Source organism: Heterodontus francisci, unplaced genomic scaffold (assembly GCF_036365525.1).
Source record: "Heterodontus francisci isolate sHetFra1 unplaced genomic scaffold, sHetFra1.hap1 HAP1_SCAFFOLD_198, whole genome shotgun sequence".
Taxonomy (NCBI): domain Eukaryota; kingdom Metazoa; phylum Chordata; class Chondrichthyes; order Heterodontiformes; family Heterodontidae; genus Heterodontus; species Heterodontus francisci.
In genome coordinates this window covers 2,104,380-2,174,156 of record NW_027141550.1, presented here as the reverse complement: position 1 = coordinate 2,174,156, position 69,777 = coordinate 2,104,380, and positions in this window count along the sequence as shown.

Genomic DNA, 69,777 nt, shown 5'->3' with positions numbered 1-69,777 from the left:
GTATGTCTGTGTTAGTTGGACTAACTGTGTGTCTGTGTTATTGGGTATCAGTGTATGTCTTTGTTACTTGGTGTCAGTATATGTCTTTGTTACTTGGTGTCAGTGTATGTTTTTGTTACTTGGTGTAAGTGTGTGTCTTTGTTACTTGGTGTCAGTGTATGTCTTTGTTACTTGGTGTAAGTGTGTGTCTGTGTTACTGGGTATCAGTGTATGTCTTTGTTAATTGGTGTCAGTGTATGTCTTTTTTACTTGGTGCAGTTGTATGTCTTTGTTACTTGGTGTCAGTGTATGTCTTTGTTACTTGGTGTAAGTGTGTGTCTGTGTTACTGGGTATCAGTGTTTGTCTTTGTTACTTGGTATCAGTGTGTGTCTTTGTTACTGGGTGTCAGTGCATGTCTTTGTTACTGTTTGTCAGTGCATGTCTTTGTTACTGGGTGTCAGTGTATGTCTTTGTTACTGGGTGACAGTGTATGTCTTTGTGACTTGGTGTAAGTGTGTGTCTGTGTTAATGGGTATCAGTGTCTGTCTTTGTTACTTGGTGAAAGTGTGTGTCTGTGTTACTGGGTATCAGTATCTGTCTTTGTTACTTGGTGTAAGTGTATGTCTGTGTTAGTTGGTGTAAATGTGTGTCTGTGCTTTTGGGTATCAGTGTATGTCTTTGTTACTTGGTGTCAGTATATGTCTTTGTTACTTGGTGTAAGTGTATGTCTTTGTTACTTGGTGTCAGTGTATGTCTATGTTACTTCGTGTAAGTTTGTGTCTTTGTTACCTGGTTGTCAGTGCATGTCTTTGTGACTGGGTGTCAGTGTATGTCTTTGTGACTTGGTGTAAGTGTGGGTCTTTGTTACTGGGTATCAGTATCTGTCTTTGTTACTTGGTGTAAGTGTATGTCTGTGTTAGTTGGTGTAAATGTGTGTCTGTGCTTTTGGGTATCAGTGTATGTCTTTGTTACTTGGTGTCAGTATATGTCTTTGTTACTTGGTGTAAGTGTATGTCTTTGTTACTTGGTGTAAGTGTGTGTCTTTGTTACTTGGTGTCAGTGTATGTCTTTGTTACTTGGTGTAAGTGTGTGTCTGTGTTACTGGGTATCAGTGTATGTCTTTGTTAATTGGTGTCAGTGTATGTCTTTGTTACATGGTGTCACTGTATGTCTTTGTTACTTGGTGTAAGTGTATGTCTTTGTGACTTGTTGTAAGTGCGTGTCTGTGTTACTGGGTATCAGTGTCTGTCTTTGTTACTTGGTGAAAGTGTGTGTCTGTGTTACTGGGTGTCAGTGTATGACTTTGTTACTTGGTGTAAGTGTATGTCTTTGTTACTTGGTGTCAGTGTATGTCTATGTTACTTGGTGTAAGTTTGTGTCTTTGTTACTTGGTGTCAGTGTATGTCTTTGCTACTGGATATCAGTGTATGTCTTTGTTTCTTGGTGTCAGTGTATGTCTTTGTTACTTGGTGTAAGTTTGTGTCTGTGTTACTGGGTATCAGTGTATGTATTTGTTACTTGGTGTAAGTGTGTGTCTGTGTTACTGGGTATCAGTGTTTGTCTTTGTTACTTGGTATCAGTGTGTGTCTTTGTTACTGGGTGTCAGTGCATGTCTTTGTTACTGGTTGTCAGTGAATGTCTTTGTTACTGGGTTTCAGTGTATGTCTTTGTGACTTGGTGTAAGTGTGTGACTGTGTTACTGGGTATCAGTATCTGTCTTTGTAACTTGGTGTCAGTATATGTCTTTGTTACTTGGTGTAAGTGTGTGTCTGTGTTACTGGGTATCAGTGTATGTCTTTGTTACTTGGTATCAGTGTGTGTCTTTGTTACTGGGTGTCAGTGCATGTCTTTGTTACTGTTTGTCAGTGCATGTCTTTGTTACTGGGTGTCTGTGTATGTCTTTGTTACTGGGTGACAGTGTATGTCTTTGTGACTTGGTGTAAGTGTGTGTCTGTGTTACTGGGTATCAGTGTCTGTCTTTGTTACTTGGTGAAAGTGTGTGTCTGTGTTACATGGTATCAGTGCATGACTTTGTTACTTGGTGTAAGTGTATGTCTTTGTTACTTGGTGTCAGTGTATGTCTATGTTACTTGGTGTAAGTTTGTGTCTTTGTTACCTGGTTGTCAGTGCATGTCTTTGTTACTGGGTGTCAGTGTATGTCTTTGTGACTTGGTGTAAGTGTGTGTCTGTGTTACTTGGTATCAGTGCATGACTTTGTTACTTGGTGTAAGTGTATGTCTTTGTTACTTGGTGTCAGTGTATGTCTATGTTACTTGGTGTAAGTTTGTGTCTTTGTTACCTGGTTGTCAGTGCATGTCTTTGTTACTGGGTGTCAGTGTATGTCTTTGTGACTTGGTGTAAGTGTGTGTCTTTGTTACTGGGTATCAGTATCTGTCTTTGTTACTTGGTGTAAGTGTATGTCTGTGTTAGTTGGTGTAAATGTGTGTCTGTGTTTTTGGGTATCAGTGTATGTCTTTGTTACTTGGTGTAAGTGTGTGTCTGTGTTACTGGGTATCAGTGTATGTCTTTGTGACTTGGTGTAAGTGTGTGTCTTTGTTACTTGGTGTCAGTGTATGTCTTTGTTACTTGGTGTAAGGGTGTGTCTGTGTTACTGGGTATCAGTGTATGTCTTTGTGACTTGGTGTAAGTGTGTGTCTGTGTTACTGGGTATCAGTGCCTGTCTTTGTTACTTGGTGTCAGTGTATGTCTTTTTTACTTGGTGCAATTGTATGTCTTTGTTACTTGGTGTCAGTGTATGTCTTTGTTACTTGGTGTAAGTGTGTGTCTGTGTTACTGGGTATCAGTGTATGTCTTTGTTACTTGGTATCAGTGTGTGTCTTTGTTACTGGGTGTCAGTGCATGTCTTTGTTACTGTTTGTCAGTGCATGTCTTTGTTACTGGGTGTCAGTGTATCTCTTTGTAACTGGGTGACAGTGTATGTCTTTGTGACTTGGTGTAAGTGTGTGTCTGTGTTACTGGGTATCAGTGTCTGTCTTTGTTACTTGGTGAAAGTGTGTGTCTGTGTTACTTGGTATCAGTGCATGACTTTGTTACTTGGTGTAAGTGTATGTCTTTGTTACTTGGTGTCAGTGTATGTCTATGTTACTTGGTGTAAGTTTGTGTCTTTGTTACCTGGTTGTCAGTGCATGTCTTTGTTGCTGGGTGTCAGTGTATGTCTTTGTGACTTGGTGTAAGTGTGTGTCTGTGTTACTTGGTATCAGTGTATGACTTTGTTACTTGGTGTAAGTGTATGTCTTTGTTACTTGGTGTCAGTGTATGTCTATGTTACTTGGTGTAAGTTTGTGTCTTTGTTACCTGGTTGTCAGTGCATGTCTTTGTTACTGGGTGTCAGTGTATGTCTTTGTGACTTGGTGTAAGTGTGTGTCTTTGTTACTGGGTATCAGTATCTGTCTTTGTTACTTGGTGCAAGTGTATGTCTGTGTTAGTTGGTGTAAATGTGTGTCTGTGTTTTTGGGTATCAGTGTATGTCTTTGTTACTTGCTGGAGGTGTGTGTATGTGTTACTGAGTATCAGTGTATGTCTTTGTTACTTGGTGTCAGTATATGTCTTTGTTACTTGGTGTAAGTGTATGTCTTTGTTACTTGGTGTAAGTGTGTGTCTTTGTTAATTGGTGTCAGTGTATGTCTTTGTTACTTGGTGTAAGTGTGTGTCCGTGTTACTGGTTATCAGTGTATGTCTTTGTTAATTGGTGTCAGTGTATGTCTTTGTTACATGGTGTCACTGTATGTCTTTGTTACTTGGTGTAAGTGTATGTCTTTGTGACTTGTTGTAAGTGCGTGTCTGTGTTACTGGGTATCAGTGTCTGTCTTTGTTACTTGGTGAAAGTGTGTGTCTGTGTTAGTGGGTATCAGTGTATGACTTTGTTACTTGGTGTAAGTGTATGTCTTTGTTACTTGGTGTCAGTGTATGTCTATGTTACTTGGTGTAAGTTTGTGTCTTTGTTACTTGGTGTCAGTGTATGTCTTTGCTACTGGGTATCAGTGTATGTCTTTGTTACTTGGTGTCAGTGTATGTCTTTGTTACTTGGTGTAAGTGTGTGTCTGTGTTACTGGGTATCAGTGTATGTATTTGTGACTTGGTGTAAGTGTGTGTCTGTGTTACTGGGTATCAGTGTGAGTCTTTGTTACTGTGTGTCAGTGCGTGTCTTTGTGACCTGGTGTAAGTGTGTGTCTGTGTTACTGGGTATCAGTGTCTGTCTTTGTTACTGGGTATCAGTGCATGTCTTTGTTACTTGGTGTCAGTGTATGTCTTTGATACTTGGTGTCAGTGTATGTCTGTGTTACTTGGTGTAAGTTTGTGTCTTTGGTACTTGGTTTCAGTGTCTGTCTTTGTTACTTGGTGTCAGTGTATGTCTTTGTTACTTGGTGTCAGTGTATGTCTTTTTACTTGGTGCAATTGTATGTCTTTGTTACTTGGTATCAGTGTATGTCTTTGTTACTTGCTGGAGGTGTGTGTCTGTGTTACTGAGTATCAGTGTATGTCTTTGTTACTTGGTGTCAGTATATGTCTTTGTTACTTGGTGTAAGTGTATGTCTTTGTTACTTGGTGTAAGTGTGTGTCTTTGTTAATTGGTGTCAGTGTATGTCTTTGTTACTTGGTGTAAGTGTGTGTCCGTGTTACTGGTTATCAGTGTATGTCTTTGTTAATTGGTGTCAGTGTATGTCTTTGTTACATGGTGTCACTGTATGTCTTTGTTACTTGGTGTAAGTGTATGTCTTTGTGACTTGTTGTAAGTGCGTGCCTGTGTTACTGGGTATCAGTGTCTGTCTTTGTTACTTGGTGAAAGTGTGTGTCTGTGTTAGTGGGTATCAGTGTATGACTTTGTTACTTGGTGTAAGTGTATGTCTTTGTTACTTGGTGTCAGTGTATGTCTATGTTACTTGGTGTAAGTTTGTGTCTTTGTTACTTGGTGTCAGTGTATGTCTTTGCTACTGGGTATCAGTGTATGTCTTTGTTACTTGGTGTCAGTGTATGTCTTTGTTACTTGGTGTAAGTGTGTGTCTGTGTTACTGGGTATCAGTGTATGTATTTGTGACTTGGTGTAAGTGTGTGTCTGTGTTACTGGGTATCAGTGTGAGTCTTTGTTACTGTGTGTCAGTGCGTGTCTTTGTGACCTGGTGTAAGTGTGTGTCTGTGTTACTGGGTATCAGTGTCTGTCTTTGTTACTGGGTATCAGTGCATGTCTTTGTTACTTGGTGTCAGTGTATGTCTTTGATACTTGGTGTCAGTGTATGTCTGTGTTACTTGGTGTAAGTTTGTGTCTTTGTTACTTGGTTTCAGTGTCTGTCTTTGTTACTTGGTGTCAGTGTATGTCTTTGTTACTTGGTGTCAGTGTATGTCTTTTTACTTGGTGCAATTGTATGTCTTTGTTACTTGGTGTCAGTGTATGTCTTTGTTACTTGGTGTAAGTGTGTGTCTGTGTTACTGGGTATCAGTGTATGTCTTTGTTACTTGGTATCAGTGTGTGTCTTTGTTACTGGGTGTCAGTGCATGTCTTTGTTACTGGTTGTCAGTGAATGTCTTTGTTACTGGGTGTCAGTGTATGTCTTTGTGACTTGGTGTAAGTGTGTGACTGTGTTACTGGGTATCAGTATCTGTCTTTGTAACTTGGTGTAAGTGTATGTCTGTGTTAGTTGGTGTAAATCTGTGTCTGTGTTATTGGGTATCAGTGTATGTCTTTGTTACTTGCTGTAGGTGTGTGTCTGTGTTACTGGGTATCAGTGTTTGTCTTTGTTACTTGGTGAAAGTGTGTGTCTGTGTTACTTGGTATCAGTGCATTACTTTGTTACTTGGTGTAAGTGTATGTCTTTGTTACTTGGTGTCAGTGTATGTCTATGTTACTTGGTGTAAGTTTGTGTCCGTGTTACTGGTTATCAGTGTATGTCTTTGTTACTTGGTGTAAGTGCGTGTCTTTGTTACTTGGTGTCAGTGTATGTCTTTGTTACTTGGTGTAAGTGTGTGTCCGTGTTACTGGTTATCAGTGTATGTCTTTGTTAATTGGTGTCAGTGTATGTCTTTGTTACATGGTGTCACTGTATGTCTTTGTTACTTGGTGTAAGTGTATGTCTTTGTGACTTGTTGTAAGTGCGTGTCTGTGTTACTGGGTATCAGTGTCTGTCTTTGTTACTTGGTGAAAGTGTGTGTCTGTGTTAGTGGGTGTCAGTGTATGACTTTGTTACTTGGTGTAAGTGTATGTCTTTGTTACTTGGTGTCAGTGTATGTCTATGTTACTTGGTGTAAGTTTGTGTCTTTGTTACTTGGTGTCAGTGTATGTCTTTGCTACTGGGTATCAGTGTATGTCTTTGTTACTTGGTGTCAGTGTATGTCTTTGTTACTTGGTGTAAGTGTGTGTCTGTGTTACTGGGTATCAGTGTACGTATTTGTGAATTGGTGTAAGTGTGTGTCTGTGTTACTGGGTATCAGTGTGAGTCTTTGTTACTGTGTGTCAGTGCGTGTCTTTGTGACCTGGTGTAAGTGTGTGTCTGTGTTACTGGGTATCAGTGTCTGTCTTTGTTACTGGGTATCAGTGCATGTCTTTGTTACTTGGTGTCAGTGTATGTCTTTGATACTTGGTGTCAGTGTATGTCTGTGTTACTTGGTGTAAGTTTGTGTCTTTGTTACTTGGTTTCAGTGTCTGTCTTTGTTACTTGGTGTCAGTGTATGTCTTTGTTACTTGGTGTCAGTGTATGTCTTTTTACTTGGTGCAATTGTATGTCTTTGTTACTTGGTGTCAGTGTATGTCTTTGTTACTTGGTGTAAGTGTGTGTCTGTGTTACTGGGTATCAGTGTATGTCTTTGTTACTTGGTATCAGTGTGTGTCTTTGTTACTGGGTGTCAGTGCATGTCTTTGTTACTGGTTGTCAGTGAATGTCTTTGTTACTGGGTGTCAGTGTATGTCTTTGTGACTTGGTGTAAGTGTGTGACTGTGTTACTGGGTATCAGTATCTGTCTTTGTAACTTGGTGTAAGTGTATGTCTGTGTTAGTTGGTGTAAATCTGTGTCTGTGTTATTGGGTATCAGTGTATGTCTTTGTTACTTGCTGTAGGTGTGTGTCTGTGTTACTGGGTATCAGTGTATGTCTTTGTTACTTGGTGTCAGTATATGTCTTTGTTACTTGGTGTAAGTGTATGTCTTTGTTACTTGGTGTCAGTCTATGTCTTTGTTACTTCGTGTAAGTGTGTGTCTTTGTTACTTGGTGTCAGTGTATGTCTTTGTTACTTGGTGTCAGTGTGTGTCTGTGTTACTGGGTATCAGTGTATGTCTTTGTTAATTGGTGTCAGTGTATGTCTTTGTTACATGGTGTCAGTGTATGTCTTTGTTACTTGGTGTAAGTGTGTGTCTGTGTTACTGGGTATCAGTGTATGTCTTTGTGACTTGGTGTAAGTGTGTGTCTGTGTTACTGGGTATCAGTGCCTGTCTTTGTTACTTGGTGTCAGTGTATGTCTTTTTTACTTGGTGCAATTGTATGTCTTTGTTACTTGGTGTCAGTGTATGTCTTTGTTACTTGGTATCAGTGTGTGTCTTTGTTATTGGGTGTCAGTGCATGTCTTTGTTACTGTTTGTCAGTGCATGTCGTTGTTACTCGGTGTCAGTGTATGTCTTTGTTACTGGGTGACAGTGTATGTCTTTGTGACTTGGTGTAAGTGAGTGTCTGTGTTGCTGGGTATCAGTTTCTGTCTTTGATACTTGGTGAAAGTGTGTGTCTGTGTTACTTGGTATCAGTGTATGACTTTGTTACTTGGTGTAAGTGTATGTCTTTGTTACTTGGTGTCAGTGTATGTCTATGTTACTTGGTGTAAGTTTGTGTCTTCGTTACTTGGTGTCAGTGTCTGTCTTTGTTACTTGGTGTCTGTGTATGTCTGTGTTACTTGGTGTAAGTGTATGTCTTTGATACTTGGTGTCAGTGTATGTCTTTGTTACTGGGTATCAGTGTATGTCTTTGTTACTTGGTGTCTGTGTATGTCTTTGTTACTTTGTGTCAGTATATGTCTTTGTTACTTGGTGTCAGTGTGTGTCCTTGTTACTTGGTGTAAGTGTGTGTCTGTGTTACTGGGTATCATTGTATGTCATTGTTACTTGGTGTCTGTGTGTGTCTGTGTTACTTGGTGCAAGTGTGTGTCTGTGTAACTGGATATCAGTGTATGTCTTTGTTTCTTGGTGTAAGTGTGTGTCTGTGTTATTGGGTATCAGTGTATGTCTTTGTTACTTGGTGTCAGTGTATGTCTTTTTTACATGGTGCAATTGTATGTCATTGTTACTTGGTGTCAGTGTATGTCTTTGTTGCTTGGTGTAAGTGTGTGACTGTGTTCCTGGGTATCAGTGTACGTCTTTGTTACTTGGTAAGTGTGTGTCTTTGTTACTGGGTGTCAGTGCATGTCTTTGTTACTGGTTGTCAGTGCATGTCTTTGTTACTGGGTGTCAGTGTATGTCTTTGTGACTTGGTGTAAGTGTGTGTCTGTGTTACTGGGTATCAGTGTATGTCTTTGTTACTTGGTATCAGTGTTTGTCTTTGTTACTGGGTGTCAGTGCATGTCTGTGTTACTTGGTGTAAGTTTGTGTCTTTCTTACTTGGTGTCAGTGTCTGTCTTTGTTACTTGGTGTCATTGTATGTCTGTGTTACTTGGTGTAAGTGTGTGTCTGTGTTACTGGGTGTCAGTGTATGTCTTTGTGACTTGGTGTAAGAGTGTGTCTGTGTTACTGGGTATCAGTATCTGTCTTTGTTACTTGGTGTAAGTGTATGTCTGTGTTAGTTGGTGTAAATGTGTGTCTGTTATTGGGTATCAGTGTATGTCTTTATTACTTGCTGCAGGTGTGTGTCTGTATTACTGGGTATCAGTGTATGTCTTTGTTACTTGGTGTCAGTATATGTCTTTCTTACTTGCTGTCAGTGTATGTCTTTGTTACTTGGTGTCAATGTATGTCTTTGTTACTTGGTGTAAGTGTGTGTCTTTGTTACTTGGTGTCAGTGTATGTCTTTGTTACTTGGTGTAACTGTGTGTCTGTGTTACTGGGTATCAGTGTATGTTTTAGTTACTTGGTGTCAGTGTGTGTCTTTGTTACTTGGTGTCAGTGTATGTCTTTGCTACTGGGTATCAGTGTATGTCTTTGTTACTTGGTGTCAGTGTGTGTCTTTGTTACTTGCTGTAAGTGTGTGTCTGTGTTACTGGGTATCAGTGTATGTATTTGTGACTTGGTGTAAGTGTGTGTCTGTGTTACTGGGTATCAGTGTGTGTCTTTATTACTGGGTGTCAGTGTGTGTCTTTGTGACCTGGTGTAGGTGTGTGTCTGTGTTACTGGGTATCAGTGTCTGTCTTTGTTACTTGGTGTAAATGCATGTCTTTGTTACTTGGTGTCAGTGTATGTCTTTGATACTTGGTGTCAGTGTATGTCTGTGTTACTTGGTGTAAGTTTGTGTCTTTGTTACTTGCTGTCAGTGTCTGTCTTTGTTATTTGGTGTCAGTGGATGTCTGTGTTACTTGGTGTAAGTGTACGTCTTTGATACTTGGTGTCAGTGTATGTCTTTGTTACTGGGTATCAGTGTATGCCTTTGTTACTTGGTGTCAGTGTATGTCTTTGATACTTGGTGTCAGTGTATGTCTGTGTTACTTGGTGTAAGTTTGTGTCTTTGTTACTTGGTGCAAGTGTGTGTCTGTGTTACTGGGTATCAGTGTATGTCTTTGTGACTTGGTGTAAGTGCGTGTCTGTGTTACTGGGTATCAGTATCTGTCTTTGTTACTTGGTGTAAGTGTATGTCTGTGTTAGTTGGTGTAAATGTGTGTCTGTGTTATTGGGTATCAGTGTATGTCTTTGTTACTTGCTGTAGGTGTGTGTCTGTGTTACTGGGTATCAGTGTATGTCTTTGTTACTTGGTGTCAGTATATGTCTTTGTTACTTGGTGTAGGTGTATGTCTTTGTTACTTGGTGTCAGTGTATGTCTTTGTTACTTGGTGTAAGTGTGTGTCTTTGTTACTTGGTGTAAGTGCATGTCTTTGTTATTTGGTGTAAGTGTGTGTCTGTGTTACTGGGTATCAGTGTATGTCTTTGTTAATTGGTGTCAGTGTAAGTCTTTGTTACATTGTGTCAGTGTATGTCTTTGTTACATGGTGGAAGTGTGTGTCTGTGTTACTGGGTATCAGAGTATGTCTTTGTGACTTTGTGTAAGTGTGTGTCTGTGTTACTGGGTATCAGTGCCTGTCTTTGTTACTTGGTGTCAGTGTATGTCTTTTTTACTTGGTGCAATTGTATGTCTTTGTTAATTGGTGTCAGTGTATGTCTTTATTACTTGGTGTAAGTGTGTGTCTGTGTTACTGGGTATCAGTGTATGTCTTTGTTACTTGGTATCAGTGTGTGTCTTTGTAACTGGGTATCAGTGTATGTCTTTGTTACTTGCTGTAGGTGTGTGTCTGTGTTACTGGGTATCAGTGTATGTCTTTGTTACTTGGTTTCAGCGTGTGTCTTAGTTACTGGGTGTCAGTGCATGTCTTTGTTACTGTTTGTCAGTGCATGTCTTTGTTACAGGGTGTCAGTGTACGTCTTTGTTACTGGGTGACAGTGTATGTCTTTGTGACTTGGTGTAAGTGTGCGTCTGTGTCACTGGGTATCAGTGTCTGTCTTTGTTACTTGGGGAAAGTGTGTGTCTGTGTTACTTGGTATCAGTGTATGTCTATGTTACTTGGTGTAAGTTTGTGTCTTTGTTACTTGGTGTCAGTGTATGTCTTTGCGACTGGGTATCAGTGTATGTCTTTGTTACTTGGTGTCAGTGTATGTCTTTGTTACTTGGTGTAAGTGTGTGTCTGTGTTACTGGGTATCAGTGTCTGTCTTTGTTACTTGGTGTAAATGCATGTCTTTGTTACTTGGTGTCAGTGTATGTCTTTGATACTTGGTGTCAGTGTATGTCTGTGTTACTTGGTGTAAGTTTGTGTCTTTGTTACTTGCTGTCAGTGTATGTCTTTGTTACTTGGTGTCAGTGGATGTCTGTGTTACTTGGTGTAAGTGTACGTCTTTGATACTTGGTGTCAGTGTATGTCTTTGTTACTGGGTATCAGTGTATGTCTTTGTTACTTGGTGTCAGTGTATGTCTTTGTTACTTTGTGTCAGTATATGTCTTTGTTACTTGGTGTCAGTGTGTGTCCTTGTTACTTGGTGTAAGTGTGTGTCTGTGTTACTGGGTATCATTGTATGTCATTGTTACTTGGTGTCTGTGTGTGTCTGTGTTACTTGGTGCAAGTGTGTGTCTGTGTAACTGGATATCAGTGTATGTCTTTGTTTCTTGGTGTAAGTGTGTGTCTGTGTTATTGGGTATCAGTGTATGTCTTTGTTACTTGGTGTCAGTGTATGTCTTTTTTACATGGTGCAATTGTATGTCATTGTTACTTGGTGTCAGTGTATGTCTTTGTTGCTTGGTGTAAGTGTGTGACTGTGTTCCTGGGTATCAGTGTACGTCTTTGTTACTTGGTAAGTGTGTGTCTTTGTTACTGGGTGTCAGTGCATGTCTTTGTTACTGGTTGTCAGTGCATGTCTTTGTTACTGGGTGTCAGTGTATGTCTTTGTGACTTGGTGTAAGTGTGTGTCTGTGTTACTGGGTATCAGTGTATGTCTTTGTTACTTGGTATCAGTGTTTGTCTTTGTTACTGGGTGTCAGTGCATGTCTGTGTTACTTGGTGTAAGTTTGTGTCTTTCTTACTTGGTGTCAGTGTCTGTCTTTGTTACTTGGTGTCATTGTATGTCTGTGTTACTTGGTGTAAGTGTGTGTCTGTGTTACTGGGTGTCAGTGTATGTCTTTGTGACTTGGTGTAAGAGTGTGTCTGTGTTACTGGGTATCAGTATCTGTCTTTGTTACTTGGTGTAAGTGTATGTCTGTGTTAGTTGGTGTAAATGTGTGTCTGTTATTGGGTATCAGTGTATGTCTTTATTACTTGCTGCAGGTGTGTGTCTGTATTACTGGGTATCAGTGTATGTCTTTGTTACTTGGTGTCAGTATATGTCTTTCTTACTTGCTGTCAGTGTATGTCTTTGTTACTTGGTGTCAATGTATGTCTTTGTTACTTGGTGTAAGTGTGTGTCTTTGTTACTTGGTGTCAGTGTATGTCTTTGTTACTTGGTGTAACTGTGTGTCTGTGTTACTGGGTATCAGTGTATGTTTTAGTTACTTGGTGTCAGTGTGTGTCTTTGTTACTTGGTGTCAGTGTATGTCTTTGCTACTGGGTATCAGTGTATGTCTTTGTTACTTGGTGTCAGTGTGTGTCTTTGTTACTTGCTGTAAGTGTGTGTCTGTGTTACTGGGTATCAGTGTATGTATTTGTGACTTGGTGTAAGTGTGTGTCTGTGTTACTGGGTATCAGTGTGTGTCTTTATTACTGGGTGTCAGTGTGTGTCTTTGTGACCTGGTGTAGGTGTGTGTCTGTGTTACTGGGTATCAGTGTCTGTCTTTGTTACTTGGTGTAAATGCATGTCTTTGTTACTTGGTGTCAGTGTATGTCTTTGATACTTGGTGTCAGTGTATGTCTGTGTTACTTGGTGTAAGTTTGTGTCTTTGTTACTTGCTGTCAGTGTCTGTCTTTGTTATTTGGTGTCAGTGGATGTCTGTGTTACTTGGTGTAAGTGTACGTCTTTGATACTTGGTGTCAGTGTATGTCTTTGTTACTGGGTATCAGTGTATGCCTTTGTTACTTGGTGTCAGTGTATGTCTTTGATACTTGGTGTCAGTGTATGTCTGTGTTACTTGGTGTAAGTTTGTGTCTTTGTTACTTGGTGCAAGTGTGTGTCTGTGTTACTGGGTATCAGTGTATGTCTTTGTGACTTGGTGTAAGTGTGTGTCTGTGTTACTGGGTATCAGTATCTGTCTTTGTTACTTGGTGTAAGTGTATGTCTGTGTTAGTTGGTGTAAATGTGTGTCTGTGTTATTGGGTATCAGTGTATGTCTTTGTTACTTGCTGTAGGTGTGTGTCTGTGTTACTGGGTATCAGTGTATGTCTTTGTTACTTGGTGTCAGTATATGTCTTTGTTACTTGGTGTAGGTGTATGTCTTTGTTACTTGGTGTCAGTGTATGTCTTTGTTACTTGGTGTAAGTGTGTGTCTTTGTTACTTGGTGTAAGTGCATGTCTTTGTTATTTGGTGTAAGTGTGTGTCTGTGTTACTGGGTATCAGTGTATGTCTTTGTTAATTGGTGTCAGTGTAAGTCTTTGTTACATTGTGTCAGTGTATGTCTTTGTTACATGGTGGAAGTGTGTGTCTGTGTTACTGGGTATCAGAGTATGTCTTTGTGACTTTGTGTAAGTGTGTGTCTGTGTTACTGGGTATCAGTGCCTGTCTTTGTTACTTGGTGTCAGTGTATGTCTTTTTTACTTGGTGCAATTGTATGTCTTTGTTAATTGGTGTCAGTGTATGTCTTTATTACTTGGTGTAAGTGTGTGTCTGTGTTACTGGGTATCAGTGTATGTCTTTGTTACTTGGTATCAGTGTGTGTCTTTGTAACTGGGTATCAGTGTATGTCTTTGTTACTTGCTGTAGGTGTGTGTCTGTGTTACTGGGTATCAGTGTATGTCTTTGTTACTTGGTTTCAGCGTGTGTCTTAGTTACTGGGTGTCAGTGCATGTCTTTGTTACTGTTTGTCAGTGCATGTCTTTGTTACAGGGTGTCAGTGTACGTCTTTGTTACTGGGTGACAGTGTATGTCTTTGTGACTTGGTGTAAGTGTGCGTCTGTGTCACTGGGTATCAGTGTCTGTCTTTGTTACTTGGGGAAAGTGTGTGTCTGTGTTACTTGGTATCAGTGTATGTCTATGTTACTTGGTGTAAGTTTGTGTCTTTGTTACTTGGTGTCAGTGTATGTCTTTGCGACTGGGTATCAGTGTATGTCTTTGTTACTTGGTGTCAGTGTATGTCTTTGTTACTTGGTGTAAGTGTGTGTCTGTGTTACTGGGTATCAGTGTCTGTCTTTGTTACTTGGTGTAAATGCATGTCTTTGTTACTTGGTGTCAGTGTATGTCTTTGATACTTGGTGTCAGTGTATGTCTGTGTTACTTGGTGTAAGTTTGTGTCTTTGTTACTTGCTGTCAGTGTCTGTCTTTGTTACTTGGTGTCAGTGGATGTCTGTGTTACTTGGTGTAAGTGTACGTCTTTGATACTTGGTGTCAGTGTATGTCTTTGTTACTGGGTATCAGTGTATGCCTTTGTTACTTGGTGTCAGTGTATGTCTTTGATACTTGGTGTCAGTGTATGTCTGTGTTACTTGGTGTAAGTTTGTGTCTTTGTTACTTGGTGTCAGTGTCTGTCTTTGTTACTTGGTGTCAGTGTATGTCTGTGTTACTTGGTGTAAGTGTGTGTCTTTGTTACTTGGTGTAAGTGTGTGTCTGTGTTACTGGGTATCAGTGTATGTCTTTGTGACTTGGTGTAAGTGTGTGTCTGTGTTACTGGGTATCAGTATCTGTCTTTGTTACTTGGTGTAAGTGTATGTCTGTGTTAGTTGGTGTAAATGTGTGTCTGTGTTATTGGGTATCAGTGTCTGTCTTTGTTACTTGCTGTAGGTGTGTGTCTGTGTTACTGGGTATCAGTGTATGTCTTTGTTACTTGGTGTCAGTATATGTCTTTGTTACTTGGTGTAGGTGTATGTCTTTGTTACTTGGTGTCAGTGTATGTCTTTGTTACTTGGTGTAAGTGTGTGTCTTTGTTACTTGGTGTCAGAGCATGTCTTTGTTATTTGGTGTAAGTGTGTGTCTGTGTTACTGGGTATCAGTGTATGTCTTTGTTAATTGGTGTCAGTGTAAGTCTTTGTTACATTGTGTCAGTGTATGTCTTTGTTACTTGGTGTAAGTGTATGTCTTTGTTACTTTGTGTCAGTGTATGTCTTTGTTACTTGGTGTCAGTGTGTGTCTTTGTTACTTGGTGTAAGTGTGTGTCTGTGTTACTGGGTATCAGTGCATGTCTTTGTTACTTGGTGTCTGTGTGTGTCTGTGTTAGTTGGTGTAAATCTGTGTCTGTGTTATTGGGTATCAGTGTATGTCTTTGTTACTTGCTGTAGGTGTGTGTCTGTGTTACTGGGTATCATGATCTGTCTTTGTTACTTGGTGTAAGTGTATGTCTGTGTTAGTTGGTGTAAATGTGTGTCTGTGTTATTGGGTATCAGTGTATGTCTTTGTTACTTGCTGTAGGTGTGTGTCTGTGTTACTGGGTATCAGTGTATGTCTTTGTTACTTGGTGTCAGTATTTGTCTTTGTTACTTGGTGTAAGTGTATGTCTTTGTTACTTGGTGTAAGTGTATGTCTTTGTTACATGGTGTCAGTGTATGTCTTTGTTACTTGGTGTAAGTGTGCGTCTGTGTTACTGGGTATCAGTGTATGTCTTTGTGACTTGGTGTAAGTGTGTGTCTGTGTTACTGGGTATCAGTGCCTGTCTTTGTTACTTGGTGTCAGTGTATGTCTTTTTTACGTGGTGCAATTGTATGTCTTTGTTACATGGTGTCAGTGTATGTCTTTGTTACTTGGTGTAAGTGTGTGTCTGTGTTACTGGGTATCAGTGTATGTCTTTGTTACTTGGTGTAAATGCATGTCTTTGTTACTTGGTGTCAGTGTATGTCTGTGTTACTTGGTGTAAGTTTGTGTCTTTGTTACTTGCTGTCAGTGTCTGTCTTTGTTACTTGGTGTCAGTGGATGTCTGTGTTACTTGGTGTAAGTGTACGTCTTTGATACTTGGTGTCAGTGTATGTCTTTGTTACTGGGTATCAGTGTATGCCTTTGTTACTTGGTGTCAGTGTATGTCTTTGATACTTGGTGTCAGTGTATGTCTGTGTTACTTGGTGTAAGTTTGTGTCTTTGTTACTTGGTGTCAGTGTATGTCTGTGTTACTTGGTGTAAGTGTGTGTCTTTGTTACTTGGTGTAAGTGTGTGTCTGTGTTACTGGGTATCAGTGTATGTCTTTGTGACTTGGTGTAAGTGTGTGTCTGTGTTACTGGGTATCAGTATCTGTCTTTGTTACTTGGTGTAAGTGTATGTCTGTGTTAGTTGGTGTAAATGTGTGTCTGTGTTATTGGGTATCAGTGTATGTCTTTGTTACTTGCTGTAGGTGTGTGTCTGTGTTACTGGGTATCAGTGTATGTCTTTGTTACTTGGTGTAAGTATATGTCTTTGTTACTTGGTGTAGGTGTATGTCTTTGTTACTTGGTGTCAGTGTATGTCTTTGTTACTTGGTGTAAGTGTGTGTCTTTGTTACTTGGTGTCAGTGCATGTCTTTGTTATTTGGTGTAAGTGTGTGTCTGTGTTACTGGGTATCAGTGTATGTCTTTGTTAATTGGTGTCAGTGTAAGTCTTTGTTACATTGTGTCAGTGTATGTCTTTGTTACTTGGTGGAAGTGTGTGTCTGTGTTACTGGGTATCAGAGTATGTCTTTGTGACTTTGTGTAAGTGTGTGTCTGTGTTACTGGGTATCAGTGCCTGTCTTTGTTACTTGGTGTCAGTGTATGTCTTTTTTACTTGGTGCAATTGTATGTCTTTGTTAATTGGTGTCAGTGTATGTCTTTATTACTTGGTGTAAGTGTGTGTCTGTGTTACTGGGTATCAGTGTATGTCTTTGTTACTTGGTATCAGTGTGTGTCTTTGTTACTGGGTATCAGTGTATGTCTTTGTTACTTGCTGTAGGTGTGTGTCTGTGTTACTGGGTATCAGTGTATGTCTTTGTTACTTGGTGTCAGCGTGTGTCTTAGTTACTGGGTGTCAGTGCATGTCTTTGTTACTGTTTGTCAGTGCATGTCTTTGTTACTGGGTGTCAGTGTACGTCTTTGTTACTGGGTGACAGTGTATGTCTTTGTGACTTGGTGTAAGTGTGCGTCTGTGTCACTGCGTATCAGTGTCTGTCTTTGTTACTTGGGGAAAGTGTGTGTCTGTGTTACTTGGTATCAGTGTATGTCTATGTTACTTGGTGTAAGTTTGTGTCTTTGTTACTTGGTGTCAGTGTATGTCTTTGCGACTGGGTATCAGTGTATGTCTTTGTTACTTGGTGTCAGTGTATGTCTTTGTTACTTGGTGTAAGTGTGTTTCTGTGTTACTGGGTATCAGTGTCTGTCTTTGTTACTGGGTGTCAGTATGTGTCTTTGTGACCTGGTGTAATTGTGTGTCTGTGTTACTGGGTATCAGTGTCTGTCTTTGTTACTTGGTGTAAGTGCATGTCTTTGTTACTTGGTGTCAGTGTATGTCTTTGATACTTGGTGTCAGTGTATGTCTGTGTTACTTGGTGCAAGTTTGTGTCTTTGTTACTTGGTGTCAGTGTCTGTCTTTGTTACTTGGTGTCAGTGTATGTCTGTGTTACTTGGTGTAAGTGTATGTCTTTGATACTTGGTGTCAGTGTATGTCTTTGTTACTGGGTATCAGTGTATGTCTTTGTTACTTATTGTCAATGTATGTCTTTGTTACTTGGTGTAAGTGTATGTCTTTGTTACTTTGTGTCAGTGTATGTCTTTGTTACTTGGTGTCAGTGTGTGTCTTTGTTACTTGGTGTAAGTGTGTGTCTGTGTTACTGGGTATCAGTGCATGTCTTTGTTACTTGGTGTCTGTGTGTGTCTGTGTTAGTTGGTGTAAATCTGTGTCTGTGTTATTGGGTATCAGTGTATGTCTTTGTTACTTGCTGTAGGTGTGTGTCTGTGTTACTGGGTATCATGATCTGTCTTTGTTACTTGGTGTAAGTGTATGTCTGTGTTAGTTGGTGTAAATGTGTGTCTGTGTTATTGGGTATCAGTGTATGTCTTTGTTACTTGCTGTAGGTGTGTGTCTGTGTTACTGGGTATCAGTGTATGTCTTTGTTACTTGGTGTCAGTATTTGTCTTTGTTACTTGGTGTAAGTGTATGTCTTTGTTACTTGGTGTAAGTGTGTGTCTTTGTTACTTGGTGTCAGTGTATGTCTTTGTTACTTGGTGTAAGTGTGTGTCTGTGTTACTGGGTATCAGTGTATGTCTTTGTTAATAGGTGTCAGTGTATGTCTTTGTTACATGGTGTCAGTGTATGTCTTTGTTACTTGGTGTAAGTGTGCGTCTGTGTTACTGGGTATCAGTGTATGTCTTTGTGACTTGGTGTAAGTGTGTGTCTGTGTTACTGGGTATCAGTGCCTGTCTTTGTTACTTGGTGTCAGTGTATGTCTTTTTTACTTGGTGCAATTGTATGTCTTTGTTACATGGTGTCAGTGTATGTCTTTGTTACTTGGTGTAAGTGTGTGTCTGTGTTACTGGGTATCAGTGTATGTCTTTGTTACTTGGTATCAGTGTGTGTCTTTGTTACTGGGTGTCAGTGCATGTCTTTGTTACTGTTTGTCAGTGCATGTCTTTGTTACTGGGTGTCAGTGTATGTCTTTGCTACTGGGTGACAGTGTTTGTCTTTGTGACTTGGTGTAAGTGTGTGTCTGTGTTACTGGGTATCAGTGTCTGTCTTTGTTACTTGGTGAAAGTGTGTGTCTGTGTTACTTGGAATCAGTGTATGACTTTGTTACTTGGTGTAAGTGTATGTCTTTGTTACTTGGTGTCAGTGTATGTCTATGTTACTTGGTGTAAGTTTGTGTCTTTGTTACCTGGTTGTCAGTGCATGTCTTTGTTACTGGGTGTCAGTGTATGTCTTTGTGACTTGGTGTAAGTGTGTGTCTTTGTTACTGGGTATCAGTATCTGTCTTTGTTACTTGGTGTAAGTGTATGTCTGTGTTAGTTGGTGTAAATGTGTGTCTGTGTTATTGCGTATCAGTGTATGTCTTTGTTACTTGCTGTAGGTGTGTGTCTGTGTTACTGAGTATCAGTGTATGTCTTTGTTAATTGGTGTCAGTGTATGTCTTTGTTACATGGTGTAAGTGTATGTCTTTGTGACTTGGTGTAAGTGCGTGTCTGTGTTACTGGGTATCAGTGTATGTCTATGTTACTTGGTGTAAGTTTGTGTCTTTGTTACTTGGTTTCAGTGTATGTCTTTGCTACTGGGTATCAGTGTATGTCTTTGTTACTTGGTGTCAGTGTATGTCTATGTTACTTGGTGTAAGTTTGTGTCTTTGTTACCTGGTTGTCAGTGCATGTCTTTGTTACTGGGTGTCAGTGTATGTCTTTGTGACTTGGTGTAAGTGTGTGTCTTTGTTACTGGGTATCAGTATCTGTCTTTGTTACTTGGTGTAAGTGTATGTCTGTGTTAGTTGGTGTAAATGTGTGTCTGTGTTATTGCGTATCAGTGTATGTCTTTGTTACTTGCTGTAGGTGTGTGTCTGTGTTACTGAGTATCAGTGTATGTCTTTGTTAATTGGTGTCAGTGTATGTCTTTGTTACATGGTGTAAGTGTATGTCTTTGTGACTTGGTGTAAGTGCGTGTCTGTGTTACTGGGTATCAGTGTATGTCTATGTTACTTGGTGTAAGTTTGTGTCTTTGTTACTTGGTTTCAGTGTATGTCTTTGCTACTGGGTATCAGTGTATGTCTTTGTTACTTGGTGTCAGTGTATGTCTTTGTTACTTGGTGTAAGTGTGTGTCTGTGTTACTGGGTATCAGTGTATGTATTTGTGACTTGGTGTAAGTGTGTGTCTGTGTTACTGGGTATCAGTGTGAGTCTTTGTTACTGTGTGTCAGTGTGTGTCTTTGTGACCTTGTGTAAATGTGTGTCTGCGTTACTGGGTATCAGTGTCTGTCTTTGTTACTGGGTATCAGTGCATGTCTTTGTTACTTGGTGTCAGTGTATGTCTTTGATACTTGGTGTCAGTGTATGTCTGTGTTACTTGGTGTAAGTTTGTGTCTTTGTTACTTGGTTTCAGTGTCTGTCTTAGTTACTTGGTGTCAGTGTATGTCTGTGTTACTTGGTGTAAGTGTATGTCTTTGTTACTTGGTGTAAGTGTGTGTCTTTGTTACTTGGTGTCAGTGTATGTCTTTGTTACTTGGTGTAAGTGTGTGTCTGTGTTACTGGGTATCAGTGTATGTCTTTGTTAATTGGTGTCAGTGTATGTCTTTGTTACATGGTGTCAGTGTATGTCTTTGTTACTTGGTGTAAGTGTGTGTCTGTGTTACTGGGTATCAGTGTATGTCTTTGTGACTTGGTGTAAGTGTGTGCCTGTGTTACTGGGTATCAGTGCCTGTCTTTGTTACTTGGTGTCAGTGTATGTCTGTGTTAGTTGGTGTAAATCTGTGTCTGCGTTATTGGGTATCAGTGTATGTCTTTGTTACTTGCTGTAGGTGTGTGTCTGTGTTACTGGGTATCAGGATCTGTCTTTGTTACTTGGTGTAAGTGTATGTCTGTGTTAGTTGGTGTAAATGTGTGTCTGTGTTATTGGGTATCAGTGTATGTCTTTGTTACTTGCTGTAGGTGTGTGTCTGTGTTACTGGGTATCAGTGTATGTCTTTGTTACTTGGTGTCAGTATATGTCTTTGTTATTTGGTGTAAGTGTATGTCTTTGATACTTTTTGTAAGTGTGTGTCTTTGTTACTTGGTGTCAGTGTATGTCTTTGTTACTTGGTGTCAGTGTGTGTCTGTGTTCCTGGGTATCAGTGTATGTCTTTGTTAATTGGTGTCAGTGTATGTCTTTGTTACATGGTGTCAGTGTATGTCTTTGTTACTTGGTGTAAGTGTGTGTCTGTGTTACTGGGTATCAGTGTATGTCTTTGTGACTTGGTGTAAGTGTGTGTCTGTGTTACTTGGTATCAGTGCCTGTCTTTGTTAATTGGTGTAAGTGTGTGTCTGTGTTACTGGGTATCAGTGTATGTCTTTGTTACTTGGTATCAGTGTGTGTCTTTGTTACTGTGTGTCAGTGCATGTCTTTGTTACTGGTTTTCAGTGCATGTCTTAGTTACTGGGTGTCAGTGTATGTCTTTGTGACTTGGTGTAAGTATGTGTCTGTGTTACTGGGTATCAGTTTATGTCTTTGTTACTTGGTATCAGTGTGTGTCTTTGTTACTGGGTGTCAGTGCATGTCTGTGTTACTTGGTGTAAGTTTGTGTCTTTGTTACTTGGTGTCAGTGTATGTCTGTGTTACTTGGTGTAAGTGTATGTCTTTGTTGCTTGGTGTAAGTGTGTGTCTGTGTTACTGGGTATCAGTGTATGTCTTTGTTACTTGATGTCATTGTATGTCTTTGTTACTTGGTGTAAGTGTGTGTCTGTGTTACTGGGTATCAGTGTATGTCTTTGTTACTTGGTGTCTCTGTGTGTCTGTGTTACTTGGTGCAAGTGTGTGTCTGTGTAACTGGATATCAGTTTATGTCTTTGTTTCCTGGTGTAAGTGTGTGTCTGTGTTACTGGGTATCAGTGTGTGTCTTTGTTACTGGTTGTCAGTGCATGTCTTAGTTACTGGGTGTCAGTGTATGTCTTTGTGACTTGGTGTAAGTATATGTCTGTGTTACAGGGTATCAGTGTATGTCTTTGTTACTTGGTGTCAGTGTGTGTCTTTGTTACTGGGTGTCAGTGCATGTCTGTGTTACTTGGTGTAAGTTTGTGTCTTTGTGACTTGGTGTCATTTTATGTCTTTGTTACTTGGTGTCAGTGTATGTCTGTGTTACTTGGTGTAAGTGTATGTCTTTGTTGCTTTGTGTAAGTCTGTGTCTTTGTTACTGGGTATCAATGTATGTCTTTGTTACTTGATGTCAGTGTATGTCTTTGTTACTTGGTGTAAGTGTTTGTCTGTGTTACTGGGTGTCTGTGTATGTCTTTGTTACTTGGTGTCTGTGTATGTCTGTGTTACTTGGTGCGAGTGGTTGTCTGTGTAAATGGATATCAGTGTATGTCTTTGTTTCTTGGTGTAAGTGTGTGTCTGTGTTACTGGGTATCAGTGTATGTCTTTGTTACTTGGTGTCAGTGTATGTCTTTTTTATTGGTGCAATTGTATGTCTTTGTTAATTGGTGTCAGTGTATGTCTTTTTTACTTGGTGTAAGTGTGTGTCTGAGTTACAGGGTATCAGTGTATGTCTTAGTTACTGGGTGTCAGTGTATGTCTTTGTGACTTGGTGTAAGTATGTGTCTGTGTTACTGGGTATCAGTGTATGTCTTTGTTACTTGGTATCAGTGTGTGTCTTTGTTACTGGGTGTCAGTGCATGTCTGTGTTACTTGGTGTAAGTTTGTGTCTTTGTTACTTGGTGTCAGTGTCTGTCTTTGTTACTTGGTGTCAGTGTATGTCTGTGTTACTTGGTGTAAGTGTATGTCTTTGTTACTTGGTGTAAGTGTGTATCTGTGTTCCTGGGTATCAGTGTATGTCTTTGTTACTTGATGTCAGTGTATGTCTTTGTTAATTGTTGTAGCTGTGTGTCTGTGTTACTGGGTATCAGTGTATGTCTTTGTTACTTGGTGTCTGTGTTTGTCTGTGTTACTTGGTGTAAGTGTATGTCTTTGATACTTGGTGTCAGTGTATGTCTTTGTTACTGGGTATCAGTGTATATCTTTGTTACTTGGTGTCAGTGTATGTCTTTGTTACTTTGTGTCAGTGTGTGTCTTTGTTACTTGGTGTAAGTGTGTGTCTGTTACTGGGTATCAGTGCATGTCTTTGTTACTTGGTGTCTGTGTGTGTCTGTGTTACCTGGTGCAAGTGTGTGTCTGTGTAACTGGATATCAGTGTATGTCTTTGTTTCTTGGTGTAAGTCTGTGTCAGTGTTACTGGGTATCAGTGTATGTCTTTGTTACTTGGTGTCAGTGTACGTCTTTTTTGACTTGGTGCAATTGTATGTCTTTGTTACTTGGTGTCAGTGTATGTCTTTGTTACTTGGTATCAGTGTGTGTCTTTGTTACTGGGTGTCAGTGCATGTCTTTGTTACTTGGTGCAAGTTTGTGTCTTTGTGACTTGGTGTCAGTTTCTGTCTTTGTTACTTGGTGTAAGTGTGTGTCTGTGTTACTGGGTATCAGTGTATGTCTTTGTTACTTGATGTCAGTGTATGTCTTTGTTACTTGGTGTCAGTGTTTGTCTGTGTTACTGGGTATCTGTGTATGTCTTTGTTACTTGGTGTCTGTGTGTGTCTGTGTTACTTGGTGCAAGTGGTTGTCTGTGTTACTGGATATCATTGTATGTCTTTGTTTCTTGGTGTAAGTGTGTGTCTGTGTTCCTGGGTATCAGTGTATGTCTTTGTTACTTGGTGTCAGTGTATGTCTTTTTTACTTGGTGCAATTGTATGTCTTTGTTAATTGGTGTCAGTGTATGTCTTTGTTACTTGGTGTAAGTGTTTGTCTGTGTTACTGGGTATCAGTGTATGTCTTAGTTACTGGGTGTCAGTGCATGTCTTTGTGACTTGGTATCAGTGTGTGTCTTTGTTACTGGGTGTCAGTGCATGTCTGTGTTACTTGGTGTAAGTTTGTGTCTTTGTTACTTGGTGTCAGTGTCTGTCTTTGTTACTTGGTGTCAGTGTATGTCTGTGTTACTTGGTGTAAGTGTATGTCTTTGTTCCTTGGTGTAAGTGTGCATCTGTGTTACTGGGTATCAGTGTATGTCTTTGTTACTTGATGTCAGAGTATGTCTTTGTTAATTGGTGTAGCTGTGTGTCTGTGTTACTGGGTATCAGTGTATGTCTTTGTTACTTGGTGTCTGTGTGTGTCTGTGTTACTTGGTGCAAGTGTGTGTCTGTGTAACTGGGTATCAGTGTATGTCTTTGTGACTTGGTATCAGTGTATGTCTTTGTTACTGGGTGTCAGTGTGTGTCTTTGTGACTTGGTGCAGTGTATGTCTTTGTTACTTGGTGTAAGTGTGTGTCTGTGTTACTGGGTATCAGTGTATGTCTTTGTTACTTGGTATCAGTGTGTGACTTTGTTACTGGGTGTCAGTGCATGTCTTTGTTACTGTTTGTCAGTGCATCTCTTTGTTACTGGATGTCAGTGTATGTCTTTGTTACTGGGTGACAGTGTATGTCTTTGTGACTTGGTGTAAGTGTGTGTCTGTGTTACTGGGTATCAGTGTCTGTCTTTGTTACTTGGTGAAAGTGTGTGTCTTTGTTAGTTGGTATCAGTGTATGACTTTGTTATTTGGTGTAAGTGTATGTCTTTGTTACTTGGTGTCAGTGTCTGTCTATGTTACTTGATGTAAGTTTGTGTCTTTGTTACTTGGTGTCAGTGTATGTCTTTGCGACTGGGTATCAGTGTATGTCTTTGTTACTTGGTGTCAGTGTATGTCTTTGTTACTTGCTGTAAGTGTGTGTCTGTGTTACTGGGTATCAGTGTATGTATTTGTGACTTGGTGTAAGTGTGTGTCTGTGTTACTGGGTATCAGTGTCTGTCTTTGTTACTGGGAGTCAGTATGTGTCTTTGTGACCTGGTGTAAGTGTATGTCTGTGTTACTGGGTATCAGTGTCTGTCTTTGTTACTTGGTGTAAGTGCATGTCTTTGTTACTTGGTGTCAGTGTATGTCTTTGATACTTGGTGTCAGTGTATGTCTGTGTTACTTGGTGTAAGTTTGTGTCTTTGTTACTTGGTGTCAGTGTCTGTCTTTGTTACTTGGTGTAAGTGTGTGTCTGTTACTTGGTATCAGTGTATGTCTTTGTTACTTGGTATCAGTGTGTGTCTTTGTTACTGTGTGTCAGTGCATGTCTTTGTTAATGGTTTTCAGTGCATGTCTTAGTTACTGGGTGTCAGTGTATGTCTTTGTGACTTGGTGTAAGTATGTGTCTGTGTTACTGGGTATCAGCGTATGTCCTAGTTGCTTGGTATCAGTGTGTGTCTTTGTTACTGGGTGTCAGTGCATGTCTGTGTTACTTGGTGTAAGTTTGTGTCTTTGTTACTTGGTGTCAGTGTCTGTCTTTGTTACTTGGTGTCAGTGAATGTCTGTGTTACTTGGTGTAACTGTATGTCTTTGTTGCTTGGTGTAAGTGTGTGTCTGTGTTACTGGGTATCAGTGTATGTCTTTGTTACTTGATGTCATTGTATGTCTTTGTTACTTGGTGTAAGTGTGTGTCTGTGTTCCTGGGTATCAGTGTATGTCTTTGTTACTTGGTGTCTGTGTCTGTCTGTGTAACTGGATATCAGTGTATGTCTTTGTTTCTTGGTGTAAGTGTGTGTCTGTGTTACTGGGTATCAGTGCATGTCTTTGTTACTGGTTGTCATTGCATGTCTTAGTTACTGGGTGTCAGTGTATGTCTTTGTGACTTGGTGTAAGTATGTGTCTGTGTTACTGGGTATCAGTGTATGTCTTTGTTACTTGGTATCAGTGTCTGTCTTTGTTACTGGGTGTCAGTGCATGTCTGTGTTACTTGGTGTAAGTTTGTGTCTTTGTGACTTGGTGTCAGTTTCTGTCTTTGTTACTTGTTGTCAGTGTATGTCTGTGTTACTTGGTGTAAGTGTATGTCTTTGTTGCTTGGTGTAAGTCTGTGTCTGTGTTACTGGGTATCAGTGTATGTCTTTGTTACTTGATGTCAGTGTATGTCTTTGTTACTTGGTGTAAGTGTTTGTCTGTGTTACTGGGTATCTGTGTATGTCTTTGTTACTTGGTGTCTGTGTTACTTGGTGCAAGTGGTTGTCTGTGTAACTGGATATCAGTGTATGTCTTTGTTTCTTGGTGTAAGTGTGCGTCTGTGTTGCTGGGTATCAGTGTATGTCTTTGTTACTTAGTGTCAGTGTATGTCTTTTTTATTGGTGCAATTGTATGTCTTTGTTAATTGGTGTCAGTGTATGTCTTTGTTACATGGTGTAAGTGTGTGTCTGTGTTACTGGGTATCAGTGTATGTCTTAGTTACTGGGCGTCAGTGTATGTCTTTGTGACTTGGTGCAAGTATGTGTCTGTGTTACTGGGTATCAGTGTATGTCTTTGTTACTTGGTATCAGTGTGTGTCTTTGTTACTGGGTGTCAGTGCATGTCTGTGTTACTTGGTGTAAGTTTGTGTCTTTGTTAATTGGTGTCAGTGTCTGTCTTTGTTACTTGGTGTCAGTGTATGTCTGTGTTACTTGGTGTAAGTGTATGTCTTTGTTACTTGGTGTAAGTGTGCATCTGTGTTACTGGGTATCAGTGTATGTCTTTGTTACTTGATGTCAGAGTATGTCTTTGTTAATTGGTGTAACTGTGTGTCTGTGTTACTGGGTATCAGTGTATGTCTTTGTTACTTGGTGTCTGTGTGTGTCTGTGTTACTTGGTGCAAGTGTGTGTCTGTGTAACTGGGTATCAGTGTATGTCTTTGTGACTTGGTATCAGTGTATGTCTTTGTTACTGGGTGTCAGTGTGTGTCTTTGTGACTTGGTGTCAGTGTATGTCTTTGTTATTTGGTGTAAGTGTGTGTCTGTGTTACTGGGTATCAGTGTATGTCTTTGTTACTTGGTATCAGTGTGTGTCTTTGTTACTGTGTGTCAGTGCATGTCTTTGTTACTGGTTTTCAGTGCATGTCTTAGTTACTGGGTGTCAGTGTATGTCTTTGTGACTTGGTGTAAGTATGTGTCTGTGTTACTGGGTATCAGTTTATGTCTTTGTTACTTGGTATCAGTGTGTGTCTTTGTTACTGGGTGTCAGTGCATGTCTGTGTTACTTGGTGTAAGTTTGTGTCTTTGTTACTTGGTGTCAGTGTATGTCTGTGTTACTTGGTGTAAGTGTATGTCTTTGTTGCTTGGTGTAAGTGTGTGTCTGTGCTACTGGGTATCAGTGTATGTCTTTGTTACTTGATGTCATTGTATGTCTTTGTTACTTGGTGTAAGTGTGTGTCTGTGTTACTGGGTATCAGCGTATGTATTTGTTACTTGGTGTCTCTGTGTGTCTGTGTTACTTGGTGCAAGTGTGTGTCTGTGTAACTGGATATCTGTGTATGTCTTTGTTTCCTGGTGTAAGTGTGTGTCTGTGTTACTGGGTATCAGTGCATGTCTTTGTTACTGGTTGTCAGTGCATGTCTTAGTTACTGGGTGTCAGTGTATGTCTTTGTGACTTGGAGTAAGTATATGTCTGTGTTACAGGGTATCAGTGTATGTCTTTGTTACTTGGTATCAGTGTTTGTCTTTGTTACTGGGTGTCAGTGCATGTCTGTGTTACTTGGTGTAAGTTTGTGTCTTTGTGACTTGTTGTCATTTTATGTCTTTGTTACTTGGTGTCAGTGTATGTCTGTGTTACTTGGTGTAAGTGTATGTCTTTGTTGCTTGGTGTAAGTCTGTGTCTTTGTTACTGGGTATCAATGTATGTCTTTGTTACTTGATGTCAGTGTATGTCTTTGTTACTTGGTGTAAGTGTTTGTCTGTGTTACTGGGTGTCTGTGTATGTCTTTGTTACTTGGTGTCTGTGTATGTCTGAGTTACTTGGTGCAAGTGGTTGTCTGTGTAAATGGATATCAGTGTATGTCTTTGTTTCTTGGTGTAAGTGTGTGTCTGAGTTACTGGGTATCAGTGTATGTCTTTGTTACTTGGTGTCAGTGTATGTTTTTTATTGGTGCAATTGTATGTCTTTGTTAATTGGTGTCAGTGTATGTCTTTGTTACTTGGTGTAAGTGTGTGTCTGTGTTACAGGGTATCAGTGTATGTCTTAGTTACTGGGTGTCAGTGTATGTCTTTGTGACTTGGTGTAAGTATGTGTCTGTGTTACTGGGTATCAGTGTATGTCTTTGTTACTTGGTATCAGTGTGTGTCTTTGTTACTGGGTTTCAGTGCATGTCTGTGTTACTTGGTGTAAGTTTGTGTCTTTGTTACTTGGTGTCAGTGTCTGTCTTTGTTACTTGGTGTCAGTGTATGTCTGTGTTACTTGGTGTAAGTGTATGTCTTTGTTACTTGGTGTAAGTGTGTATCTGTGTTACTGGGTATCAGTGTATGTCTTTGTTACTTGATGTCAGTGTATGTCTTTGTTAATTGGTGTAGCTGTGTGTCTGTGTTACTGGGTATCAGTGTATGTCTTTGTTACTTGGTGTCTGTGTGTGTCTGTGTTACTTGTTGTAAGTGTATGTCTTTGATACTTGGTGTCAGTGTATGTCTTTGTTACTGGGTATCAGTGTATATCTTTGTTACTTGGTGTAAGTGTATGTCTTTGTTACTTTGTGTCAGTGTATGTCTTTGTTACTTGGTGTCAGTGTGTGTCTTTGTTACTTGGTGTAAGTGTGTGTCTGTTACTGGGTATCAGTGCATGTCTTTGTTACTTGGTGTCTGTGTGTGTCTGTGTTACCTGGTGCAAGTGTGTGTCTGTGTAACTGGATATCAGTGTATGTCTTTGTTTCTTGGTGTAAGTCTGTGTCTGTGTTACTGGGTATCAGTGTATGTCTTTGTTACTTGGTGTCAGTGTACGTCCTTTTTTACTTGGTGCAATTGTATGTCTTTGTTACTTGGTGTCAGTGTATGTCTTTGTTACTTGGTATCAGTGTGTGTCTTTGTTACTGGGTGTCAGTGCATGTCTTTGTTACTTGGTGCAAGTTTGTGTCTTTGTGACTTGGTGTCAGTTTCTGTCTTTGTTACTTGGTGTCAGTGTATGTCTGTGCTACTTGGTGTAAGTGTATGTCTTTGTTACTTGGTGTAAGTGTGTGTCTGTGTTACTGGGTATCAGTGTATGTCTTTGTTACTTGATGTCAGTGTATGTCTTTGTTACTAGGTGTCAGTGTTTGTCTGTGTTACTGGGTATCTGTGTATGTCTTTGTTACTTGGTGTCTGTGTGTGTCTGTGTTACTTGGTGCAAGTGGTTGTCTGTGTTACTGGATATCATTGTATGTCTTTGTTTCTTGGTGTAAGTGTGTGTCTGTGTTCCTGGGTATCAGTGTATGTCTTTGTTACTTGGTGTCAGTGTATGTCTTTTTTACTTGGTGCAATTGTATGTCTTTGTTAATTGGTGTCAGTGTATGTCTTTGTTACTTGGTGTAAGTGTTTGTCTGTGTTACTGGGTATCAGTGTATGTCTTAGTTACTGGGTGTCAGTGCATGTCTTTGTGACTTGGTATCAGTGTGTGTCTTTGTTACTGGGTGTCAGTGCATGTCTGTGTTACTTGGTGTAAGTTTGTGTCTTTGTTACTTGGTGTTATTGTCTGTCTTTGTTACTTGGTGTCAGTGTATGTCTGTGTTACTTGGTGTAAGTGTATGTCTTTGTTCCTTGGTGTAAGTGTGCATCTGTGTTACTGGGTATCAGTGTATGTCTTTGTTACTTGATGTCAGAGTATGTCTTTGTTAATTGGTGTAGCTGTGTGTCTGTGTTACTGGGTATCAGTGTATGTCTTTGTTACTTGGTGTCTTTGTCTGTCTGTGTTACTTGGTGCAAGTGTGTGTCTGTGTAACTGGGTATCAGTGTATGTCTTTGTGACTTGGTATCAGTGTATGTCTTTGTTACTGGGTGTCAGTGTTTGTCTTTGTGACTTGGTGTCAGTGTATGTCTTTGTTACTTGGTGTAAGTCTGTGTCTGTGTTACTGGGTATCAGTGTATGTCTTTGTTACTTGGTATCAGTGTGTGTCTTTGTTACTGGGTGTCAGTGCATGTCTTTGTTACTGTTTGTCAGTGCATGTCTTTGTTACTGGATGTCAGTGTATGTCTTTGTTACTGGGTGACAGTGTATGTCTTTGTGGCTTGGTGTAAGTTTGTGTCTGTGTTACTGGGTATCACTGTTTGTCTTTGTTACTTGGTGAAAGTGTGTGTCTTTGTTAGTTGGTATCAGTGTATGACTTTGTTATTTGGTGTAAGTGTATGTCTTTGTTACTTGGTGTCAGTGTCTGTCTTTGCGACTGGGTATCAGTGTATGTCTTTGTTACTTGGTGTCAGTGTATGTCTTTGTTACTTGCTGTAAGTGTGTGTCTGTGTTACTGGGTATCAGTGTATGTATTTGTGACTTGGTGTAAGTGTGTGTCTGTGTTACTGGGTATCAGTGTCTGTCTTTGTTACTGGGAGTCAGTATGTGTCTTTGTGACCTGGTGTAAGTGTGTGTCTGTGTTACTGGGTATCAGTGTCTGTCTTTGTTACTTGGTGTAAGTGCATGTCTTTGTTACTTGGTGTCAGTGTATGTCTTTGATACTTGGTGTCAGTGTATGTCTGTGTTACTTGGTGTAAGTTTGTGTCTTTGTTACTTGGTGTCAGTGTCTGTCTTTGTTACTTGGTGTAAGTGTGTGTCTGTTACTTGGTATCAGTGTATGTCTTTGTTACTTGGTATCAGTGTGTGTCTTTGTTACTGTGTGTCAGTGCATGTCTTTGTTACTGGTTTTCAGTGCATGTCTTAGTTACTGGGTGTCAGTGTATGTCTTTGTGACTTGGTGTAAGTATGTGTCTGTGTTACTGGGTATCAGTGTATGTCCTAGTTACTTGGTATCAGTGTGTGTCTTTGTTACTGGGTGTCAGTGCATGTCTGTGTTACTTGGTGTAAGTTTGTGTCTTTGTTACTTGGTGTCAGTGTCTGTCTTTGTTACTTGGTGTCAGTGAATGTCTGTGTTACTTGGTGTAACTGTATGTCTTTGTTGCTTGGTGTAAGTGTTTGTCTGTGTTACTGGGTATCAGTGTATGTCTTTGTTACTTGATGTCATTGTATGTCTTTGTTACTTGGTGCAAGTGTGTGTCTGTGTTACTGGGTATCAGTGTATGTCTTTGTTACTTGTTGTCTGTGTGTGTCTGTGTAACTGGATATCAGTGTATGTCTTTGTTTCTTGGTGTAAGTGTGTGTCTGTGTTACTGGGTATCAGTGCATGTCTTTGTTACTGGTTGTCAGTGCATGTCTTAGTTACTGGGTGTCAGTGTATGTCTTTGTGACTTGGTGTAAGTATGTGTCTGTGTTACTGGGTATCAGTGTATGTCTTTGTTACTTGGTATCAGTGTGTGTCTTTGTTACTGGGTGTCAGTGCATGTCTGTGTTACTTGGTGTAAGTTTGTGTCTTTGTGACTTGGTGTCAGTTTCTGTCTTTGTTACTCGGTGTCAGTGTATGTCTGTGTTACTTGGTGTTAGTGTATGTCTTTGTTGCTTGGTGTAAGTCTGTGTCTGTGTTACTGGGTATCAGTGTATGTCTTTGTTACTTGATGTCAGTGTATGTCTTTGTTACTTGGTGTAAGTGTTTGTCTGTGTTACTGGGTATCTGTGTATGTCTTTGTTACTTGGTGTCTGTGTTACTTGGTGCAAGTGGTTGTCTGTGTAACTGGATATCAGTGTATGTCTTTGTTTCTTTGTGTAAGTGTGCGTCTGTGTTGCTGGGTATCAGTGTATGTCTTTGTTACTTAGTGTCAGTGTATGTCTTTTTTATTGGTGCAATTGTATGTCTTTGTTAATTGGTGTCAGTGTATGTCTTTGTTACTTGGTGTAAGTGTGTGTCTGTATTACTGGGTATCAGTGTATGTCTTAGTTACTGGGCGTCAGTGTATGTCTTTGTGACTTGGTGTAAGTATGTGTCTGTGTTACTGGGTATCAGTGTATGTCTTTGTTACTTGGTATCAGTGTGTGTCTTTGTTACTGGGTGTCAGTGCATGTCTGTGTTACTTGGTGTAAGTTTGTGTCTTTGTTACTTGGTGTCAGTGTCTGTCTTTGTTACTTGGTGTCAGTGTATGTCTGTGTTACTTGGTGTAAGTGTATGTCTTTGTTACTTGGTGTAAGTGTGCATCTGTGTTACTGGGTATCAGTGTATGTCTTTGTTACTTGATGTCAGAGTATGTCTTTGTTAATTGGTGTAGCTGTGTGTCTGTGTTACAGGGTATCAGTGTATGTCTTTGTTACTTGGTGTATGTGTGTGTCTGTGTTACTTGGTGCAAGTGTGTGTCTGTGTAACTGGGTATCAGTGTATGTCTTTGTGACTTGGTATCAGTGTATGTCTTTGTTACTGGGTGTCAGTGTGTGTCTTTGTGACTTGGTGTCAGTGTATGTCTTTGTTATTTGGTGTAAGTGTGTGTCTGTGTTACTGGGTATCAGTGTATGTCTTTGTTACTTGGTATCAGTGTGTGTGTTTGTTACTGGGTGTCAGGGCATGTCTTTGTTACTGTTTGTAAGTGTATGTCTTTGTTACTGGGTGTCAGTGTATGTCTTTGTTACTGGGTGACAGTGTATGTCTTTGTGACTTGGTGTAAGTGTGTGTCTGTGTTACTTGGTGTCAGTGTCTGTCTATGTTACTTGGTGTAAGTTTGTGTCTTTGTTACTTGGTGTCAGTGTATGTCTTTGCGACTGGGTATCAGTGTATGTCTTTGTTACTTGGTGTCAGTGTATGTCTTTCTTACTTGCTGTAAGTGTGTGTCTGTGTTACTGGGTATCAGTGTATGTATTTGTGACTTGGTGTAAGTGTGTGTCTGTGTTACTGGGTATCAGTGCCTGTCTTTGTTACTGGGAGTCAGTATGTGTCTTTGTGACCTGGTGTAAGTGTGTGTCTGTGTTACTGGGTATCAGTGTATGTCTTTGTTACTTGGTGTCTGTGTGTGTCTGTGTTACTTGGTGCAAGTGTGTGTCTGTGTAACTGGGTATCAGTGTCTGTCTTTGTGACTTGGTATCAGTGTATGTCTTTGTTACTGGGTGTCAGTGTGTGTCTTTGTGACTTGGTGTCAGTGTATGTCTTTGTTATTTGGTGTAAGTGTGTGTCTGTGTTACTGGGTATCAGTGTATGTCTTTGTTACTTGGTATCAGTGTGTGTCTTTGTTACTGTGTGTCAGTGCATGTCTTTGTTACTGGTTTTCAGTGCATGTCTTAGTTACTGGGTGTCAGTGTATGTCTTTGTGACTTGGTGTAAGTATGTGTCTGTGTTACTGGGTATCAGTTTATGTCTTTGTTACTTGGTATCAGTGTGTGTCTTTGTTACTGGGTGTCAGTGCATGTCTGTGTTACTTGGTGTAAGTTTGTGTCTTTGTTACTTGGTGTCAGTGTATGTCTGTGTTACTTGGTGTAAGTGTATGTCTTTGTTGCTTGGTGTAAGTGTGTGTCTGTGTTACTGGGTATCAGTGTATGACTTTGTTACTTGATGTCATTGTATGTCTTTGTTACTTGGTGTAAGTGTGTGTCTGTGTTACTGGGTATCAGTGTATGTCTTTGTTACTTGGTGTCTCTGTGTGTCTGTGTTACTTGGTGCAAGTGTGTGTCTGTGTAACTGGATATCAGTGTATGTCTTTGTTACCTGGTGTAAGTGTGTGTCTGTGTTACTGGGTATCAGTGCATGTCTTTGTTACTGGTTGTCAGTGCATGTCTTAGTTACTGGGTGTCAGTGTATGTCTTTGTGACTTGGTGTTAGTATATGTCTGTGTTACAGGGTATCAGTGTATGTCTTTGTTACTTGGTATCAGTGTGTGTCTTTGTTACTGGGTGTCAGTGCATGTCTGTGTTACTTGGTGTAAGTGTATGTCTTTGTTGCTTGGTGTAAGTCTGTGTCTTTGTTACTGGGTATCAATGTATGTCTTTGTTACTTGATGTCAGTGTATGTCTTTGTTACTTGGTGTAAGTGTTTGTCTGTGTTACTGGGTGTCTGTGTATGTCTTTGTTACTTGGTGTCTGTGTGTGTCTGTGTTACTTGGTGCACGTGGTTGTCTGTGTAAATGGATATCAGTGTATGTCTTTGTTTCTTGGTGTAAGTGTGTGTCTGTGTTCCTGGGTATCAGTGTATGTCTTTGTTACTTGGTGTCAGTGTATGTCTTTTTTATTGTTGCTATTGTATGTCTTTGTTAATTGGTGTCAGTGTATGTCTTTGTTACTTGGTGTAAGTGTGTGTCTGTGTTACAGTGTATCAGTGTATGTCTTAGTTACTGGGTGTCAGTGTATGTCTTTGTGACTTGGTGTAAGTATGTGTCTGTGTTACTGGGTATCAGTGTATGTCTTTGTTACTTGGTATCAGTGTGTGTCTTTGTTACTGGGTGTCAGTGCATGTCTGTGTTACTTGGTGTAAGTTTGTGTCTTTGTTACTTGGTGTCAGTGTCTGTCTTTGTTACTTGGTGTCAGTGTATGTCTGTGTTACTTGGTGTAAGTGTATGTCTTTGTTACTCGGTGTCAGTGTGTATCTGTGTTACTGGGAATCAGTGTATGTCTTTGTTACTTGATGTCAGTGTATGTCTTTGTTAATTGGTGTAGCTGTGTGTCTGTGTTACTGGGTATCAGTGTATGTCTTTGTTACTTGGTGTCTGTGTGTGTCTGTGTTACTTGGTGCAAGTGTGTGTCTGTGTAACTGGGTATCAGTGTTTGTCTTTGTGACTTGGTATCAGTGTATGTCTTTGTTACTGGGTGTCAGTGTGTGTCTTTGTGACTTGGTGTCAGTGTATGTCTTTGTTATTTGGTGTAAGTGTGTGTCTGTGTTACTGGGTATCAGTGTATGTCTTTGTTACTTGGTATCAGTGTGCGTCTTTGTTACTGGGTGTCAGTGCATGTCTTTGTTACTGTTTGTCAGTGCATGTCTTTGTTACTGGGTGTCAGTGTATGTCTTTGTTACTGGGTGACAGTGTATGTCTTTGTGACTTGGTGTAAGTGTGTGTCTGTGTTACTGGGTGTCAGTGTCTGTCTTTGTTACTTGGTGAAAGTGTGTGTCTGTGTTAGTTGGTATCAGTGAGTGACTTTGTTACTTGGTGTAAGTGTATGTCTTTGTTACTTGGTGTCAGTGTATGTCTTTGTTACTTGGTGTAAGTGTGTGTCTGTGTTACTGGGTATCAGTGTATGTATTTGTTTTGGTGTAAGTGTGTGTCTGTGTTACTGGGTATCAGTGTCTGTCTTTGTTACTGGGTGTCAGTATGTGTCTTTGTGACCTGGTGTAAGTGTGTGTCTGTGTTACTGGGTATCAGTGTATGTCTTTGTTAATTGGTGTCTGTTTATGTCTTTGTTATTTGGTGTCAGTGTATGTCTTTGTTACTTTGTATAACTGTCTGTCTGTGTTACTGGGTATCAGTGTGTGTTTTTGTTACTTGGTGTCAGTGTGTGTCTTTGTTACTGGGTGTCAGTGTATGACTTTGTTACTGGGTGTCAGTGTATGTCTTTGTGACTTGGTGTAAGTGTGTATCTGTGTTACTGGGTATCCGTGTCTGTCTTTGTTACTTGCTGAAAGTGTGTGTCTGTGTTACTTGGTCTCAGTGTATGTCTTTGTTACTTGGTGTACGTGTATGTCTTTGTTACTTGGTGTCAGTGTATGTCTGTGTTACTTGGTGTAAGTGTATGTCTTTGTTACTTGGTGTCAGTGTATGTCTTTGCTACTAGGTATCAGTGTATGTCTTTGTTACTTGGTGGTATTGTATGTCTTTTTAACTTGGTGTAAGTTTGTGTCTGTGTTACTGGGTATCAGTGTATGTATTTGTGACTTGGTGTAAGTGTGTGTCTGTGTTACTGGGTATCAGTGTCTGTCTTTGTTACTGTTTGTCAGTGTGTGTCTTTGTGACCTGGTGTAAGTGTGTGTCTGCGTTACTGGGTATCAGTGTCTGTCTTTGTTACTTGGTGTAAGTGCATGTCTTTGTTACATGGTGTCAGTGTACGTCTTTGATCCTTGGTGTCAGTGTATGTCTGTGTTACTTGGTGTTAGTGTATGTCTTTGTTACTTGCTGTCAGTGTATGTCTTTGTTCATGGGTATCAGTGTATGTCTTTGTTACTTGGTGTCATTGTATGTCTTTGTTACTTGGTGTAAGTTTATGTCTTTGTTACTTTGTGTCAGTGTATGTCTTTGTTACTTGGTGTAAGTGTGTGTCTGTGTTACTGGGTATCAGTGTAAGTCTTTGTTACTTGGTGTAAGTGTGTGTCTGTGTTACCTGGTATCAGTGTATGTCTTTGTTACTTGGTGTCAGTGTATGTCTGTGTTACTTGGTGTAAGTGTGTGTCTGTGTTTCTGGGGATCAATGTATGTCTTTGTGACTTGGTATCAGTGTATGTCTTTGTTACTGGGTGTCAGTGTGTGTCTTTGTGACTTGGTGTCAGTGTATGTCTTTGATACCTGGTGTAAGTGAGTGTCTGTGTTACTGGGTATCAGTGTATGTCTTTGTTACTTGGTGTCAGTGCATGTCAAAATACTTGGTGGAAGTGTATGTCTGTGTTATTTGGTGTAGTCGTCTGTCTTTGTTACTTGGTGTAAGGGTATGTCTTTGTAACTTGGTGTCAGTGTATGTCTTTGTTACTTGGTGTCAGTGTATGTCTGTGTTACTTGGTGTAAGTGTGTGTCTTTGTTACTTGGTGTAAGTGTATGTCTTCGTTACTTGGTGTCTGTGTATGTCTTTGTTACTTGGTGTCAGTGCATGTCTGTGTTACTGGGTATCAGTGTATGTCTTTGTGACTTGGTATCAGTGTATGTCTTTGTTACTGGGTGTCAGTGTGTGTCTGTTTTACAAAGATAATTACAGCACAGGAACAGGCCCTTCGGCCCTCCAAGCCTGCGCCGATCCAGATCCTCTCTCTGAACATGTCGCCTATATTCGAAGCTTCTGTATCTCTTTTCTTCCTGCCCATTCATGTATCTTTCTAGATACATCTTAAAAGACTCCATCGTGCCCGCATCTACCACCTCCGCTGGCAATGCGTTCCAGGTGCCCACCACCCTCTGCGTAAAGAACTTTCCACGCATATCCCCCCTAAACTTTTCCCCTTTCACTTTCAACTCGTGTCCTCTCGTAATTGAAACCCCCACTCTGGGAAAAAGCTTCTTGCTATCCACCCTGTCTATACCTCTCATGATTTTGTACACCTCAATCAGGTCCCCCCTCAACCTCCGTCTTTCTAATGAAAATAATCCTAATCTACTCAACCTCTCTTCATAGCTAGCGCCCTCCATACCAGGCAACATCCTGGTGAACCTCCTCTGCACCCTTTCCAAAGCATCCACATCCTTTTGATAATGTGGCGAGCAGAACTGTACGCAGTATTCCAAATGTGGCCGAACCAAAGTCCTATACAACTGTAACATGACCTGCCAACTCTTGTACTCAATGCCCCGTCCGATGAAGGAAAGCATGCCGTATGCCTTCTTGACCACTCTATTTACCTGCGTTGCCACCTTCAGGGAACAGTGGACCTGAACACCCAAATCTCTCTGGACATCAATTTTCCCCAGGACTTTTCCATTTACTGTATAGTTCACTCTTGAATTGGATCTTCCAAAATGCATCACCTCGCATTTGCCCTGATTGAACTCCATCTGCCATTTCTCTGCCCAACTCTCCAATCTATCTATATTCTGCTGTATTCTCTGACAGTCCCCTTCACTATCTGCTACTCCACCAATCTTAGTGTCGTCTGCAAATTTGCTAATCAGTCCACCTATACTTTCCTCCAAATCATTAATGTATATCACAAACAACAGTGGTCCCAGCACGGATCCCTGTGGAACACCACTGGTCACACGTCTCCATTTTGAGAAACTCCCTTCTGCTGCTACTCTCTGTCTCCTGTTACCCAGCCAGTTCTTTATCCATCTAGCTAGTACACCTTGGACCCCAAGCGCCTTCACTTTCTCCATCAGCCTGCCATGGGGAACCTTATCAAACGCCTTACTGAAGTCCATGTATATGACATCGACAGCCCTTCCGTCATCAATCAACTTTGTCACTTCCTCAAAGAATTCTATTAAGTTGGTTAGACATGACCTTCCCTGCACAAAACCATGTTGTCTATCACTGATGAGCCCATTTTCTTCCAAATGGGAATAGATCCTATCCCTCAGTATCTTCTCCAGCAGCTTCCCTACCACTGACGTCAGGCTCACCGGTCTATAATTACCTGGATTATCCCTGCTACCCTTCTTAAACAAGGGGACAACATTAGCAATTCTCCAGTCCTCCGGGACCTCACCCGTGTTTAAGGATGCTGCAAAGATATCTGTTAAGGCCCCAGCTATTTCCTCTCTCGCTTCCCTCAGTAACCTGGGATAGATCCCATCCGGACCTGGGGACTTGTCCACCTTAATGCCCTTTAGAATACCCAACACTTCCTCCCTCCTTATGCCGACTTGACCTAGAGTAATCAAACATCTGTTCCTAACCTCAACATCCGTCATGTCCCTCTCCTCGGTGAATACCGATGCAAAGTACTCGTTTAGAATCTCACCCATTTTCTCTGAGTCCAAGCATAACATTCCTCCTTTGTCCTTTAGTGGGCCAATCCTTTCTCCAGTTACCCTCTTTCTCCTTATATATGAATAAAAGGCATTGGGATTTTCCTTAACCCTGTTTGCTAAAGATATTTCATGACCCCTTTTAGCCCTCTTTATTCCTCGTTTCAGATTGGTCCTACATTCCCGATATTCTTTCAAAGCTTCGTCTTTCATCAGCCGCCTAGACCTTATGTATGCTTCCTTTTTCCTCTTAGCTAGTCTCACAATTTCACCTGTCATCCATGGTTCCCTAATCTTGCCATTTCTATCCCTCATTTTCACAGGAGCATGTCTCTCCTGCACGCTAATCAACCTCTCTTTAAAAGCCTCCCACATATCACATGTGGATTTACCTTCAAACAGCTGCTCCCAATCTACATTTCCCAGCTCCTGCCGAATTTTGGTATAATGTCTGTGTTACTTGGTGTATGTGTGTGTCTTTGTTACTTGGTGTAAGTGTATGTCTTTGTTACTTGGTGTCTGTGTATGTCTTTGTTACTTGGTGTCAGTGTGTGTCTGTGTTACTGGGTATCAGTATATGTCTTTGTTACTGGGTGTCTGTGTGTGTCTGTGTTACTGGGTATCAGTGTATGTCTTTGTTAATTGGTGTCTGTGTATGTCTTTGTTACTTGGTGTCAGTGTATGTCTTTGTTACTTTGTATAACTGTGTGTCTGTGTTACTGGGTATCAGTGTGTGTTTTTGTTACTTGGTGTCAGTGTGTGTCTTTGTTACTGGGTGTCAGTGTATGACTTTGTTACTGGGTGTCAGTGTATGTCTTTGTGACTTGGTGTAAGTGTGTGTCTGTGTTACTGGGTATCCGTGTCTGTCTTTGTTACTTGCTGAAAGTGTGTGTCTGTGTTACTTGGTCTCAGTGTATGTCTTTGTTACTTGGTGTACGTGTATGTCTTTGTTACTTGGTGTCAGTGTATGTCTGTGTTACTTGGTGTAAGTTTGTGTCTTTGTTACTTGGTGTCAGTGTATGTCTTTGCTACTTGGTATCAGTGTATGTCTTTGTTACTTGGTGTCATTGTCTGTCTTTTTAACTTGGTGTCAGTGTGTGTCTGTGTTACTGGGTATCAGTGTATGTATTTGTGACTTGGTGTAAGTGTGTGTCTGTGTTACTGGGTATCAGTGTCTGTCTTTGTTACTGGGTGTCAGTGTGTGTCTTTGTGACCTGGTGTAAGTGTGTGTCTGCGTTACTGGGTATCAGTGCCTGTCTTTGTTACTTGGTGTAAGTGCATGTCTTTGTTACTTGGTGTCAGTGTACGTCTTTGATTCTTGGTGTCATTGTATGCCTGTGTTACTTGGTGTAAGTTTGTGTCTTTGTTACTTGGTGTCAGTGTCTGTCTTTCTTACTTGGTGTCAGTGAATGTCTGTGTTACTTGGTGTTAGTGTATGTCTTTGTTACTTGGTGTCAATGTATGTCTTAGTTAATTGTTATCAGTGTATTTCTTTGTTACTTGGTGTCATTGTATGTCTTTGTTACTTGGTGTAAGTGTATGTCTTTGTTACTTTGTGTCAGCGTATGTCTTTGTTACTTAGTGTAAGTGTGTGTCTGTGTTACTGGGTATCAGTCTATGTCTTTGTTACTTGGTGTAAGTGTGTGTCTGTGTTACTGGGTATCAGTGTATGTCTTTGTTACTTGGTGTCAGTGTATATCTGTGTTACTTGGTGTAGTTGTGTGTCTGTGTTACTGGGTGTCAGTGTGTGTCTTTGTGACTTGGTGTCAGTGTATGTCTTTGTTACTTGATGTAAGTGTGTGTCTGTGTTACTGGGTATCAATGTATGTCTTTGTTACTTGGTGTCAGTGTCTGTCAAAATACTTGGTGGAAGTGTATGTCTTTGTTATTTGGTGTAGTCGTCTGTCTTTGTTACTTGGTGTAAGGGTATGTCTTTGTAACTTGGTGTCAGTGTATGTCTTTGTTACTTGGTGTCAGTGTATGCTGTGTTACTTGGTGTATGTGTGTGTCTTTGTTACTTGGTGTAAGTGTATGTCTTTGTTACTTGGTGTCTGTGTATGTCTTTGTTACTGGGTGTCAGTGTGTGTCTGTGTTACTGGGTATCAGTGTATGTCTTTGTTACTGGGTGTCAGTGTGTGTCTGTGCTACTGGGTGTCAGTGTGTGTCTGTGTTACTTGGTGTAAGTCTGTGTCTTTGTTCCTTGGTGCCCGTGTCTGTCTGTGTTACTGGGTGTCAGTGTATGTCTTTGTTACTGGGTGTCAGTGTATGTCTTTGTTACTTGGTGTAAGTGTGTGTCTGTGTTACTGGGTATCAGTGCATGTCTTTGTGACTTGGTGTCAGAGTATGTCTTTGTTACTGGGTGTCAGTGTGTGTCTTTGTGACTTGGTATCAGTGTATGTCTTTGTTAAAGGGTGTCAGTGTGTTTCTGTGTTACTGGTGTCAGTGTATGTATTTGTGACTTGGTATCACTGTATGTCTTGGTAACTGGGTGTCAGTGTGTGTCTGTGTTCCTGGGTATCAGTGTATGTCTTTGTGACTTGGTGTCAGTGTATGTCTGTGTTACTTGGTATAAGTGTGTGTCTGCGTTACTGGGTATCAGTGTATGTCTTTGTTACTTCGTGTCATTGCATGTCAAAATACTTGGTGTAAGTGTATGTCTTTGTTACTTGGTCTAATTGTCTGTCTTTGTTACTTGGTGTAAGTGTATGTCTTTGTTACTTGGTGTCAGTGTATGTCTTTGTTACTTGGTGTCAGTGTATGTCTTTGTGACATGGTGTCAGTGTATGTCTTTGTTACTAGGTGTCAGTGTATGTCTTTGTTACTTGGTGTAAGTTTGTGTCTGTGTTACTGGGTATCAGTGTCTGTCTTTGTTACTTGGTGTAAGTGTGTGTCTTTGTTACTTGCTGTAATTATATGTCTTTGTTATTTGGTGTCAGTGTATGTCTGTGTGACTTGGTGTCAGTGTATGTCTTTGTTACTTGGTGTAAGTGTGTGTCTGTGTTACTTGGTGTAAGTGTGTGTCTGTGTTCCTGGGTATCATTGTATGTCTTTGTTACTTGTTGTCAGTGTATGTCTGTGTTACTTGGTGTAAGTGTGTGTCTGTGTTACTGGGTATCAGTGTATGTCTTTGTTACTTGGTGTCAGTGTATGTCTGTGTTACTTGGTGTAAGTGTGTGCCTGTGTAACTGGGTGTCAGTGTGTGTCTCTGTTACTTGGTGTAAGTGTGTGTCCTTGTTACCTGGTGTCCGAGTGTGTCTGTGTTACTGTGTGTCAGTTCATGTATTTGTTTCTTGGTGCCAGTGTATATCTGTGTTCCTTGGTGTAAGTGTGTGTCTGTGTTACTTGGAGAAAGTGTATGTCTTTGTTACTTGGTGTAAGTGTGTGTCTGTGTTACTTGGTGTAAGTGTGTGTCTGTGTTCCTGGGTTCCAGTGTTTGTCTTTGTTACTTGGTGTCAGTGTATGTCTGTGTTACTTGGTGTAAGTGTGTGTCTTTGTTACTTGGTGTCCGTGTGTGTCTGTGTTACTGGATGTCAGTGTATGTCTTTGTTACTGGGTGTCAGTGTATGTCTTTGTTACTTGGTGTAAGTGTGTGTCTGTGTTACTGGGAATCAGTGTCTGTCTTTGTTACTTGGTGCAAGTCTGTGTCTGTGTTACTGGGTATCAGTGTATGTCTTTGTTACTTGGTGTCAGTGTATGTCCGTGTTACTTGGTGTAAGTGTGTGTCTGTGTTACTGGGTATCAGTGTAAGTCTTTGTGACTTGGTGTAAGTGTGTGTCTGTGTTACTGGGCATCAGTGTGTGTCTTTGTGACTTGGTGTCGGTGTATGTCTTTGTTACTTGGTGTAAGTATGTGTCTGTGTTACTGGGTATCATTGTATGTCTTTGTTACTTGGTGTCAGTGTATGTCAAAATACTTGGTGTAAGTGTATGTCTTTGTTACTTGGTGTAATTGTCTGTCTTTGTTACTTGGTGTAAGTGTATGTCTTTGTTACTTGGTGTCAGTGTATGTCTTTGTTAGTTGGTTTCAGTGTATGTCTGTGTTACTTGGTGTAAGTGTTTGTCTTTAATCTTGGTGTAAGTGTATGTCTTTGTTACTTGGTGTCAGTGCATGTCTTTGTTACTTGGTGTCAGTGTGTGTCTGTGTTACTGGGTATCAGTGCATGTCTTTGTGACTTGGTGTCAGAGTATGTCTTTGTTACTGGGTGTCAGTGTGTGTCTTTGTGACTTGGTATCAGTGTATGTCTTTGTTACTGGGTGTCAGTGTGTTTCTGTGTTACTGGGTGTCAGTGTATGTATTTGTGACTTGGTATCAATGTGTGTCTTGGTAACTGGGTGTCAGTGTGTGTCTGTGTTCCTGGGTATCAGTGTATGTCTTTGTGACTTGGTGTCAGTGTATGTCTGTGTTACTTGGTGTAAGTGTGTGTCTGCGTTACTGGGTATCAGTGTATGTCTTTGTTACTTGGTGTCAGTGCATGTCAAAATACTTGGTGTAAGTGTATGTCTTTGTTACTTGGTCTAATTGTCTGTCTTTGTTACTTGGTGTAAGTGTATGTCTTTGTTACTTGGTGTCAGTGTATGTCTGTGTTACTTGGTGTAAGTGTGTGTCTGTGTTACTGGGTATCAGTGTATGTCTTTGTTACTTGGTGTCAGTGTATGTCTGTGTTACTTGGTGTAAGTGTGTGCCTGTGTAACTAGGTGTCAGTGTGTGTCTCTGTTACTTGGTGTAAGTGTGTGTCCTTGTTACCTGGTGTCCGAGTGTGTCTGTGTTACTGTGTGTCAGTTCATGTATTTGTTTCTTGGTGCCAGTGTATATCTGTGTTCCTTGGTGTAAGTGTGTGTCTGTGTTACTTGGAGAAAGTGTATGTCTTTGTTACTTGGTGTAAGTGTGTGTCTGTGTTACTTGGTGTAAGTGTGTGTCTGTGTTCCTGGGTTCCAGTGTTTGTCTTTGTTACTTGGTGTCAGTGTATGTCTGTGTTACTTGGTGTAAGTGTGTGTCTTTGTTACTTGGTGTCCGTGTGTGTCTGTGTTACTGGATGTCAGTGTATGTCTTTGTTACTGGGTGTCAGTGTATGTCTTTGTTACTTGGTGTAAGTGTGTGTCTGTGTTACTGGGAATCAGTGTCTGTCTTTGTTACTTGGTGCAAGTCTGTGTCTGTGATACTGGGTATCAGTGTATGTCTTTGTTACTTGGTGTCAGTGTATGTCCGTGTTACTTGGTGTAAGTGTGTGTCTGTGTTACTGGGTATCAGTGTAAGTCTTTGTGACTTGGTGTAAGTGTGTGTCTGTGTTACTGGGCATCAGTGTGTGTCTTTGTAACTTGGTGTCAGTGTATGTCTGTGTTACTTGGTGTAATTGTGTGTCTGTGTTACTGGGTGTCATTGTGTGTCTGTGTTACTTGGTGTAAGTGTGTGTCTTTGTTACTTGGTATCCGTGTGTGTCTGTGTTACTGGGTGTCAGTGTATGTCTTTGTTAATGGGTGTCAGTGTATGTCCTTGTTACTTGGTGTAAGTGTTTGTCTGTGTTACTGGGTATCAGTGTATTTCTTTGTTACTTGGTGTCAGTGTATGTCTTTGTTACTGGGTGTCAGTGTGTGTCTTTGTGACTTGGTGTCAGTGTATGTCTTTGTTACTGGGTGTCAGTGTGTGTCTTTGTGACTTGGTGTCGGTGTATGTCTTTGTTACTTGGTGTAAGTATGTGTCTGTGTTACTGGGTATCATTGTATGTCTTTGTTACTTGGTGTCAGTGTATGTCAAAATACTTGGTGTAAGTGTATGTCTTTGTTACTTGGTGTAATTGTCTGTCTTTGTTACTTGGTGTAATTGTATGTCTTTGTTACTTGGTGTCAGTGTATGTCTTTGTTAGTTGGTTTCAGTGTATGTCTGTGTTACTTGGTGTAAGTGTTTGTCTTTAATCTTGGTGTAAGTGTATGTCTTTCTAACTTGGTGTCAGTGCATGTCTTTGTTACTTGGTGTCAGTGTGTGTCTGTGTTACTGGGTATCAGTGCATGTCTTTGTGACTTGGTGTCAGAGTATGTCTTTGTTACTGGGTGTCAGTGTGTGTCTTTGTGACTTGGTATCAGTGTATGTCTTTGTTACTGGGTGTCAGTGTGTTTCTGTGTTACTGGGTGTCAGTGTATGTATTTGTGACTTGGTATCAATGTATGTCTTGGTAACTGGGTGTCAGTGTGTGTCTGTGTTCCTGGGTATCAGTGTATGTCTTTGTGACTTGGTGTCAGTGTATGTCTGTGTTACTTGGTGTAAGTGTGTGTCTGCGTTACTGGGTATCAGTGTATGTCTTTGTTACTTGGTGTCAGTGCATGTCAAAATACTTGGTGTAAGTGTATGTCTTTGTTACTTGGTCTAATTGTCTGTCTTTGTTACTTGGTGTAAGTGTATGTCTTTGTTACTAGGTGTCAGTGTATGTCTTTGTTACTTGGTGTAAGTGTGTGTCTGTGTTACTGGGAATCAGTGTCTATCTTTGTTACTTGGTGCAAGTCTGTGTCTGTGTTACTGGGTATCAGTGTATGTCTTTGTTACTTGGTGTCAGTGTATGTCCGTGTTACTTGGTGTAAGTGTGTGTCTGTGTTACTGGGTATCAGTGTAAGTCTTTGTGACTTGGTGTAAGTGTGTGTCTGTGTTACTGGGCATCAGTGTGTGTCTTTGTAACTTGGTGTCAGTGTATGTCTGTGTTACTTGGTGTAATTGTGTGTCTGTGTTAGTGGGTGTCATTGTGTGTCTGTGTTACTTGGTGTAAGTGTGTGTCTTTGTTACTTGGTATCCGTGTGTGTCTGTGTTACTGGGTGTCAGTGTATGTCTTTGTTAATGGGTGTCAGTGTATGTCCTTGTTACTTGGTGTAAGTGTTTGTCTGTGTTACTGGGTATCAGTGTATTTCTTTGTTACTTGGTGTCAGTGTATGTCTTTGTTACTGGGTGTCAGTGTGTGTCTTTGTGACTTGGTGTCAGTGTATGTCTTTGTTACTGGGTGTCAGTGTGTGTCTTTGTGACTTGGTGTCGGTGTATGTCTTTGTTACTTGGTGTAAGTATGTGTCTGTGTTACTGGGTATCATTGTATGTCTTTGTTACTTGGTGTCAGTGTATGTCAAAATACTTGGTGTAAGTGTATGTCTTTGTTACTTGGTGTAATTGTCTGTCTTTGTTACTTGGTGTAAGTGTATGTCTTTGTTACTTGGTGTCAGTGTATGTCTTTGTTAGTTGGTTTCAGTGTATGTCTGTGTTACTTGGTGTAAGTGTTTGTCTTTAATCTTGGTGTAAGTGTATGTCTTTCTAACTTGGTGTCAGTGCATGTCTTTGTTACTTGGTGTCAGTGTGTGTCTGTGTTACTGGGTATCAGTGCATGTCTTTGTGACTTGGTGTCAGAGTATGTCTTTGTTACTGGGTGTCAGTGTGTGTCTTTGTGACTTGGTATCAGTGTATGTCTTTGTTACTGGGTGTCAGTGTGTTTCTGTGTTACTGGGTGTCAGTGTATGTATTTGTGACTTGGTATCAATGTATGTCTTGGTAACTGGGTGTCAGTGTGTGTCTGTGTTCCTGGGTATCAGTGTATGTCTTTGTGACTTGGTGTCAGTGTATGTCTGTGTTACTTGGTGTAAGTGTGTGTCTGCGTTACTGGGTATCAGTGTATGTCTTTGTTACTTGGTGTCAGTGCATGTCAAAATACTTGGTGTAAGTGTATGTCTTTGTTACTTGGTGTCAGTGTATGTCTTTGTTACTTGGTGTCAGTGTATGTCTTTGTGACATGGTGTCAGTGTATGTCTTTGTTACTAGGTGTCAGTGTATGTCTTTGTTACTTGGTGTAAGTTTGTGTCTGTGTTACTGGGTATCAGTGTCTGTCTTTGTTACTTGTTGTAAGTGTGTGTCTTTGTTACTTGCTGTAATTATATGTCTTTGTTATTTGGTGTCAGTGTATGTCTGTGTGACTTGGTGTCAGTGTATGTCTTTGTTACTTGGTGTAAGTGTGTGTCTGTGTTACTTGGTGTAAGTGTGTGTCTGTGTTCCTGGGTATCATTGTATGTCTTTGTTACTTGTTGTCAGTGTATGTCTGTGTTACTTGGTGTAAGTGTGTGTCTGTGTTACTGGGTATCAGTGTATGTCTTTGTTACTTGGTGTCAGTGTATGTCTGTGTTACTTGGTGTAAGTGTGTGCCTGTGTAACTGGGTGTCAGTGTGTGTCTCTGTTACTTGGTGTAAGTGTGTGTCCTTGTTACCTGGTGTCCGAGTGTGTCTGTGTTACTGTGTGTCAGTTCATGTATTTGTTTCTTGGTGCCAGTGTATATCTGTGTTCCTTGGTGTAAGTGTGTGTCTTTGTTACTTGGTGTCAGTGCATGTCTTTGTTACTTGGTGTCAGTGTGTGTCTGTGTTACTGGGTATCAGTGTATTTCTTCGTGACTTGGTATCAGTGTATGTCTTTGTTACTGGGTGTCAGTGTGTTTCTGTGTTACTGGGTGTCAGTGTATGTATTTGTGACTTGGTGTCACTGTATGTCTTGGTTACTGGGTGTCAGTGTGTGTCTGTGTTCCTGGGTATCAGTTTATGTCTTTGTGACTTGGTGTCAGTGTATGTCTGTGTTACTTGGGTTAAGTGTGTGTCCGTGTTCCTGGGTATCAGTGTATGTCTTTGTTACTTGGTGTCAGTGTATGTCTTTGTTACTTGGTGTCAGTGTATGTCTTTTTACTTGGTGCAATTGTTTGCATTTGTTAATTGGTGTCAGTGTATGTCTTTGTTATTTGGTGTAAGTGTGTGTCTGTGTTACTGGGTATCAGTGTATGTCTTTGTTACTTGGTATCAGTGTGTGTCTTTGTTACTGGGTGTCAGTGCATGTCTTTGTTACTGGTTGTCAGTGCATGTCTTTGTTACTGGGTGTAAGTGTGTGTCTGTGTTACTGGGTATCAGTGTATGTCTTTGTTACTTGGTGTAATTGTGTGTCTGTGTTTCTGGGTATCAGTGTATGTCTTTGTAACTTGGTGTCAGTGTATCTCTGTGTTACTTGGTGTAAGTGTGTGTCTGTGTTACTGGGTGTCATTGTGTGTCTGTGTTACTTGGTGTAAGTGTGTGTCTTTGTTACTTGGTGTCCGTGTGTGTCTGTGTTACTGGGTGTCAGTGTATGTCTTTGTTACTGGGTGTCAGTGTATGTCTTTGTTACTTGGTGCATGTGTGTGTCTGTGTTACTTGGTGTAAGTGTATGTCTTTGTTACTTGGTGTCAGTGTATGTCTTTGTTAGTTGGTTTCAGTGTATGTCTGTGTTACTTGGTGTAAGTGTGCGTCTTTAATCTTGGTGTAAGTGTTTGTCTTTGTTACTGGGTATCATTGTTTGTATTTGTGACTTAGTATCAGTGTATGTCTTTGTTACTTGGTGTAAGTGTTTGTCTGTGATACTGGGTAGCAGTGTATGTCTTTGTTACTTGGTGTCAGTGTATGTCTGTGTTACTTGGTGTAAATGTGTGTCTGTGTATCAGTGTATGTCTTTGTTGCTGGGTAGCAGTGTATGTCTTTGTTACTTGGTGTCAGTATATGTCTTTGTTAATTGGTGTAAGTGTGTGTCTTTGTTACTTGGTGTCAGTGTATGTCTTTGTTACTTGGTGTAAGTGTGTGTCTGTGTTACTGGGTATCAGTGTCTGTCTTTGTTACTTGGTGTAAATGTGTGTCTGTGTTACTGGGTATCAGTGTATGTCTTTGTTACTTGGTGTCACTGTCTGTCTGTGTTACTTGGTGTAAATGTGTGTCTGTGTCACTGGGTATCAGTGTATGTCTTTGTTACTTGGTGTCAGTGTATGTCTCTGTTACTTGGTGTAAATGTGTGTCTGTGTTACTGGGTATCAGTGTATGTCTTTGTGACTTGGTGACAGTGTATGTCTTTGTTACTTGGTGTAAGTGTGTGTCTGTGTTACTGGGTATCAGTGTATGTCTGTGTTACTAGGTGTAAGTGTGTGTCTGTGTTACTGGGTGTCATTGTGTGTCTGTGTTACTTGGTGTAAGTGTGTGTCTTTGTTACTTGGTGTCCGTGTGTGTCTGTGTTACTGGGTGTCAGTGTATGTCTTTGTTACTTGGGTGTCAGTGTATGTCTTTGTTACTTGGTGTAAGTGTGTGTCTGTGTTACTGGCTATCAGTGTCTGTCTTTGTTACTTGGTGTAAATGTGTGTCTGTGTTACTGGGTATCAGTGTATGTCTTTGTTACTGGGTGTAAGTGTGTGTCTTTGTGACTTGGTGTCAGTGTTTGTCTTTGTTACTTGGTGTAAGTGTGTGTCTGTGTTACTGGGTATCAGTGTATGTCTTTGTTACTTGGTGTAATTGTGTGTCTGTGTTTCTGGGTATCAGTGTATGTCTTTGTAACTTGTTGTCAGTGTATCTCTGTGTTACTTGGTGTAAGTGTGTGTCTGTGTTACTTGGTGTAAGTGTGTGTCTTTGTTACTTGGTGTCCGTGTGTGTCTGTGTTACTGGGTGTCAGTGTATGTCTTTGTTACTGGGTGTCAGTGTATGTCTTTGTTACTTGGTGCATGTGTGTGTCTGTGTTACTGGCTATCAGTGTCTGTCTTTGTTACTTGGTGTAAATGTGTGTCTGTGTTACTGGGTATCAGTGTATGTCTTTGTTACTTGGTGTCACTGTCTGTCTGTGTTACTTGGTGTAAATGTGTGTCTGTGTTACTGGGTATCAGTGTATGTCTTTGTTACTTGGTGTCAGTGTATGTCTGTTACTTGGTGTAAATGTGTGTCTGTGTTACTGGGTATCAGTGTATATCTTTGTGACTTGGTGTCTGTGTATGTCTTTGTTACTGGGTGTCAGTGTGTGTCTTTGCGACTTGGTGTCAGTGTATGTCTTTGTTACTTGGTGTCAGTGTATGTCAAAATACTTGGTGTAAGTGTATGTCTTTGTTACTTGGTGTAATTGTCTGTCTTTGTTACTTGGTGTAAGTTTATGTCTTTGTTAGTTGGTGTCAGTGTATGTCTTTGTCAGTTGGTTTCAGTGTATGTCTGTGTTACTTGGTGTAAATGTGTGTCTGTGTTACTGGGTATCAGTGTCTGTCTTTGTTACTTGGTGTAAGTGTGTGTCTGTGTTACTGGGTATCAGTGTATGTCTTTGATACTTGGTGTCAGTGTATGTCTGTGTTACTTGGTGTAAGTGTGTGTCTGTGTTACTGGGTATCAGTGTATGTCTTTGTGACTTGGTGTAAGTGTGTGTCTGTGTTACTGGGTATCAGTGTATGTCTTTGTAACTTGGTGTCAGTGTATGTCTGTGTTCATTGGTGTAAGTGTGTGTCTGTGTTACTGGGTGTCATTGTGTGTCTGTGTTACTTGGTGTAAGTGTGTGACTTTGTTACTTGGTGTCCGTGTGTGTCTGTGTTACTGGGTGTCAGTGTATGTCTGTGTTACTGGGTGTCAGTGTATGTCTTTGTTACTTGGTGTAATTGTGTGTCTGTGTTACTGGCTATCAGAGTATGTCTTTGTGACTTGGTGTCAGTGTATGTCTTTGTTACTGGGTGTCAGTGTGTGTCTTTGTGACTTGGTGTCTGTGTATGTCTTTGTTACTTGGTGTAAATGTGTGTCTGTGTTACTGGGTATCAGTGTATGTCTTTGTTACTTGGTGTCAGTGTATGTCAAAATACTTGGTGTAAGTGTATGTCTTTGTTACTTGGTGTAATTATCTGTCTTTGTTACTTGGTGTAAGTGTATGTCTTTGTTACTTGGTGTCAGTGTATGTCTTTGTTAGTTGGTTTCAGTGTATGTCTGTGTTACTTGGTGTAAGTGTGCGTCTTTAATCTTGGTGTAAGTGTTTGTCTTTGTTACTGGGTATCATTGTTTGTATTTGTGACTTGGCATCAGTGTATGTCTTTGTTACTTGGTGTAAGTGTTTGTCTGTGATACTGGGTAGCAGTGTATGTCTTTGTTACTTGGTGTCAGTGTATGTCTGTGTTACTTGGTGTAAATGTGTGTCTGTGTATCAGTGTATGTCTTTGTGACTTGGTGTCAGTGTATGTCTTTGTTGCTGGGTGTCAGTGTGTGTCTTTGTGACTTGGTGTCAGTGTATGTCTGTGTTACTGGGGGTCAGTGTGTGTCTGTGTTACTGGGGGTCAGTGTGTGTTTCGAACTGGGTGTCAGTGTGTGTCTGTGTTACTGGGTATCAGTGTATGTCTTTGTTACTTGGTGTCAGTGTATGTCTGTGTTACTTGGTGTAAGTGTATGTCTTTGTTACTTGGTGTAAGTGTGTGTCTGTGTTACTTGGTGTAAGTGTGTGTCTGTGTTCCTGTGTATCATTGTATGTCTTTGTTACTTGGTGTAATTGTATGTCTTTGTTACTTGGTGTCAGTGTATGTCTGTGTTACTTTGTGTAAGTGTATGTCTTTGATACCTGGTGTAAGTATGTGTCTGTGTTACTTGGTGTAAGTGTGTGTCTGTGTTCCTGGGTATCATTGTATGTCTTTGTTACTTGGTGTCATTGTATGTCGGTGTTACTTGGTGTAAGTGTGTGTCTGTGTTCCTGGGTATCAGTGTATGTCTTTGTTACTTGGTGTCAGTGTATGTCTGTGTTACTTGGTGTAAGTGTGTGTCCGTGTTACTGGGTATCAGTGTATGTCTTTGTAACTTGTTGTCAGTGTATGTCTTTGTTACTGGGTGTCAGTGTGTGTCTGTGTTACTGGGTATCAGTGTATGTCTTTGTTACTTGGTATCAGTGTATGTCTTTGTTACTGGGTGTCAGTGTGTTTCTGTGTTACTGGGTATCAGTGTATGTATTTGTGACTTGGTATCAGTGTATGTCTTTGTTACTGGGTGTCAGTGTGTGTCTGTGTTACTGGGTATCAGTGTATGTCTTTGTTACTTGGTATCAGTGTATGTCTTTGTTACTGGGTGTCAGTGTGTTTCTGTGTTACTGGGTATCAGTGTATGTATTTGTGACTTGGTATCAGTGTATGTCTTTGTTACTGGGTGTCAGTGTGTGTCTGTGTTCCTGGGTATAAGTGTGTGTTTTTGTGACTTGGTGTCATTGTATGTCTGTGTTACATGGGGTCAGTGTGTGTCTTTGTTACTTGGTGTCAGTGTATGTCTGTGTTACTTGGTGTAAGTGTGTGTCTGTGTTACTGGGTATCAGTGTATGTCTTTGTAACTTGTTGTCAGTGTCTGTCTGAGTTCCTTGGTGTAAGTGTGTGTCTGTGTTACTGTGTGTCATTGTGTGTCTGTGTTACTTGGTGTAAGTGTGTGTCTTTGTTGCTTGGTGTCCGTGTGTGTCTGTGTTACTGGGTATCAGTGTCTGTCTTTGTTACTTGGTGTAAATGTGTGTCTGTGTTACTGGGTATCAGTGTATGTCTTTGTTACTTGGTGTCAGTGTATGTCTGTGTTACTTGGTTTAAATGTGTGTCTGTGTTACTGGGTATCAGTGTATGTCTTTGTGACTTGGTGTCTGTGTATGTCTTTGTTACTGGGTGTCAGTGTGTGTCTTTGTGGCTTGGTGTCAGTGAATGTCTTTGTTACTTGGTGTCAGTGTATGTCAAAATACTTGCTGTAAGTGTATGTCTTTGTTACTTCGTGTCAGTGTATGTCTTTGTTAGTTGGTTTCAGTGTATGTCTGTGTTACTTGGTGTAAGTGTGTGTCTTTAATCTTGGTGTAAGTGTGTGTCTGTGTTACTGGGTATCAGTGTGTGTCTTTGTGACTTGGTGTCAGTGAATGTCTTTGTTACTTGGTGTCAGTGTATGTCAAAATACTTGGTGTAAGTGTATGTATTTGTGACTTGGTATCAGTGTATGTCTTTGTTACTGGGTGTCAGTGTGTGTCTGTGTTCCTGGGTATAAGTGTGTGTCTTTGATACTTGGTGTAAGTGTGTATCTGTGTTACTGGGTATCAGTGTCTGTCTTTGTTACTTGGTGTAAATGTGTGTCTGTGTTACTGGGTATCAGTGTATGTCTTTGTTACTTGGTGTCAGTGTATATCTGTGTTACTTGGTGTAAATGTGTGTCTGTGTTACTGGGTATCAGTGTATGTCTTTGTGACTTGGTGTCTGTGTATGTCTTTGTTACTGGGTGTCAGTGTGTGTCTTTGTGACTTGGTGTCAGTGAATGTCTTTGTTACTTGGTGTCAGTGTATGTCAAAATACTTGGTGTAAGTGTATGTCTTTGTTACTTGGTGTAATTGCCTGTCTTTGTTACTGGGTGTCAGTGTATGTCTTTGTTACTTGGTGTCAGTGTATGTCTTTGTTAGTTGGTTTCAGTGTATGTCTTTGTTACTGGGTGTCAGTGTGTTTCTGTGTTACTGGGTATCAGTGTATGTATTTGTGACTTGGTATCAGTGTATGTCTTTGTTACTTGGTGTCAGTGTGTGTCTGTGTTACTGGGTATCAGTGTATGTCTTTGTGACTTGGTATCAGTGTATGTCTTTGTTACTGGGTGTCAGTGTGTGTCTGTGTTACTGGGTATCAGTCTATGTCTTTGTGACTTGGTATCATTGTATGTCTTTGTTACTTGGTGTCAGTGTATGGCTGTGTTGCTTGGTGTAAGTGTGTGTCTGTGTTCCTGGGTATCAGTGTATGTCTTTGTTACTTGGTGTCAGTGTATGTCTGCGTTACTTGGTGTAAGTGTGTGTCTTTGTTACTTGGTGTAATTGTATGTCTTTGTTACTGGGTGTCAGTGTGTGTCTGTGTTCCTGGGTATAAGTGTGTATTTTTGTGACTTGGTGTCATTGTATGTCTGCGTTACATGGGGTCAGTGTGTGTCTGTGTTACTGGGGGTCAGTGTGTGTTTCTAACTGGGTGTCAGTGTGTGTCTGTGTTACTGGGTATCAGTGTATGTCTTTGTTACTTGGTGTCAGTGTATGTCTGTGTTACTTGGTGTAAGTGTATGTCTTTGTTACTTGGTGTAAGTGTGTGTCTGTGTTACTTGGTGTAAGTGTGTGTCTGTGTTCCTGGGTATCATTGTATGTCTTTGTGAATTGGTATCAGTGTAAGTCTTTGTTACTTGGTGTCAGTGTGTGTCTGTGATCCTGGGTATAAGTGTGTGTTTTTGTGACTTGGTGTCATTGTATGTCTGTGTTACATGGGGTCAGTGTGTGTCTGTGTTACTGGGGGTCAGTGTGTGTTTCTAACTGGGTGTCAGTGTGTGTCTGTGTTACTGGGTATCAGTGTATGTCTTTGTTACTTGGTGTCAGTGTATGTCTGTGTTACTTGGTGTAAGTGTATGTCTTTGTTACTTGGTGTAAGTTTGTGTCTGTGTTACTTGGTGTAAGTGTGTGTCTGTGTTCCTGGGTATCATTGTATGTCTTTGTGACTTGGTATCAGTGTATGTCTTTGTTACTTGGTGTCAGTGTGTGTCTGTGTTACTGGGTATCAGTGTATGTCTTTGTGACTAGGTATCAGTGTATGTCTTTGTTTCTGGGTGTCAGTGTGTGTCTGTGTTACTGGGTATCAGTGTATGTCTTTGTTGCTTGGTATCAGTGTATGTCTTTGTTACTGGGTGTCAGTGTGTTTCTGTGTTACTGGGTATCAGTGTATGTATTTGTGACTTGGTATCAGTGTATGTCTTTGTTACTGGGTGTCAGTGTGTCTCTGTGTTCCTGGGTATAAGTGTGTGTTTTTGGGACTTGGTGTCATTGTATGTCTGTGTTACATGGGGTCAGTGTGTGTCTGTGTTACTGGGGGTCAGTGTGTGTTTCTAACTGGGTGTCAGTGTGTGTCTGTGTTACTGGGTATCAGTGTATTTCTTTGTTACATGGTGTCAGTGTATGTCTGTGTTACTTGGTGTAAGTGTGTGTCTGTGTTACTGGGTATCAGTGTATGTCTTTGTGACTTGGTGTAAGTGTGTGTCTGTGTTCCTGGGTATCAGGTATGCCATTGCTACTTGGTGTCAGTGTATGTCTGTGTTACTTGGTGTAAGTGTGTGTCTGTGTTCCTGGGTATCAGTGTATGTCTTTGTTACTTGGTGTCAGTGTATGTCTGTGTTACTTGGTGTAAGTGTTTGTCTTTGTTACTGGGTATCAGTGTATGTCTTTGTAACTTGTTGTCAGAGTATGTCTGTGTTACGTGGTGTAAGTGTGTGTCTGTGTTACTGGGTGTCATTGTGTGTCTGTGTTACTTGGTGTAAGTGTGTGTCTTTGTTGCTTGGTGTCCGTGTGTGACTGTGTTACTGGGTGTCAGTGTATGTCTTTGTTACTTGGTGTAAGTGTGTGTCTGTATTACTGGGTGTCATTGTGTGTCTGTGTTACTTGGTATAAGCGTGTGTCTTTGTTACTTGGTGTCCGTGTGTGTCTGTGTTACTGGGTGTCAGTGTATGTCTTTGTTACTGGGTGTCAGTGTATGTTTTTGTTACTTGGTGTAAGTGTGTGTCTGTGTAACTGGGTATCAGTGTCTGCCATTGTTACTTGGTGTAAATGTGTGTCTGTGTTACTGGGTATCAGTGTATGTCTTTGTTACTTGGTGTAAATATGTGTCTTTGTTACTGGGTGTCAGTGTGTGTCTTTGTGACTTGGTGTCAGTGTATGTCTTTGTTACTTGCTGTCAGTGTATGTCAAAATACTTGGTGTAAGTGTATGTCTTTGTTACTTGGTGTAATTGTCTGTCTTTGTTACTTGGTGTAAGTGTATGTCTTTGTTACTTGTTGTCAGTGTATGTCTTTGTTAGTTGGTTTCAGTGTATGTCTGTGTTACCTGGTGTAAGTGTGTGTCTTTAATCTTGGTGTAAGTGTATGTCTTTGTTACTTGGTGTCAGTGCATGTCTTTGTTACTTGGTGTCAGTGTGTGTCTGTGTTACTGGGTATCAGTGTATGTCTTTGTGACTTGGTATCAGTGTATGTCTTTGTTACTGGGTGTCAGTGTGTGTCTGTGTTACTGGGTATCAGTGTATGTATTTGTGACTTGGTATCAGTGTATGTCTTTGTTCCTGGGTGTCAGTGTGTTTCTGTGTTACTGGGTATCAGTGTATGTATTTGAAACTTGGTATCAGTGTATGTCTTTGTTACTGGGTGTCAGTGTGTGTCTGTGTTCCTGGGTATAAGTGCGTGTGTTTGTTACTTGGTGTAAGTGTGTGTCTGTGTTACTGGGTATCAGTGTCTGTCTTTGTTACTTGGTGTAAATGTGTGTCTATGTAACTGGGTATCAGTGTATGTCTTTGTTACTTGGTGTCAGTGTATGTCTGTGTTACTTGGTGTAAATGTGTGTCTGTGTTACTGGGTATCAGTGTATGTCTTTGTGAATTGGTGTCTGCGTATGTCTTTGTTACTGGGTGTCAGTGTGTGTCTTTGTGACTTGGTGTCAGTGAATGTCTTTGTTACTTGGTGTCAGTGTATGTCAAAATACTTGGTGTAAGTGTATGTCTTTGTTACTTGGTGTAATTGTCTGTCTTTGTTACTTGGTGTAAGTGTATGTCTTTGTTACTTGGTGTCAGTGTATGTCTTTTTTACTTGGTGTAAGTGTGTGTCTGTGTTCCTGGGTATCATTGAATGTCTTTGTTACTTGGTGTCAGTGTATGGCTGTGTTACTTGGTGTAAGTGTGTGTCTGTGTTCCTGGGTATCAGTGTATGTCTTTGTTACTTGGTGTCAGTGTATGTCTGTGTTACTTGGTGTAAGTGTTTGTCTTTGTTACTTGGTGTAATTGTATGTCTTTGTTACTTGGTGTCAGTGTATGTCGGTGTTACTTGGTGTAAGTGTATGTCTGTGTTACTGGGTGTCATTGTGTGTCTGTGTTACTTGGTGTAAGTGTGTGTCTTTGTTGCTTGGTGTTCCTGTGTGACTGTGTTACTGGGTGTCAGTGTATGTCTCTGGTACTTGGTGTAAGCGTGTGTCTGTGTTGCTGGGTATCAGTTTCTGTCTTTGTTACTTGGTGTAAGTGTGTTTCTGTGTTACTGGTTATCAGTGTATGTCTTTGTTTCATGGTGTCAGTGTATGTCTGTTTTACTTGGTGTAAGTGTGTGTCTGTGTTACTGGGTATCAGTGTATGTCTTTGTTACTTGGTGTAAGTGTGTGTCTGTGTTATTGGGTATCAGTGTCTGTCTTTGTTACTTGGTTGAAATGTGTGTCTGTGTTACTGGGTATCAGTGTATGTCTTTGTTACTGGGTGTCAGTGTATGTCTTTGTTACTTGGTGTAAGTGTGTTTCTTTGTTACTTGATGTCCGTGTGTGTCTGTTTTACTGGGTGTCAGTGTATGTCTTTGTTACTGGGTGTCAGTGTATGTCTTTATTACTTGGTGTCAGTGTAAGTCTTTGTTACTGGGTGTCAGTGTATATCTTTGCTACTTGGTGTAAGTGTGTGTCTGCGTTACTGGGTGTCAGTGTATATCTGTGTTACTTGGTGTAAGTGTGGGTCTGTGTTACTGGGTATCAGTGTATGTCTTTGTGACTTGTTGTCAGTGTATGTCTTTGTTACTGGGTGTCAGTGTGTGTCTTTGTGTGTCAGTGTATGTCTTTGTTACTTGGTGTAAGTGTGTGTCTGTGTTACTGGGTATCAGTGTATGTCTTTGTTACTTGGTGTCAGTGTATGTCTGTGTTACTTGGAGTAAATGTATGTCTGTGTTACTGGGTGTCAGTGTGTGTCTGTCTTACTTGGTGTAAGTCTGTGTTTTTGTTACTTGGTGTCTGAGTATGTCTTTGTTACTTGGTGTCAGTGTGTGTCTGTGTTACTGGGTATCAGTGGATATCTTTGTGACTTGGTATCAGTGTATGTCTTTGTTACTGGGTGTCAGTGTGTGTCTGTGTTGCTGGGTATCAGTGTCTGTCTTTGTTACTTGGTGTAAATGTGTGTCTATGTAACTGGGTATCAGTGTATGTCTTTGTTACTTGGTGTCAGTGTATGTCTGTGTTACTTGGTGTAAATGTGTGTCTGTGTTACTGGGTATCAGTGTATGTCTTTGTGAATTGGTGTCTGCGTATGTCTTTGTTACTGGGTGTCAGTGTGTGTCTTTGTGACTTGGTGTCAGTGAATGTCTTTGTTACTTGGTGTCAGTGTATGTCAAAATACTTGGTGTAAGTGTATGTCTTTGTTACTTGGTGTAATTGTCTGTCTTTGTTACTTGGTGTAAGTGTATGTCTTTGTTACTTGGTGTCAGTGTATGTCTTTTTTACTTGGTGTAAGTGTGTGTCTGTGTTCCTGGGTATCATTGAATGTCTTTGTTACTTGGTGTCAGTGTATGGCTGTGTTACTTGGTGTAAGTGTGTGTCTGTGTTCCTGGGTATCAGTGTATGTCTTTGTTACTTGGTGTCAGTGTATGTCTGTGTTACTTGGTGTAAGTGTTTGTCTTTGTTACTTGGTGTAATTGTATGTCTTTGTTACTTGGTGTCAGTGTATGTCGGTGTTACTTGGTGTAAGTGTATGTCTGTGTTACTGGGTGTCATTGTGTGTCTGTGTTACTTGGTGTAAGTGTGTGTCTTTGTTGCTTGGTGTTCCTGTGTGACTGTGTTACTGGGTGTCAGTGTATGTCTCTGGTACTTGGTGTAAGCGTGTGTCTGTGTTGCTGGGTATCAGTTTCTGTCTTTGTTACTTGGTGTAAGTGTGTTTCTGTGTTACTGGTTATCAGTGTATGTCTTTGTTTCATGGTGTCAGTGTATGTCTGTTTTACTTGGTGTAAGTGTGTGTATGTGTTACTGGGTATCAGTGTATGTCTTTGTTACTTGGTGTAAGTGTGTGTCTGTGTTATTGGGTATCAGTGTCTGTCTTTGTTACTTGGTTGAAATGTGTGTCTGTGTTACTGGGTATCAGTGTATGTCTTTGTTACTGGGTGTCAGTGTATGTCTTTGTTACTTGGTGTAAGTGTGTTTCTTTGTTACTTGATGTCCGTGTGTGTCTGTTTTACTGGGTGTCAGTGTATGTCTTTGTTACTGGGTGTCAGTGTATGTCTTTATTACTTGGTGTCAGTGTAAGTCTTTGTTACTGGGTGTCAGTGTATGTCTTTGCTACTTGGTGTAAGTGTGTGTCTGCGTTACTGGGTGTCAGTGTATATCTGTGTTACTTGGTGTAAGTGTGGGTCTGTGTTACTGGGTATCAGTGTATGTCTTTGTGACTTGTTGTCAGTGTATGTCTTTGTTACTGGGTGTCAGTGTGTGTCTTTGTGTGTCAGTGTATGTCTTTGTTACTTGGTGTAAGTGTGTGTCTGTGTTACTGGGTATCAGTGTATGTCTTTGTTACTTGGTGTCAGTGTATGTCTGTGTTACTTGGAGTAAATGTATGTCTGTGTTACTGGGTGTCAGTGTGTGTCTGTCTTACTTGGTGTAAGTCTGTGTTTTTGTTACTTGGTGTCTGAGTATGTCTTTGTTACTTGGTGTCAGTGTGTGTCTGTGTTACTGGGTATCAGTGGATATCTTTGTGACTTGGTATCAGTGTATGTCTTTGTTACTGGGTGTCAGTGTGTGTCTGTGTTGCTGGGTATCAGTGTATGTCTTTGTGACTTGGTATCAGTGTATGTCTTTGTTACTGGGTGTCAGTGTGTGTCTGTGTTACTGGGTATCTGTGTATGTCTTTGTTACTTGGTGTCAGTGTATGTCTGTGTTGCTTGGTGTAAGTGTGTGTCTGTGTTACTGGGTGTCAGTGTCTGTCTTTGTTACTTGGTGTCAGTGTAAGTCTTTGTTACTGGGTGTCAGTGTATGTCTTTGTTACTTGGTGTAAGTGTGTGTCTGCGTTACTGGGTGTCAGTATATGTCTGTGTTACTTGGTGTAAGTGTGTGTCTGTGTTACTGGGTATCAGTGTATGTCTTTGTGACCTGTTGTCAGTGTGTGTCTTTGTTACTGGGTGTCAGTGTGTGTCTTTGTGACTTGGTATCAGTGTATGTCTTTGTGACTTGTTGTCAGTGTATGTCTTTGTTACTTGGTGTCAGTGTATGTCTGTGTTACTTGGAGTAAATGTATGTCTGTGTTACTGGGTGTCAGTGTGTGTCTGTGTTACTTGGTGTAAGTCTGTGTCTTTGTTACTTGGTGTCTGTGTATGTCTTTGTTACTTGGTGTCAGTGTGTGTCTGTGTTACTGGGTATCAGTGTATGTCTTTGTGACTTGGTATCAGTGTATGTCTTTGTTACTGGGTGTCAGTGTGTGTCTGTGTTCCTGGGTATCAGTGTATGTCTTTGTTACTTTTTGTCAGTGTATGTCTGTGTTACTTGGTGTAAGTGTGTGTCTGTGTTACTGGGTATCAGTGTATGTCTTTGTAACTTGGTGTCAGTGTATGTCTGTGTTACTTGGTGTAAGTGTTTGTCTGTGTTACTGGGTGTCAGTGTGTGTCTTTGTTACTTGATGTCCGTGTGTGTCTGTGTTACTGCGTGTCAGTATATGTCTTTGCTACTGGGTGTCAGTGTGTTTCTGTGTTACTGGGTATCAGTGTATGTATTTGTGACTTGGTATCAGGGTATGTATTTGTTACTGTGTGTCAGTGTGTGTCTGTGTTCCTGGGTATCAGTGTATGTCTTTGTGACTTTGTGTTAGTGTAAGTCTTTGTTACTGGGTGTCAGTGTGTGTCTTTGTGACTTGGTGTCAGTGTATGTCTTTGTTACTTGCTGTAAGTGTGTGTCTGTGATACTGGGTATCAGTGTATGTCTTTGTTACTTGGTGTAAGTGTGTGTCTGTGTATCAGTGTATGTCTTTGTGACTTGGTGTCAGTGTATGACTTTGTTGCTGGGTGTCAGTGTGTGTCCTTGTGACTTGGTGTCAGTGTATGTCTGTGTTACTGGGGGTCAGTGTGTGTCTTTGTTACTGGGGGTCAGTGTGTGTTTCTAACTGGGTGTCAGTGTGTGTCTGTGTTACTGGGTATCAGTGTATGTCTTTGTTACTTGGTGTCAGTGTATGTCTGTGTTACTTGGTGTAAGTGTAAGTCTTTGTTACTTGGTGTAAGTGTGTGTCTGTGTTACTTGGTGTAAGTGTGTGTCTGTGTTCCTGGGTATCATTGTATGTCTTTGTTACTTGGTGCAGTGTATGTCTGTGTTACTTGGTGTAAGTGTGTGTCTGTGTTACTGGGTATCAGTGTATGTCTTTGTTACTTGGTGTCAGTGTATGTCTGTGTTACTTGGTGTAAGTGTGTGTCTTTGTTACTTAGTGTAATTGTATGTCTTTGTTACTTGGTGTCAGTGCATGTCTGTGTTACTTGGTGTAAGTGTATGTCTTTGTTACTTGGTGTAAGTGTGTGTCTGTGTTACTTGGTGTAAGTGTGTGTCTGTGTTCCTGGGTATCATTGTATGTCTTTGTTACTTGGTGTCAGTGTATGTCTGTGTTACTTGGTGTAAGTGTGTGTCTGTGTTACTGGGTATCAGTGCATGTCTTTGTTACTTGGTGTCAGTGTATGTCTGTGTTACTTGGTGTAAGTGTGTGTCTTTGTTACTTGATTTAATTGTATGTCTTTGTTACTTGGTGTCAGTGTATGTCTGTGTTACTTGGTGTAAGTGTATGTCTTTGTTACTTGGTGTAAGTGTGTGTCTGTGTTACTTGGTGTAAGTGTGTGTCTGTGTTCCCGGGTATCATTGTATCTCTTTGTTACTTGGTGTCAGTGTATGTCTGTGTTACTTGCTGTAAGTCTGTGTCTGTGTTACTGGGTGTCAGTGTGTGTCTGTGTTACTTGGTGTAAGTGTGTGTCCTTGTTACTTGGTGTCCGTGTGTGTCTGTGTTTTTGGGTGTCAGTGCATGTCTTTGTTACTTGGTGCCAGTGTATATCTGTGTTACATGATGTAAGTGTGTGTCTTTGTTACTTGGTGTAATTGTATGTCTTTGTTACTTGGTGTCAGTGTATGTCTGTGTTACTTGGTGTAAGTGTATGTCTTTGTTACTTGGTGTCAGTGTGTGTCTGTGTTACTTGGTGTAAGTGTGTGTCTGTGTTCCTGGGTATCAGTGTATGTCTTTGTTACTTTTTGTCAGTGTATGTCTGTGTTACTTGGTGTAAGTGTGTGTCTGTGTTACTGGGTATCAGTGTGTGTCTGTGTTACTTGGTGTAAGTGTGTGTCTTTGTTACTTGGTGTCCGTGTGTGTCTGTGTTACTGGGTGTCAGTGTATGTCTTTGTTACTGGGTGTCAGTGTATGTCTTTGTTACTTGGTGTAAGTGCGTGTCTGTGTTACTGGGTATCAGTGTCTGTCTTTGTTACTTGCTGTAAGTGTAAGTCTTTGTTACTGGGTGTCAGTGTATGTCTTTGTTACTTGGTGTAAGTGTGTGTCTGTGTTATTGGGTATCAGTGTCTGTCTTTGTTACTTGGTTGAAATGTGTGTCTGTGTTACTGGGTATCAGTGTATGTCTTTGTTACTGGGTGTCAGTGTATGTCTTTGTTACTTGGTGTAAGTGTGTTTCTTTGTTACTTGATGTCCGTGTGTGTCTGTGTTACTGGGTGTCAGTGTATGTCTTTGTTACTGGGTGTCAGTGTATGACTTTGTTGCTGGGTGTCAGTGTGTGTCCTTGTGACTTGGTGTCAGTGTATGTCTGTGTTACTGGGGGTCAGTGTGTGTCTTTGTTACTGGGGGTCAGTGTGTGTTTCTAACTGGGTGTCAGTGTGTGTCTGTGTTACTGGGTATCAGTGTATGTCTTTGTTACTTGGTGTCAGTGTATGTCTGTGTTACTTGGTGTAAGTGTAAGTCTTTGTTACTTGGTGTAAGAGTGTGTCTGTGTTACTTGGTGTAAGTGTGTGTCTGTGTTCCTGGGTATCATTGTATGTCTTTGTTACTTGGTGCAGTGTATGTCTGTGTTACTTGGTGTAAGTGTGTGTCTGTGTTACTGGGTATCAGTGTATGTCTTTGTTACTTGGTGTCAGTGTATGTCTGTGTTACTTGGTGTAAGTGTGTGTCTTTGTTACTTAGTGTAATTGTATGTCTTTGTTACTTGGTGTCAGTGCATGTCTGTGTTACTTGGTGTAAGTGTATGTCTTTGTTACTTGGTGTAAGTGTGTGTCTGTGTTACTTGGTGTAAGTGTGTGTCTGTGTTCCTGGGTATCATTGTATGTCTTTGTTACTTGGTGTCAGTGTATGTCTGTGTTACTTGGTGTAAGTGTGTGTCTGTGTTACTGGGTATCAGTGCATGTCTTTGTTACTTGGTGTCAGTGTATGTCTGTGTTACTTGGTGTAAGTGTGTGTCTTTGTTACTTGATTTAATTGTATGTCTTTGTTACTTGGTGTCAGTGTATGTCTGTGTTACTTGGTGTAAGTGTATGTCTTTGTTACTTGGTGTAAGTGTGTGTCTGTGTTACTTGGTGTAAGTGTGTGTCTGTGTTCCTGGGTATCATTGTATCTCTTTGTTACTTGGTGTCAGTGTATGTCTGTGTTACTTGCTGTAAGTCTGTGTCTGTGTTACTGGGTGTCAGTGTGTGTCTGTGTTACTTGGTGTAAGTGTGTGTCCTTGTTACTTGGTGTCCGTGTGTGTCTGTGTTTTTGGGTGTCAGTGCATGTCTTTGTTACTTGGTGCCAGTGTATATCTGTGTTACATGATGTAAGTGTGTGTCTTTGTTACTTGGTGTAATTGTATGTCTTTGTTACTTGGTGTCAGTGTATGTCTGTGTTACTTGGTGTAAGTGTATGTCTTTGTTACTTGGTGTCAGTGTGTGTCTGTGTTACTTGGTGTAAGTGTGTGTCTGTGTTCCTGGGTATCAGTGTATGTCTTTGTTACTTTTTGTCAGTGTATGTCTGTGTTACTTGGTGTAAGTGTGTGTCTGTGTTACTGGGTATCAGTGTGTGTCTGTGTTACTTGGTGTAAGTGTGTGTCTTTGTTACTTGGTGTCCGTGTGTGTCTGTGTTACTGGGTGTCAGTGTATGTCTTTGTTACTGGGTGTCAGTGTATGTCTTTGTTACTTGGTGTAAGTGCGTGTCTGTGTTACTGGGTATCAGTGTCTGTCTTTGTTACTTGCTGTAAGTGTGTGTCTGTGTTATTGGGTATCAGTGTCTGTCTTTGTTACTTGGTTGAAATGTGTGTCTGTGTTACTGGGTATCAGTGTATGTCTTTGTTACTGGGTGTCAGTGTATGTCTTTGTTACTTGGTGTAAGTGTGTTTCTTTGTTACTTGATGTCCGTGTGTGTCTGTGTTACTGGGTGTCAGTGTATGTCTTTGTTACTGGGTGTCAGTGTATGTCTTTATTACTTGGTGTCAGTGTAAGTCTTTGTTACTGGGTGTCAGTGCATGTCTTTGCTACTTGGTGTAAGTGTGTGTCTGCGTTACTGGGTATCAGTGTATGTCTTTGTTACTTGGTGTAAGTGTGTGTCTGTGTTACTGGGTATCAGTGTATGTCTTTGTGACTTGTTGTCAGTGTATGTCTTTGTTACTGGGTGTCAGTGTCTGTCTTTGTTACTTGGTGTCAGTGTAAGTCTTTGTTACTGGGTGTCAGTGTATGTCTTTGTTACTTGGTGTAAGTGTGTGTCTGCGTTACTGGGTGTCAGTATATGTCTGTGTTACTTGGTGTAAGTGTGTGTCTGTGTTACTGGGTATCAGTGTATGTCTTTGTGACCTGTTGTCAGTGTGTGTCTTTGTTACTGGGTGTCAGTGTGTGTCTTTGTGACTTGGTATCAGTGTATGTCTTTGTGACTTGTTGTCAGTGTATGTCTTTGTTACTTGGTGTCAGTGTATGTCTGTGTTACTTGGAGTAAATGTATGTCTGTGTTACTGGGTGTCAGTGTGTGTCTGTGTTACTTGGTGTAAGTCTGTGTCTTTGTTACTTGGTGTCTGTGTATGTCTTTGTTACTTGGTGTCAGTGTGTGTCTGTGTTACTGGGTATCAGTGTATGTCTTTGTGACTTGGTATCAGTGTATGTCTTTGTTACTGGGTGTCAGTGTGTGTCTGTGTTCCTGGGTATCAGTGTATGTCTTTGTTACTTTTTGTCAGTGTATGTCTGTGTTACTTGGTGTAAGTGTGTGTCTGTGTTACTGGGTATCAGTGTATGTCTTTGTAACTTGGTGTCAATGTATGTCTGTGTTACTTGGTGTAAGTGTTTGTCTGTGTTACTGGGTGTCAGTGTGTGTCTTTGTTACTTGATGTCCGTGTGTGTCTGTGTTACTGCGTGTCAGTATATGTCTTTGCTACTGGGTGTCAGTGTGTTTCTGTGTTACTGGGTATCAGTGTATGTATTTGTGACTTGGTATCAGGGTATGTATTTGTTACTGTGTGTCAGTGTGTGTCTGTGTTCCTGGGTATCAGTGTATGTCTTTGTGACTTTGTGTTAGTGTAAGTCTTTGTTACTGGGTGTCAGTGTGTGTCTTTGTGACTTGGTGTCAGTGTATGTCTTTGTTACTTGCTGTAAGTGTGTGTCTGTGATACTGGGTATCAGTGTATGTCTTTGTTACTTGGTGTAAGTGTGTGTCTGTGTATCAGTGTATGTCTTTGTGACTTGGTGTCAGTGTATGACTTTGTTGCTGGGTGTCAGTGTGTGTCCTTGTGACTTGGTGTCAGTGTATGTCTGTGTTACTGGGGGTCAGTGTGTGTCTTTGTTACTGGGGGTCAGTGTGTGTTTCTAACTGGGTGTCAGTGTGTGTCTGTGTTACTGGGTATCAGTGTATGTCTTTGTTACTTGGTGTCAGTGTATGTCTGTGTTACTTGGTGTAAGTGTAAGTCTTTGTTACTTGGTGTAAGTGTGTGTCTGTGTTACTTGGTGTAAGTGTGTGTCTGTGTTCCTGGGTATCATTGTATGTCTTTGTTACTTGGTGCAGTGTATGTCTGTGTTACTTGGTGTAAGTGTGTGTCTGTGTTACTGGGTATCAGTGTATGTCTTTGTTACTTGGTGTCAGTGTATGTCTGTGTTACTTGGTGTAAGTGTGTGTCTTTGTTACTTAGTGTAATTGTATGTCTTTGTTACTTGGTGTCAGTGCATGTCTGTGTTACTTGGTGTAAGTGTATGTCTTTGTTACTTGGTGTAAGTGTGTGTCTGTGTTACTTGGTGTAAGTGTGTGTCTGTGTTCCTGGGTATCATTGTATGTCTTTGTTACTTGGTGTCAGTGTATGTCTGTGTTACTTGGTGTAAGTGTGTGTCTGTGTTACTGGGTATCAGTGCATGTCTTTGTTACTTGGTGTCAGTGTATGTCTGTGTTACTTGGTGTAAGTGTGTGTCTTTGTTACTTGATTTAATTGTATGTCTTTGTTACTTGGTGTCAGTGTATGTCTGTGTTACTTGGTGTAAGTGTATGTCTTTGTTACTTGATGTAAGTGTGTGTCTGTGTTACTTGGTGTAAGTGTGTGTCTGTGTTCCTGGGTATCATTGTATCTCTTTGTTACTTGGTGTCAGTGTATGTCTGTGTTACTTGCTGTAAGTCTGTGTCTGTGTTACTGGGTGTCAGTGTGTGTCTGTGTTACTTGGTGTAAGTGTGTGTCCTTGTTACTTGGTGTCCGTGTGTGTCTGTGTTTTTGGGTGTCAGTGCATGTCTTTGTTACTTGGTGCCAGTGTATATCTGTGTTACATGATGTAAGTGTGTGTCTTTGTTACTTGGTGTAATTGTATGTCTTTGTTACTTGGTGTCAGTGTATGTCTGTGTTACTTGGTGTAAGTGTATGTCTTTGTTACTTGGTGTCAGTGTGTGTCTGTGTTACTTGGTGTAAGTGTGTGTCTGTGTTCCTGGGTATCAGTGTATGTCTTTGTTACTTTTTGTCAGTGTATGTCTGTGTTACTTGGTGTAAGTGTGTGTCTGTGTTACTGGGTATCAGTGTGTGTCTGTGTTACTTGGTGTAAGTGTGTGTCTTTGTTACTTGGTGTCCGTGTGTGTCTGTGTTACTGGGTGTCAGTGTATGTCTTTGTTACTGGGTGTCAGTGTATGTCTTTGTTACTTGGTGTAAGTGCGTGTCTGTGTTACTGGGTATCAGTGTCTGTCTTTGTTACTTGCTGTAAGTGTAAGTCTTTGTTACTGGGTGTCAGTGTATGTCTTTGTTACTTGGTGTAAGTGTGTGTCTGTGTTATTGGGTATCAGTGTCTGTCTTTGTTACTTGGTTGAAATGTGTGTCTGTGTTACTGGGTATCAGTGTATGTCTTTGTTACTGGGTGTCAGTGTATGTCTTTGTTACTTGGTGTAAGTGTGTTTCTTTGTTACTTGATGTCCGTGTGTGTCTGTGTTACTGGGTGTCAGTGTATGTCTTTGTTACTGGGTGTCAGTGTATGACTTTGTTGCTGGGTGTCAGTGTGTGTCCTTGTGACTTGGTGTCAGTGTATGTCTGTGTTACTGGGGGTCAGTGTGTGTCTTTGTTACTGGGGGTCAGTGTGTGTTTCTAACTGGGTGTCAGTGTGTGTCTGTGTTACTGGGTATCAGTGTATGTCTTTGTTACTTGGTGTCAGTGTATGTCTGTGTTACTTGGTGTAAGTGTAAGTCTTTGTTACTTGGTGTAAGTGTGTGTCTGTGTTACTTGGTGTAAGTGTGTGTCTGTGTTCCTGGGTATCATTGTATGTCTTTGTTACTTGGTGCAGTGTATGTCTGTGTTACTTGGTGTAAGTGTGTGTCTGTGTTACTGGGTATCAGTGTATGTCTTTGTTACTTGGTGTCAGTGTATGTCTGTGTTACTTGGTGTAAGTGTGTGTCTTTGTTACTTAGTGTAATTGTATGTCTTTGTTACTTGGTGTCAGTGCATGTCTGTGTTACTTGGTGTAAGTGTATGTCTTTGTTACTTGGTGTAAGTGTGTGTCTGTGTTACTTGGTGTAAGTGTGTGTCTGTGTTCCTGGGTATCATTGTATGTCTTTGTTACTTGGTGTCAGTGTATGTCTGTGTTACTTGGTGTAAGTGTGTGTCTGTGTTACTGGGTATCAGTGCATGTCTTTGTTACTTGGTGTCAGTGTATGTCTGTGTTACTTGGTGTAAGTGTGTGTCTTTGTTACTTGATTTAATTGTATGTCTTTGTTACTTGGTGTCAGTGTATGTCTGTGTTACTTGGTGTAAGTGTATGTCTTTGTTACTTGGTGTAAGTGTGTGTCTGTGTTACTTGGTGTAAGTGTGTGTCTGTGTTCCTGGGTATCATTGTATCTCTTTGTTACTTGGTGTCAGTGTATGTCTGTGTTACTTGCTGTAAGTCTGTGTCTGTGTTACTGGGTGTCAGTGTGTGTCTGTGTTACTTGGTGTAAGTGTGTGTCCTTGTTACTTGGTGTCCGTGTGTGTCTGTGTTTTTGGGTGTCAGTGCATGTCTTTGTTACTTGGTGCCAGTGTATATCTGTGTTACATGATGTAAGTGTGTGTCTTTGTTACTTGGTGTAATTGTATGTCTTTGTTACTTGGTGTCAGTGTATGTCTGTGTTACTTGGTGTAAGTGTATGTCTTTGTTACTTGGTGTCAGTGTGTGTCTGTGTTACTTGGTGTAAGTGTGTGTCTGTGTTCCTGGGTATCAGTGTATGTCTTTGTTACTTTTTGTCAGTGTATGTCTGTGTTACTTGGTGTAAGTGTGTGTCTGTGTTACTGGGTATCAGTGTGTGTCTGTGTTACTTGGTGTAAGTGAGTGTCTTTGTTACTTGGTGTCCGTGTGTGTCTGTGTTACTGGGTATCAGTGTATGTCTTTGTTACTTGGTGTCAGTGTATGTCTGTGTTACTTGGTGTAAGTGTAAGTCTTTGTTACTTGGTGTAAGTGTGTGTCTGTGTTACTTGGTGTAAGTGTGTGTCTGTGTTCCTGGGTATCATTGTATGTCTTTGTTACTTGGTGCAGTGTATGTCTGTGTTACTTGGTGTAAGTGTGTGTCTGTGTTACTGGGTATCAGTGTATGTCTTTGTTACTTGGTGTCAGTGTATGTCTGTGTTACTTGGTGTAAGTGTGTGTCTTTGTTACTTAGTGTAATTGTATGTCTTTGTTACTTGGTGTCAGTGCATGTCTGTGTTACTTGGTGTAAGTGTATGTCTTTGTTACTTGGTGTAAGTGTGTGTCTGTGTTACTTGGTGTAAGTGTGTGTCTGTGTTCCTGGGTATCATTGTATGTCTTTGTTACTTGGTGTCAGTGTATGTCTGTGTTACTTGGTGTAAGTGTGTGTCTGTGTTACTGGGTATCAGTGCATGTCTTTGTTACTTGGTGTCAGTGTATGTCTGTGTTACTTGGTGTAAGTGTGTGTCTTTGTTACTTGATTTAATTGTATGTCTTTGTTACTTGGTGTCAGTGTATGTCTGTGTTACTTGGTGTAAGTGTATGTCTTTGTTACTTGATGTAAGTGTGTGTCTGTGTTACTTGGTGTAAGTGTGTGTCTGTGTTCCTGGGTATCATTGTATCTCTTTGTTACTTGGTGTCAGTGTATGTCTGTGTTACTTGCTGTAAGTCTGTGTCTGTGTTACTGGGTGTCAGTGTGTGTCTGTGTTACTTGGTGTAAGTGTGTGTCCTTGTTACTTGGTGTCCGTGTGTGTCTGTGTTTTTGGGTGTCAGTGCATGTCTTTGTTACTTGGTGCCAGTGTATATCTGTGTTACATGATGTAAGTGTGTGTCTTTGTTACTTGGTGTAATTGTATGTCTTTGTTACTTGGTGTCAGTGTATGTCTGTGTTACTTGGTGTAAGTGTATGTCTTTGTTACTTGGTGTCAGTGTGTGTCTGTGTTACTTGGTGTAAGTGTGTGTCTGTGTTCCTGGGTATCAGTGTATGTCTTTGTTACTTTTTGTCAGTGTATGTCTGTGTTACTTGGTGTAAGTGTGTGTCTGTGTTACTGGGTATCAGTGTGTGTCTGTGTTACTTGGTGTAAGTGTGTGTCTTTGTTACTTGGTGTCCGTGTGTGTCTGTGTTACTGGGTGTCAGTGTATGTCTTTGTTACTGGGTGTCAGTGTATGTCTTTGTTACTTGGTGTAAGTGCGTGTCTGTGTTACTGGGTATCAGTGTCTGTCTTTGTTACTTGCTGTAAGTGTAAGTCTTTGTTACTGGGTGTCAGTGTATGTCTTTGTTACTTGGTGTAAGTGTGTGTCTGTGTTATTGGGTATCAGTGTCTGTCTTTGTTACTTGGTTGAAATGTGTGTCTGTGTTACTGGGTATCAGTGTATGTCTTTGTTACTGGGTGTCAGTGTATGTCTTTGTTACTTGGTGTAAGTGTGTTTCTTTGTTACTTGATGTCCGTGTGTGTCTGTGTTACTGGGTGTCAGTGTATGTCTTTGTTACTGGGTGTCAGTGTATGACTTTGTTGCTGGGTGTCAGTGTGTGTCCTTGTGACTTGGTGTCAGTGTATGTCTGTGTTACTGGGGGTCAGTGTGTGTCTTTGTTACTGGGGGTCAGTGTGTGTTTCTAACTGGGTGTCAGTGTGTGTCTGTGTTACTGGGTATCAGTGTATGTCTTTGTTACTTGGTGTCAGTGTATGTCTGTGTTACTTGGTGTAAGTGTAAGTCTTTGTTACTTGGTGTAAGTGTGTGTCTGTGTTACTTGGTGTAAGTGTGTGTCTGTGTTCCTGGGTATCATTGTATGTCTTTGTTACTTGGTGCAGTGTATGTCTGTGTTACTTGGTGTAAGTGTGTGTCTGTGTTACTGGGTATCAGTGTATGTCTTTGTTACTTGGTGTCAGTGTATGTCTGTGTTACTTGGTGTAAGTGTGTGTCTTTGTTACTTAGTGTAATTGTATGTCTTTGTTACTTGGTGTCAGTGCATGTCTGTGTTACTTGGTGTAAGTGTATGTCTTTGTTACTTGGTGTAAGTGTGTGTCTGTGTTACTTGGTGTAAGTGTGTGTCTGTGTTCCTGGGTATCATTGTATGTCTTTGTTACTTGGTGTCAGTGTATGTCTGTGTTACTTGGTGTAAGTGTGTGTCTGTGTTACTGGGTATCAGTGCATGTCTTTGTTACTTGGTGTCAGTGTATGTCTGTGTTACTTGGTGTAAGTGTGTGTCTTTGTTACTTGATTTAATTGTATGTCTTTGTTACTTGGTGTCAGTGTATGTCTGTGTTACTTGGTGTAAGTGTATGTCTTTGTTACTTGGTGTAAGTGTGTGTCTGTGTTACTTGGTGTAAGTGTGTGTCTGTGTTCCTGGGTATCATTGTATCTCTTTGTTACTTGGTGTCAGTGTATGTCTGTGTTACTTGCTGTAAGTCTGTGTCTGTGTTACTGGGTGTCAGTGTGTGTCTGTGTTACTTGGTGTAAGTGTGTGTCCTTGTTACTTGGTGTCCGTGTGTGTCTGTGTTTTTGGGTGTCAGTGCATGTCTTTGTTACTTGGTGCCAGTGTAT